Source organism: Lucilia cuprina, chromosome 5, assembly GCF_022045245.1.
Source record: "Lucilia cuprina isolate Lc7/37 chromosome 5, ASM2204524v1, whole genome shotgun sequence".
In the NCBI taxonomy this organism is placed as follows: Eukaryota; Metazoa; Arthropoda; class Insecta; order Diptera; family Calliphoridae; genus Lucilia; species Lucilia cuprina.
The window spans coordinates 19,386,308-19,458,396 of NC_060953.1; the positions used below are offsets into that span (position 1 = coordinate 19,386,308).

Genomic DNA, 72,089 nt, shown 5'->3' on the forward strand with positions numbered 1-72,089 from the left:
ATAGATTTAACTTTTGGGATTTTTTCTATTAAAGACATGAGAAAACTTATTTCTACAAATATTTGATCCATTAGAAAAGTAATAACACAGAAGTAGCTGGTGGAGGGTAAGTATTTAAGATTCGGCACAGCCGAATATAGCACTCTAACTTGTTTCTTCACATACATATATCTTTCTGCAAAATATTCCTCGTATCAGATTATAATTGGTCATTGTTACCACATGAGGACTACTTCCGATAATTACATAAACGCACATATTTCATTAATAAATTAAGATTTGGTTCTTGGTGGAAGAACCAAATATTCGAAAAAAATAATTAAATAAAATAATTAATTTGTATACATTTTCGTCGAATAAGTTAAGTAGAACTAATAATACTTATCAAGAAATAGAATTAGGGAGGCATTTAAATTTGATAACACTGACATGAGAAAGTAATTAAAACTGTAAATAACAAGTTCTCAACTATTTAGTAGGAATTTTTTATAATCTACTAAAAACTTAAAATTTTCATCTACAATAATAATACCATTTAATATGCATTTTTTTATTAACAGAATCTTCCGCTCAACACTTTTTGAACTCGGTTGATAGTGCTTGTGTATTCCATAACGCTAGCTCTCGTTTTGCTGATGGTTTCCGCTTTGGCTTGGGAGCTGAAGTGGGTATTTCAACTGCACGAATCCATGCTAGAGGACCAGTAGGTGTAGAAGGACTTTTAACTACCAAATGGATTTTGAGAGGTGAAGATCATACGGCTGCTGATTTTGCTGAGGGTGGTAAAAGTGTTTGGCTGCATGAATCGTTGCCCATTTAAGTGCAACAAATTAATCTGTAATTTTTTTAAACTTGTATCCTTTTATATCCTAAACATACGTACATAAATTGATTTTTTTAAAAACATTACATATATGTGTTTTATTTTTAATTTTATTATTATTGTTATTAAGTTGAAACAATTATTTTAACATTTGCCTTTCAAAAGTCCTTAAAAATATTTCAAAAGATTTGTTGGTTCTTTTAAATACTTGGGTGATTGCACATCTTTGTTATTTCAATTTAATATTATTTTCTTTTTAACATAAAATGGGAATTCATAAAAATAGTTCACAACATTTCATAAGCTTTTAATATAATCTGTTTCCATGTATACGTATTGTACATTTACCCCTTTTGTTGGAAAAGTATTTTTGGGATACCTTTTTGATAAGGTCTTCTTATTTTTTAAGTTCTGCTACTTGTACTGGTATCTCGATCTTTTTAAGACGTGTACAAGCACACAAAAATATTTTATAAAATGTTTTATACTTGGAGTACAATATATTTATATATATGAACTTTTGTTCATTTTTATTAAGCACCATCGAACGATACTGTATTGTAACCCAAAAAGAAAAGAATACAATTTTTTAAATATCTTGTGTGTTTTTTGTCACTTTGTATTACAAAAGTTTAACTTTTAATTAATTTTGATTTTTTGTTTAATATTAAAAATATCTTGTTGTTGAAAAATTATAAAACTGAATTTTATAAATTTGTTATATCTGTATATGTAGGTACATTTAATTTGAATGTTTGATAAAAATGAAAAATAAGCGAATAGCTAAAGGTATGATGTTATTAAATAGAAGCATTTTCTGATTTTAAAATAATTTTAAAATTATTGTGACCAATAAGCTTTTAAATTCTTAGTAAATTTTATTATTTAATGTTGCCATATTCTTTGCAAAACACATGGTACCAGTTGTTTTAATTACTTTGAAATTGAACTAAATTGTTAATGACTTTGGTTAGAATAAAATATTAAATAATTTTTTTACAGGATTATATACACAAATTGTAAAACTCTAGGTCTTCATTTCTAAGCGTAATCGGTTCTGAAAGTTTATAAAATTAAAAAAAAAAACGTGTCACTAACTAATTTTTTTCATCTTCTTTTCATGTTTTTGTCCGTAGTTTTAAACTTTTGAACACTATTCATTATTGTACTAGCAAAAGACACTTAGGAGATAAATTCATTACAAGCTTATGCGTGTGACATCACTTTACGCTTTAAACCATGGATGTTAAAGTTTGTCACCAGGTTTTTTCCAGTCTTAAAGTTTTTTTTTACCGGGCTCCCTAATAAAATACGAAAATTGTTACATTTGGTTAGCTAATTTATTATAAACAGTATGTTATATATGTATCTCGTATTTAATATATCTCGGTAATGTTCCCTGCATAGGAGATTGGTAAATTATTCAAAATATCAGTTTTTGGCATAGCATATTCGCACTTATATAGGAAATAATTTGAATTATGGCGTAAATTGAGCTTTTTGTTATTTTGAATTATAAAATCAGAGGAACATGCAAAAATATTCAAAAGCAAACATTTTAAGAACTTGTGAAAAATTTTGCAAAATTTCATTTTTGGGATCATAAATGTATTTAAAAATGTCCTTGTAAGCTACAAAGACTTCACTTGTACGTTACTCAAAATTCGTCAAAATTATTACCATTCGCAAGTTTTCTTAATACTTTAATGTAAATAGTTAAACAATTGTAGGCTTTTGTATATATACTTTGTTGGGTCTTAGATGAATATTTCTTGGTGTTACACACGGAATGACAAAGTTATATATACCCTCTATCACCACTGATGGTGGTGGAGGGTATAACAAAATACACAAGGCATGTAATCCAACAGTCATCTAAACATACATAACGAAAAACACAGAAAAACAAAATAAACAACGCTAAAAAACGAACCTACATCAAAATATACGAACAGAATTCACAAAAACAAATTACACAACTCAATGACGCCAACAGCATCCAAACATACGAAACAAAATACACAGTTGAATAAAACCAAATACATCTACACAAACGTGTACATCTGTATCCATTATACAGTGTTGTTGTTGTTTATTTAACAAAGCATGAACAAATTGACATTTTTTGATGAAATTTTCAGAGATTGTCTCGGATTTTTGCTCATATCTCCGTTATTCACCGACCGATTTTGCTGATTTAAAATAGCGGTCTTCTCGAAAGCATGTCTAACAGAATTATTATATTCGGATCTCGCCGATATCTGGGGTCCTCTAAAAACTGATTTCAACAGACGGACAGACAGACGGACATGGCTTAATCGAATCCGCTATCTATAAGGATCCAGAATATATACACTTTATAGGGTCGGAAAATTATATTATAGAAATTACAAACAGAATGACAAACTTATATATACCCTTCTTACGAATGTGAAGGGTATAAAAACATAATAAAAACTTCATTCATACGTGAATAAAACCAAAATTCCCATAAAAATGCGTTATTCGTACTATTGAACAGAAAAATTGTGCCTTTATTTGTACTATAGAGTAGACAATGCAACAATTTTGTCATTCGTATTAATGGACATTCGTAATAAAGAGGGTACGTACTATTGGACGTCCACTGTAATCATAGCAACTCTTAAGATATTCGAAATAACTTTGACCATTGCAACTTTCAATAATTCCTCCGTAAAGGTGACGGCTTGCATCCGAGCTAAATCTTTGAAAGAAAGGCCATTTTAATTTATGATCATTACAATACGATTTAAAGTCTTCAAATAAATGCTTTATTTCTTTCAACGTATAGCGGAAAAGAATTGCAGTAACAAAGGGATAAACCTTCTTAATATGTTTTAGTCCAGTGTTGGTCACACACATACTACCATAGACTATCATAGTTTTATTTGTGTTGGTTAAGCAGCAGAGAACAGAATTCCATTCAAATTAAAAGTATACTAATAAAATGACTACAAACTATAAAGTATATGCTAACTGTCAAATATTTATTATGGATTTTGACAGCCAGCGTATATCAAAGTCTATATATAAAAACTTCAACTGTTCTTCTACATTAATTCGACTTTCTCAAAATTTTGTTCTTGTATTTCTGTGTGTATTTTAAAAACGCCGCGCACAGACCTTGCTTCGACAAGTGCTGATCAGCAACCACAGGGTATACAGAGACGTCACGAGCAAATAGCTATTTCCGTCTCTTTCGCACAAAACGATTTCAATGATTTTTTTTAGCTGTATTTTATATACCTCTTCTCACCAAACAATTTCAAAATCAAACAAAAGCTGATTTTAGACTTTTTCAAATGTCAAAAGTGACACCTCTGTATACTTTGTGTCAGCAACTGATTTGATTTTGTTTTTCCGGTTGAGAGCAAACCAACTGATATTGCTCTTTAAAAAAGAAGAATTAAACCCAAAGTATATTAATAAAGTAGCGACATCTCTTGTTGTACAACAACATCTACAACAACCACATGTATTTTGTTTTTGGAATTTGTTTCAATTGTGTCAAAATCATATGGTTTTTGTTTACAAAATTTAATAAAAATTTTATGAACAACAATGTGTAGAAAATATAATTAATTTATTAATTTATAATTAATTTAACAACTTGAAGAAAAATATTGAGTCATGCAGAAGATGACTCTTTTGTGACCTGTTGCAAGCGCAATAATAAAAACTCTTTATGTTTAAAAATAATTTAAAGGATAAATTACTAGAAAAGTATTATATGATACTTAAAAGGTTCAAAAGAAAAATATAATTTGCCAAAGAACATTTGAAATATTCCCTTGAATAAGAGTCGAAGTATTTTGTGGTCAGATGTAAAAAAATCTGATATGATCCGTATAGCTGTACGTAGACCTTCCAACACTGATTTTTTTCCCAATATGCTATGAAATTCGTTGAACATTGTGGAAGATACGTAATGGTATGGGATTCTTGCTCCTACTTAGGAACATGTTCTATATTTCGGACTGAGGGAAGATTGAACTGTAATTGTCCAATAATTATACTTAAAGATGTTATGCTGAATGGGAAATACATAGCACTTTTTAAGGAAATTAGCGACTTTTGTGTCGTCATAACCTAGCGTCTTTTGGCACCATAGCTAGGCACTTCATTTTCCAAAAGTTCTATATTTATTAGAAAAGTTTTTATTGCGAAAAAAATATTTTTACTTTAAAAAGTAATGTTATTTATTTATAATTATATTGTAAAATTTGTTAATGTTAATGTTATTTGAATTATTTGTATTATTTGAAAAAGTATTGTATTATTTGAAAAAGTATTGTAATGTGAAACACTAATGTAATTTGTATTATGAAAAGTATTTTAAAATAATTGAAATTTTTAAACAATTAAAAACGATTTAATATTGTTTATATAAATTTCAGGTTTTTTTAATTCTGTTTTATTTTGTTTATTATATAATAATATAATTTAAAAAGTGTATTTTCTTACATTTTTTACAGATATAAATTTATTTTCTTTCCTTTATAAAAATTTATTATTTTGTTATATAAATACATATGTATGTAATTTCATATATATCAATTTATTAAAAATATATCAAATAAAATAAAAAAAATAAAAATATGCAATAAAAATAAACGAATTCGATTGATTTCTGTCAGAAAAGCATCTCGTAAAGTTAAATGCTCTGATTCTTGTGTGCGCAAAGTTGAAGTCGTATAAAGTTCGAAAAGTTCCAGATAAATTCGGTAAAGGGCTTAAAAGAAAGAAAAAAAAAGAGTGAAAATTAAGGTATTTTATAAAAAATAAACTTGTTGTGTGATGGATGATGAAACTTATGTGCTGGGAGAATTTTCACAACTTTCGGGTTAAGAGATGTTGAAGAATAAAACCGGAAAAAATATCATGACTTGCTGCTGCCACTGACATATATATGCTGTTGTTATTGTAACAGATTGGCTACGACTGGACGTCCTTCTTGGGTAAAAACTTCCTGTTGATACAGTTATTGCTGAGTTGATAATAATTGGCCGATTGAGAATCGGGTCGTTCCGGAGCGGAGATCCAATTGTCGTGGGAACGCATACATACATATGAGGCTGCTTAACAAAACTACAACAATATAAAGCTCGTCCAAATGTTCCAATGAAACGCGATATAACCAAAAACTGATAATTTTTTGGATCCGTTAGTATTTTACTTGAATTCCATACTAAAGTTTCTAATTTACGTTTATCGGTGGTAATGAGGTTATGCTTAGCAGAAATTTCTCCATGTTAACGAATAACAACACGAATTTCACCTTTATCAGCCAAAATAGTTTTATCAGTGGGTTCAAGGACCAAACAATAGAAAAACGTATCCTGCAGAAAGAGAAAAGCATTTAAGTTATTCACTTTTTTATGAAATAAATACTAAATTATAAATTATAATGATGAAATGTTAATATAAGAATAACTTTTGGCTATGGAAATTAGAATTTCTGAAATTTACAACTTACGTCTTTATATAAATAACTTTGCAGTGATTCCGTTTCATTAAACAGTGTCACCGAATTCTTATTTGTGTGGCGGGTAAAGATTAAACTTAAAACGTAACAAAAATGTCCCGATGTTACTTTATCACCGGCAGCAGAAACACATTGTAAATAGAAGGGTTTGTTGTGGAGGCTGTAAACTGGACAATTGGAGGCTGTAAACCGGACAGTTGAAGGCTCTAAACTGGACATTTGGAGGCTGTAAACTGGCCAGTTGGAGGCTGTTAACTGGCCATTTGGAGGCTGTGGTGGTTGTAAACAAATGCAATAGCTTTTGCTGATAAATTAAGTACCTAAAAAATACAAAATTAATTAAATATTGCGACATGTTTTGAAAGTATATAGTAGAGGAAATGAAATCTTACCCTTTTAAAGTTTAATTTTGAGCATCTTACTGCCTCCCATAATTCTTTGCTTGGATTTCTGAATTTGGAGTCTTTGGTTTAAATGACGAACTTGGAAATGGATTCGGCATTTGAAAAAGAATGCTTTAATAGCATCTGGCAAGTCCACACTCTTACTAACATCGATTAACCGATTTTTAATCTGGCTACAGTATGAAATTTCCAGTCCATTAAATTTGTAGAAAACCGCTTCTAATTTCTTTATTTGTTCAACAAATGAATTTGCTGGCTTCTTCAGCATTCCCTTCGAAACTTGATCGACCCAGGTATACGAATTTTCTTCAGACTCGTATTCTTCAAGTTTTAGCTTTCTCGCAAGGCTCATAAGGCACTTTTGGATACTTTCCAGAAATGTACCACTACAATTGGAAGTGCTGAGCCATTCGGTGAAGTCATATCCAACATTCCCTGTCCCACTAAGGTGTTCAGTATTTCGAGCTAAATTATAATATTATAAAAAAATAGAAAATATAAACAGTGTTTTGGAAATATACCCAAGATGTATTTCCGCAACCTAAACTTAAAGTCCTTTGGTGAAGATGTTCCAAAACATCTTGGTTGAGGCGGCTGGTACATACATATGTCATTTTGAATTTATCTTTGACGTAGTCATGTAACATTGCCAAAGCTCTATTAGACATAAGAATGCCTCTTTGAAAAGGCTCAAGGCTTTTCTTATTTGGCACAATTGGGGAGGACATTATTTGGTTAACTTTTTCTAAATTTTCGAGCTGTGCCGTCAATGCTACGCCAAATGGTTCCTTAAGGAATAATTTTGATAAAAAATGTCAATGAATTATTGTCTATAATTTACCTTGCCGGGATAACTAAATGTGCCTAAATTCGAATTTAAAATATCGAACCAGTCGTTGATGAGTTGGACGAAGTCAGCTGTGACTGTAGGCTGATCATCTTTCAACTTAAATGTTATTTTCACGTCAGACGCAGACGTGTGTTTCAACACATCAGCAATTGTTCGTGGCGTTAAATATTCATTATCAATAATCAAACCGGTGCACAGTGGTATAGGAAAAAAAAAAGAAGGAAATAATTCGGTAACTTCTAAACGGTTAATCCGATTTTAATGAAATTTGGTATGCACAAAAAGGAGGTGTTGTCGAGTTTAGGTTTTGAATTTGGACCTTATAGGCCAACCAGGGGCCCGGCGGGGGGTCCTCAAATTAGGACACCTCGGCTATGTTAAATTTTTAAAACGATCTTATTTCTTCATTTGAGTTCCGATTTAAAAAAAGCACTATAAAAAATGTCGTCGTAGCAGTAAATTACCTCTTATAGTTTAGGAGATATTCGCATTTGAAAATTAAAATTTTAAAATTTTTACCGTCCTTACTTTAGTTTTTTGATAATAGCGGGTCCAAATATTCCCGATTTTCGATATGATCTTTGTTGGGTCTCTTAGTAGTTGGTCCAGCCGGTACAATGGTCACTTAAAGAAAGTAAAACAAAATGTATGTCATACAAATATTTGTAACTGATACAATTAAAATACCTTCTGTTCCATTTTGATGTGTTTCTCTCTTTTACGCGTTACAGAGAAGACTGGTGTCGGTATAATTGTTATATCCTTTTCCAGATCAATAATTGTATTGGTGATCCAAACGATTAGCTATTTTAGTAACACTACCAGGATCCTTCTTTTTCAGCAACAAAATATTCTTTATATACATATGTAACTGATTTCCCAAACATGCGAGTTGTAACTGTCGGAAAAGGATAAAAGGGAAAAGGATAAAGGATAAAAAATAAAGAAATGATTTATTATGATGATGTGAAGTAGTATTTGTGCAAACTAATACATAATAATAAGTCAATGGCTGGTTTTATTATGCCTTCCGTGATGTTGACTTTGCGACACCAGCGCTGCAATGTCCTTTCATGAGGTAGTGGAAACCCTTTATTGTACAAGTGCTTGTATAGTATAGGGTATCGATTATATGTCTGTTCAATAACTAAAAGTTGTTACTAAAGCTGCCTACACACTATGAGAGAAGTCGTAAGATTTTTACTTCAATTCAAAAAAAAATCAAAGAAAACAAACATTTTCACTTTAAATTGGATTTTGTTTCTGTTTTCATTTATTTCTGTGTTTAAATAAAAATAAAACTCTTATAACATGAAGAATAGAATATTTTGGAAAATTTTCCAAAAATTTTTATAAAATCATACGACTTTCAATTTTCCATCCTTATTTTCAGTGAGTTTCATTGCATTTTCTATCTACGCTATTATACTTTTCATTTTATTTGAAAATTTTGACATGTCGTTTCACTGAATATTATGGTGTGTAATCAGCTTAATTGTTACTAATTTTCACAAAAATATTTGAAATTTGTATTGAAATACAAAAACAATTTGTGATAATTTGTAAAAATTTTTTGTTGTTGAACATAACATAAAAAAAGTTATTTATAAAATTTATACTTACTCCGTTTGCGTTCCCTGTTCTTTACGTTCGATTTGACTACTTATCGAATGTATTTCTGAGGGATATTCATAGCTGGGAAACTGTTGCCGGGTTGTCGTGCATCTGAAATGTTGCTGCAAACGAATCGTCTTGGGAAAATAGATCAGTTGAGCAGCCATTGTTGCAAAAGGTTTGTGTTTCCAGGTTATGTTTTACCAGTTTTACTGGAGTCGATGAAAACACATACTCGGTGCGAAACAGATCTGCACTTGTATCAGAATAGGGAAACATTTGTCCCAACTATAATGGAGCTGGTATAATTTCAGCCGGTAACAGATCAACAGCAGTGTCGTTGGAACATATTTGCCGGATTTCCGTGCAATGTTGACCAAATTCTATAGCTGGAGTTGAAAATTCCGAAGGAAACAGATCTTCTGTGCATTCAGAATTGGAAAACATATGTCTCACCTCCAATGGAGCTTGTAAATTTTTAACCGGCAACGGAAAACCAGTAGAGCCTTTGTTAGAATAGTTTTGCCGGATTTCCGTGCAATTTTGTTCTACTGCTGCTGTTGAAAATTCCGAAGGTATATTTTCGGAATTAAAATGATGCAACCTAAATAGTAAATTGCTATTTTTAATTTGCAATTTTTGGGTAAGATAAAATTTAAAAGCAAATATCTTCGAATGCTGGGGTCAAATGTGGACACACCTTCGCCATACTTTACCTTTACGGTATGAACAAATTAAAAGTTAAAATGATAAAAGGTGTTTAATATTTAAGAATAACCCAGGAAAATTTTCAGAACTTTTTCTAAAAACAACTAGTGCTAGAACGAGTGCAAACAGAACCACTTCAGATTCTTATACAACAACCTTGAAACTAATGATGTCGCCACTACTTCTGGAACCCGTTCCTCGGAATATTGTTTTGGTTCTAAAATACTTCTAAAGAGTTTTCAAGGAACTAGTTCTTAAGCCGGCTACACGATCATACAAGTAATATGATCAGTCAAAATTTTATGTAGAAGAGTACGAATGGGATCGTCTAAACTCAATATGTAATGAAATCATCACACATTGAGAATGAATACAGATGGAAAATTTGACAGTCGTATGGTTCTCTTCATTTTGTAAAATGATTCAAAAAACAAGCCAGTCTCATTAGATCAGGGATGTATTTTTATGTAAACACGTATAAAAAAAGTGAAACAGCTGTTTCCAAATGACTTTTTAATTGTTTTATACCAATCGTGTAAACACAAAATATATAAATCATACGACTTTTATTCTCTTTTTTGTTATACGGATGGAATTTCATTTTACTTTTTCATTAGACTTGTCGTACGTAAAGTGTGATCGTCTGAAGGGCCCTTTAGCTGCGCCTACGGCTAAGACCATAGCAGAAATATAGAAGGTAGTCTCAATCAGTTTTTCCAAATCATCTATTGGTATTTCGTTTATTGAGCTGAAAATTTGTTGACTTAAAGTTACATCAAGATCTCCTGCCTGAAATTCTAAAATTCTGTCTTCACAGTTTTGTACATTTGGTTCAGAACTAAGAATGTTTTCATTGCGACCTGTTATTAAGTAAGTTTTTAGAAAAAAATTATATAAAAATTAATAAATATACCTAAAAGATATGATCGAAATCGGTATTTGAATTCTAAAGGAGAAAAAAATTTTCTACACCATCCCGGTTCAATTTTACAGTAAGTATATAATTCATCCCATAGTTTATTCTTAAATTTTCCAGCAAAAGTGGAAGAGCTTTATTGTTTTGGATGATGCCTCTTTGAAAGGGAAGGAGATTACCGTTTTGTTGGGGGACAAATAAATTAATTACAACATCTGTCATTGTTGTTAATATGACATTTTGTTCCGAAAGAGCTAGCCCATATGCCTTGCTAAGGGGTCGGGTGGTGTTCGGACGTTAAAAATGTTAAACCAATCGTTAAAAATTTGAAAATGTTTGGAACATTCCACGAACTTTTGGTTATCTTCGCATATACCTAGTTGTGCACAACGTTTAAGGGCGGTTGCTGTGATGTGCGAAAAAAGCTTTGTGGCTGTTTTTACTTTTTGTCGAGCTATACAGCAATGCTTAATTTTAAAATAGTTTTTTTTCAATATAATTCCATTGCATACATACCTGCGCCTCTCACATTTAGCATTTCAAGTGATATACTCTTAGAAATACTTAGTTTTATTAAATGTGACACATCAGCAAATAAGAAAATCAATTTGATTCATCGGATGGGTGTTTAAAAAAGTTTTTATCAGGGGATATATCCATAGATTTCCAGAGCTGTTGGTTTTCAGGTCCTAAGTCGCTGACAGCTGCCACTACTGTAAATCCAATTTTGTGTAACTCTTTTTCTTTCTTCAACTCCTAACTCTAATAATCCCATATGCAACAAAGTCTGAGCTTGGATGCCTGGATCAATGCAAAGTTTTGTAGCTCATCTGCGAAGTGTCGATAGTGATGGCAATGGGTAATCATTTTTACGCAGAAATCTGTAACTACGTGGGCATGTTGAATATAGGGAAGTTTCAAAGGAGATATTTTCTAGTGTATAGCGGGGTAATTTGGAGGAATGGTTAAACTTTTTGATGGATTTAATTTTGGTACTGCCTCACTATTTATATCCTACACCACTTTAGTGGGGAGGGTATATTGGGTTTGTGCTGATGTTTGTAACATACAAAAATATTCGTCCTATACCCACCTTAAAGTATACCAATCAGCTTAGAATCATTTTCTGAGTTGATTAAACTTAGTTTTATAGAACTTTAAATGTCACTACCGATTTTTGTAATGATCGAAATTTATTTGACCCTATCCCCCATACAAACTCCCCTTCAGAAAATGTCTTAAAGGTCAAAATTCACTTACAAACACTAATAACACTTTTAAATTCTACATAGAAGAAGACTTAACTCCCCCTACCAACATTTCTAAGGATAGGTACATATTTTGCCCTACTCCCCTTTGAGCCCTCTTGTAAAAAATATATTTTTTTGCAAAAAAAGAAGTAAAAATATTCCGAAATAAAGTTAAAAAACAAACCAAATGCTTTATTTTTTTAAATAATCCTCATTATACCCTACACCACTATAGTGGGGAGGGTATTATACGTTTGTGCTGATGTTTGTAACATACAAAAATATTGGTCCAATCCTTAAAGTATACCGATCGATTCAGAATTCAGAGTCGATTAAGACATGTCCGTCCGTCTGTCAGGCTGGCTGGCTGTCCATGTAAACTTTGTGTGCAAGGTACAGGCCGCAATTTTCAAGGTAATTTGATGAAATTTGGACCAAGCATGTTTTTTCAGGGACAGGGACGAAGCCTATTGAAAATGGTTAAAATCGGTCCATTATTTCACCTAGCCCCCATACAACCGTACTTCCCGATTTGAACTTTTTATGCCATAATTACGTCAAATATTCTATTATCTCTCTAAAAATTGGCACAAATAAGTTTTATATGAGTAAGTATAAATGACAATGCAGATTTTCGTAAGGATCGGCCCTTATTTGACCCTAGCTCCCATACAAACCTCCCTTCAAAAAATTTCTCAAACGTCTAAAATTGACTTGTAACCATTTGTATCGCAATGAAATACTTGCTTATCAATTTCTAATTGGTAATCTTGGAGTGAAATGCTATGAAAGAGGTTGCAAATGTAACGCATAATATTGTAATACTATCAGGCATGGAAAATTTAAATAATAGTTTGTACTATATTATACAATAAATAGTACAATGGGATCCCGATTTTCCGTAATGGTCGGAACCGGATGCGTTCTGTATAATCGATTTTCCCGGTTTAAGTTTTGTGCGTAAAGGGTTAATCGATAATGGCAACGACGCACGAAGATGTCAATAAACATTTTATCTATGTTTTTTCTTCTTCAAATTTATGCTTTATTAATTTGTTTATCACAAATGTAATTTTTCCAAATTGACAAAAATTTGTTTATAATTTTTCAATGACATCCGTTGTCAAAGTATATGTGTACATACGAACGACAACACTATGTAATGTCGACAACGCAACGTTGACAACTATTGACAAACAATGAGTTGTCAATAGTGAGCGTAATAGTAATTAATATAATAAATATAAGTAGAAAAAATGTTTTATTAAACTATGAATGAATATCTTAATGATAATATAAATATATAAATAATTAAATATAACAATTAATAATTTAGCAATAATATGTATAAATAAACTTAACAAGACACTTTAAAGTAATACTAAATTGGCAATATACGGTATTACGATACTAATTATTCAAATATAAGTACTATGTACATAAATTATTCGGTCCTCAAATTATTTTATTATTAAGTAAAGTTAACCGTAAATACTATTTAAATATGTTAAACATAGCTAAACTAACATACTGGCATTATTGTCACAAAATTCATAGATATTGTCCACAAAGAACATTTGGTCCTTAGTTTCTATGGTGGCAGCTGGAGTTGGTTCTAAATCGGTTTGTGGTTTTAAAATATTGTCTAAATCGATTGGCACTCCGCAATCATTTAGATCTGCGTCCAATGTTAAACGTTTAAGATTATTTATAAGTGAAATATCATGTTTAATTTCATTTTTAACTTCCAACAATTCATGTTCAGTTTGAATGATTTCTTTGGCACATTCCTCAATACTTTTTTGAATTTGCCCTACAGAAATTTCGAGATTTTTATCAGACGTGGTGTATAAATCATTTTGAAGTTTATACATTTTACATTTATTGGTGAGTTCCTTGGTAAGAGCGTATTCACGTTCGTAAAGTTCGTTCATTTCCGCATTCTTCTGAGCTAATTTGTTGCGTACAGAACTACGTATAGAGGAATCTTTACGTTTGCGTAGAAAGTTGTTAAAGTCACCGCTATCGCGGCGTCTATCATGAGAGCTCCTTTTATCCTTACGTCTACTACTAGCCGAACGCCGTTTACGAATCGAAGATCGTGTTTCAGATAATTTATAGAGCTTTTCTTTATTTATTTTAGTTTTAGCTTGAATTTCCGATTCTTCCATTGTGGGTTTAATGTTAGAACTTTTCACTTTGGCTTCAGCGTTTTTCGTACAAATATCCTCACTAAAATTTTGCAGTAATATAAGATCGTTTGATTTTGTTTGATTTTCTTTGTCTTCTATTTTGGATTTAGTTGATTTATTGGATTTTTTTGACTTTGTGTTACGTTTTTTATTCTTTCCAAAGGAGAGCAATTTACAAATATAATCACGTATGGACGATAGAGTTGTGTTATTCTTTAACGCTTTCAATGGATCCTGTATATCTTTGTGATGTTTTAAACTTAATCGTATCTGTAAAGAGAATTTAATTTTGAAATTAGTTAATACGTAAGTAGAAAGTAAATAGTTATTTTAAGATTTTACTAAACGAATTTGGATTTTCGGATACCTATTAAGTAGGACTAATTAAAATTAAATATTCCTATTAAGTTCAAACAATGTTAAAGGTGGAAATCTTAAAGTGATTCCATTAATTTTATTGAGAAAAATCAACTATATTGCCGTCTGCAAATATATTCTCCTTCCTGATAGGAGATCTTCGAAAAGGACAAAGAATGAGACATTTACAGTCGAGAAAGGCTGACTCGTTGTCATAGTAGATAGACCCAAGCAAGTTACTGTACAAGGAGGATGAAAATAGAACAATTGGTCACAATGGGCTTTCTGTTTTCCTTTTATGTTTGTAAGATTAAATATTAAAGGGCACTTCAGACGATTACAGATTGCTTTCCGTATGTCAAGTCTAGTGAAAAAGTAAAATGAAATTCCATCCGTATGACAAAAAAGAGAATAAAATTCATTGGATTTATATTAATCGTGTTTACACGATTGGTATAAAACAATAACAAAGTAAGATGGAAATATCTGTTTCACTTTTTTGTATGTGTTTACATCCCTGATCTATCATTGATGAATCATTGCAAAAAATGAAGAGAGCGACTGTCAAATACTTTCAATGTGTGATGGTTTCATTACACATTGCATTTAGACGATCCCATTCGTTCTATTCTACACAAAATTTTGAGAGATCATATTACTTGTGTGCTCGTGTGAAGGGGGCTTAAGTCTGATATATTAGTTGCTACAGCTCTTAAAATGGGAACTCAATTGTCTTAGTGGAAGGACAGTGTGTGATCCGTTCTGGTTATCACAACGAATCCAATTACGAACAAAAGATGAATTATGGAAATATATTTAAAAATATCTGAAGTCTTATTGAAAATTTCTTAAAAGTATTTCCTAATTTTGTAAGATAGGTATCCTTAATTATTTTAAAATGTACAAGTTAGGTACGGAAAACTTAAAAAATTCCTCATTATTTTAATTATGCAATCACGGCAAACAGAAAACAATCATGTTGACTTAACATGTTGGTTTAGTAAATATGTATGTGTGAGTATGAGAGAATATATGTGAGTATTTATTTTATTAAAACATTACCTCATTGTGTACACGACTCCAAGCTTTCCAAACCGGTAAAATTGCCATGTTGCCATCGTAGCTGCGTTCTATACCTCGCCAACATTCCGTTATAACGTAATCGCTGTAGTCACGCGATGCTGTTCCATCTTTTATTATAGAAAGTGGATATGTGCGCGTTTTTCATTTATTATTATTATTTTTTTTTTGGAGAAAAAGTTAAACCAAAATGGCGCCATTGTTATAGGTGGTGGTAAGAAACGGAAGTACAGTCATCATAATATAAAAGTAAACGAACAAAAAATAAAACAAAATTAAACATTGTAAATTTATTATCGCCTTAATAACTATGTATAATATCTAAACATACAAACTAAATATATTTTTTCGTGTTCGTTTGTATGTATATATTTAAGTATATGTATGTATATTTTTGTTTAAATAACTAAAATGACTGTTGAGATTTTGCACTGTTGTAACTATTTTTACCTTTAAATCGTTGACAGTATTCATAATTGCCATTACTGATTTCATCATCAATCAAAGCCTTGATTATGTCATTGCATGTAGTTTTATTGGTGACACCGGATACATAACGGGGTTCATCACTAAGCCATATTGTTATTTCTTTATGACCTTGCTCCTGAAATAATAAACAATTTATTAGTATTTATTTTTTATTTAGAAATCGATAAAGTGTTTCTTTAATTAGTTTGTCTGGTTTTTTATAAAAACAGGTTAATTAGAATATTTTTTTGTTTTTTTTTTTTAAATTTTAAAAGTATTTTAAAGATTTTTAACATATGCACTTTTCTAAGGTTAATAAATACGCAGATCAAATATTTTGTAATTTGAAAGAATTCAGGGAAAGATTTGAAGAAAATTTTTATTCATTCTTTTTTGATTGTGTATTATTTCTTTTAAAACTTATTACCAGAACTTTATTTTGGAGTATAACAATAATATTGTTATACTAACTCATATCAAATGCTAAATTCTTTGTGAATGATTGAATTTTATTTTCATTCATATTCTTGAATTACAAAACTAAACTTTTTTTTATTTCACTTAAAAATATGTATAACAATTTAATGAATTCATCCCTATAAAGAATTAATTCTTTTAAGAGCAAATAACCTTTATTTTAGAGGATTTTATTAGTTGGCAGTTTACAACACCCAAATTAGAAAGTGCAGTCTATTCTTAGAAGACCCTACTACTCTTCATTATGTGAATGTAGTATTAGATTCATCTTGTAGCAGTGAGATATCTCAATAAGTCGGAACAGATTCCTCTTGACAGCTAGCACTGATAACTTTATCCCTGTCATTGGAACTGTGAAGCACTTGGTCCCTCTAATCATGTCAATATTATTTCATACATTAAGTCATTTGAAGGAAGCTGCTGATCAAACAAATTTTAATAAAAACCAACAGAATTGCAGCTGAAAGAGTATTAAAGAAATCCAAAGTTTAAGAGAAATATTCAACATAATATTCCTTAAACAACGAAATTAATTATTTCACGATAATCTCCATTGATTATGATTTAATAAAATATATTTTGAATTTTCTAATAGACAACAAATTCACATAAACTTCAGTACAGTTAAGAACTATAGTCTATATGTAGATGCCGTTATTTAGTGTTATTTTAAAAATATTGAATTTAATATAAATTGGAGTAAAAGTGCATACAGTGAAACTAGTATGTGATTTTGTGATTTTGTGTGCGAGAGAAAGAGATGGTTGATATTCCTTTCTCTCATACACAAAAATCAGAAGTTTCCCCGTTTGAACCGGCATTAATGAACATTTATTTAAACTTTTAACATTATTTTAATAATAAAATTATGTAATTTCATTATATCAATTTGGATAATAGTCATTTAAATTTTTCTATAATTACGTGTGCGTCTGAGTGTCTTAATAAAGTTAAATTATTTTTTTTTTTTCAAATCATTCTATTTTCAACATTATTTTCTTTGGTAATAAAGACATCAACGCCACTCACCATTGTACTATTGACGCCGTATAAAGAAATTGAACGACTACGACGACTGTGACCACTTCGATTACTTCCGCTGCGATGATGTTTGTATTTGTAATAGTTACGTAGTTCCCTTTCCGTTGGCTCCCACTTGGGAATAAAGTTAATATCTTGATGTTCATGATAATTTTTAATATTGTTATTATTATTGTTGTTGTTCTTAATGATATTGTAATTGTTATTATTGTTTTTATCAAGATTTTCTTTATTTTTAGGCGGTAGTATGGGACTATAACGATTAATTTCACCCGGTATGTTCAATAAAGAGGGACAGACTTCAAGATTACCATCGATTAGGGTAGAATTTTGTTGGGGTGCCATGGTCTCAATTAAATAATAAAAATATACGAACTAAAATAAAAAAAATTAAACGAAAAAAATAATTAAAAAAATGTTTTAAAAGAAAATGTTTAAAATAAAAACTATTAAAAATATATTAAATTCGAAAAGTTTTGTATATGTGCAAGTATATCTTAATTAGCAGTAACTTATACATACACATATATGTATGTATATTTTATTATTTTTTGTTTGTTTTGCAAATCATGCAAATATAACATTTTCCTAAAGAACATCATGCAAGCATATAATTTAAAGCGAAAATATTCCATTTTCTAGTTCTTCATGTTTTAAAGTTATTTGAAATAGTTGTTAAAAAATGTTTACATTTTCATAGAACTAAATTATAAACTTTTTTTAAATAAAAACCACCTCCATTATTCTTAGAAGGGATAATGTTTTTTTTTTTGGTATTTGACCTGTAATAAAAAGCCGCCATAAAGTCGGATTTTTTTGTTTTAACTAACGATCAATTTAGATTTCAACGAACGATAAAATAAATTACCCTCTGCACATGAAATTCTAACAATATTTTGACAATACTTAAAGGGCGGGAAAGGTGCTCGATTCTAAAAAGAAGTTCGTAGTAAAGGGGGTGAAAATGTTTGCCTTTACTATATTGCTTCTAGGCAATGTAATTTTTTATATTTTATGTGTATGTTGGCAACATTCGTTGCTGCATTAATAATTCCAAGTTTTACTAGTATACCGGATGTTAAACTAGTAAATTTTGTACAACTATTGTTGGTAATAATTATGTTCCGTTTATTCTAGTATAGATTTTGGTAGGCAGAAAAAAATTTAAAATTATTATGGACGTAAATGTACCTTAGGAGTACCATTACCATGAATCTTGTATTTTTTACTCAATTTTTTTACTCAAGCGTTATGTAAGTCTGCAAACAGAATAATTTTAGATTCTTAAAAAATAAACTTGAAACTTTTGGAGTTACAAGTACTTCTGCAAGCCGCTGTGAAGACTATTGTTGTGATTCTACTGCAATACTAAGGAGTTTTGAACTAGTTCTTTGGCACTAACTACACATTGGTACTGAAGTGATTTAATCTAATGTATAATAGTTCCGTTAAAAACGTATTTGAACTAATTACAACAACTTTCATCGAAATGGGAAAACTAATGAAAATTTTCATATAATTATAATGAATCTAATAACGAATGTTCTTTAAGTATTATCAAAACCACTCTCACACGAGCACACACGTAATATGATCTGTCAACATTTTGTGTAGAAACGCAAGTGAGAGAAAATACGGATGAAAAATTTGACAGTAGCATGGCTCTCCTAAATTTTTTGAAATGATTAAAAAACCAAGCAAGTAATAATCGATTAGGGATGTAAACACAAAGAAAAGAAGGAAACAGCTGTTTTTATCATACTTTGTTATTGTTTTATACAAATCTTATAAAACTCTTTTATTCTATTTATTTTTATTAATTTAACATTTTTATTAGAATTTACGTACGTAGAGTGTGGTAAATATATATTAAATATTAAAAAGTTAAAGTCGTATATTCCTTAGGAGAAATCTTCCAACTCAACATATTGACAAAATTTAATTGAACCTATTATTAAATATGTTTCTCAAAATTAGTCCAAATCTATACAGTTTCAAATGAAAATCGCGAAATTTAAAATGTTTTAATATTTTGTCTTTCGTTTTCGATTTCGTTATAATTGTATTCTGCTGTATATCCTTATATACATTTGTACCTATGTGTAAGAATTGAACATGTTGGGATATGTGTGCTTTTCTAAAGTTAATTGTAATGAGTAGTTTGCGTGTCATTTATGATTTTTTTCTATGAATAATTATTTAATATAAAAATATTAGTTAGAGCGCTAGTATTCAATTTTGAATCAAGATATAAATATGTACATAAGTGAGTTAGTATCTAGTTTTAAATTGTTACAGTTCAAACGTTCTTTGCATTTACATACATATAAAAAGTTTTTTATGAAAATTGTAATTGAAAATTATTCCTGCAAAAAGTATTGGAGTTCATGATCCATTTAAATAATCTTAAAACTACTTCCATACTACTACATTATTGGAGTACATGATGCGTTCAGCAGTCCTATGTAATGCAGGTAGAGATTCATGTTTATTATTCTATAAACAACCATCGCCTGCACCACATGAGATTATTCAGCATAAGTTTAGGACAGTCCTATTCCTTTGAGCAGTACTCTTTACAAGGGTTGTTCAAAACAATTTCAATACAAAAATGGAAACATGCACAGGTTGCACAGTTACCGAGAGTTTTGAACGATTAAATGAAAATCCTTAATATTTCGTATTATGCACTAAAATTTCGTAATATTACAAAAAATTATAAGTAACAATTTTTGTCGAAAACTAAAAAATGCCATTAGGTTAAATTGTTCAATATTTTAACATTACCTAATCTCCATGATTTTCAAAATTTAATTGTTTTTTACAAAAAAAGGAAAAAAAAACGTGTCTGGAATCGATATTCTTTAATAAACAAATTAAACTATTTTAATATTATTATGTAAATAAGAAAAATGAAATACACTTTTTATTTAATTAAATAATACTACGAAACTATTTAAGGTATTAAATATTTAAATGAAAATTGTTTTACGAAAATTAAATTCCATTTGTAAAGTCAATAAAATAATTAAATAAATAATGAGATTTAGTTTGTTGACCTTTCATACAACTAGTTTAAACAATTATTTAAATACATTTATATGTATGTATGCAAGTGTATATATAACGTTACTTAAAATGTAAAGTAGCCTAACTACTTAAGTAATAATTCAAAATCTGGTTTACGTGGTAGTTCACTACACGCGAACTGTCAAGTAGAATCAAAGAGACCCCGTTTTGACCAAATTCAAAATCTATTTTCCTATTAAATTAAATAAAATAAAATTAGAAAACCAACAGTTTTATTAACAACATTTACTATTGTTACTGATTTTAATAACCTGAATAGGTTAAGGTCTTTTACATTTTAGTTGGCGCTATGTAAATACTTGTAGTATATTATGAATGTATATGTAAAAGTACACATTTAATGTATTCCACTCCTTGTTAGTTGTATACGTATGTATGTACATGTTAACCATTACATTTTTATTAACACTTTTCAATGTCAACTTTGTTACAATTGTCAATCAATGCAATTAATTAATTGTTTGCATGTCTTTAAATGATTAATGCCTTTTCCATAAATATATAATATTAAAGGTATTTATATTATTGTGACAGCCATTTTGAAAGTGTTAAATTTTGAAATTATTTCTTAAGATCTAGTGGTACCTTCACACTTATCAAATATTTAACATAAATTGCGTGATCCTTAAGAAATCCAAATTTTTGAAGTTAACACTTTGAAACCTCTTTATAATTTTTGTCTAAATTATTGGAAATATCAAAAATTACATAAGTTTAGCCCTTTCCGTGGTTTTGTCGAATATATTCGACTTTACAATAGACAATGTTTTAAGGCATTTTTTGAGTATAATTATACCCTACACCACTATAGTGGGGAGGGTATTATACGTTTGTGCTGATGTTTGTAACATACAAAAATATTGGTCCAATACCCACCTTAAAGTATACCGATCGATTCAGAATCATTTTTTGAGTCGATTAAGACATGTCCGTCCGTCCGTCCGTCTGTCCGGCTGGCTGGCTGTCCATGTAAACCTTGTGCGCAAGGTACAGGCCGCAATTTTCAAGATAATTTGATGAAATTTGGACCAAGCATGTTTTTTGGCACAAGGACGAAGCCTATTGAAAATGGTTGAAATCGGTCCATTATTTCACCTAGCCCCCATACAACCCTACCTCCCGATTTGAACTTTTTATGCTATAATTACGTCAAATATTCTGCTATCTCTCTAAAAATTGGCACAAATAAGTTTTATATAAGTATAAATGATACTGCGGATTTTCGTAAGGATCGGCCTATATTTGACCCTAGCCCCCATACAAACCCCCCTTCAAAAAATGACTTAAACGTCTAAAATTGACTTGTAACCATTTGTATCGCAATGAAACTCAACAAAACTAACTGTTATTTAGAAATATATCCTTTTCCCAAATTTACCGAGGATCGGCCCATATTTGACCTATATAATGCCTTTTTTAGAAATTTTAGTTTTTTATCAATAAATGGCTTAAATATTTTGGAATTATGGTAATATTCAACATAAAAGTTTCTTTACAAAAAATAAAAATTTTATAAAAAGTAAAAATTGTAAAAATATACTCATGGTGTAGGGTATTATATGGTCGGCCACGCCCGACTATACTTTCCTACTTGTTTTTAACTTTAGTTTAATGTTCTTCTTTTAGATTAAACTTAAGACTTTATTATATTTATAATTGAGATTTTGATTGATCTTCCATATTTTAAAGGTTTAAAGAATTTATTACTAATGACAATTTTTGAAAAAGTGCTTTTTAACAACATATAAAAAACTGCTTCATTTAATGGCCGAAAATATAGTATTTTTCTAGATCGGACTATAAGAATTTAATTTGTATTGTATTATCATAGTGTAAGAAGACATTTTACAAAAGATAATTTATAAAAAATATTGGTGGTACTTTTTGGTGACAGTTTTTCGAATGTCGAATATATTCGACATTTAACTTTGATGTCTTATATTTCACTAGGGATTCCTCTAATTCAAAAAATATTACTTTTCCCGAATTCAGCATACAAAACTTTGTTCAATATTTAAAAAAAAAATATTAGAAATTACCAAATAAAGAGTTCATACTTTAAAACGCAATATATACCGATTTTACCTAACTTTTCAAAACGGAGTATGCCACTAGATTTTAGAAAATAACAAATAAGTTTAGATGTCACTACGTTTTTCAGTGTATTTTTGACATATTTACAGTGTAATAGATTAATAATTGTAATAATTGTTTCGGAACTAGTATACGTGAACTTATGTAGTACAAATATATATCTAATACTAGAGAACCGATTTCATAGAAAACTTTGGAATCACTATAAATTGGAAATAGAAATGTATATATCGAAAGACACTTGCTATTGCAATTTTTGTGCTATGATAACGGATAACAACATTTTCAGGCCTAGTCTGAATTAAAAACTCCCTGGAAGATTTGTTGTCTCTCTTATACCTAAAGCATGCGAAAGGGAACAAACACCCAGAGAATAATTGGCCTGAGTATGTTTTCGTTATTCTTCAGTAAATAACTTTGGAAGAATTCCAAGATTTTTTTTACAAAACTTTCCTTTTTCTATTAATTCTTAAAAATAGTTTTTTGCAACTTTTAAATATTATTTCCATTTTATATAATTCATTCCTAGTTGATATGAGTTGTATTTAAGCCGGCATTAAAATTTGACACCCAAAGAACCACAGAATTAATATTTAAAACAACTGTGAATTCTCCCAGTGCCAAGAGTCAACACAGGCATTAATCGTTCATCAATTTGATTAAATAAATAATTAAAAAAAAAACTTAAAAATCTACTGGATTTTTCAAAATTATTTTAAAACTTACATTTTTCTTGCAGTTGGTCCGTCGAATAGAACAGCAAACGTCAAAACAAATTTATTTATTTTTATTGATTAACACTTGTTTAAAATTAAAATATAATAATTTGCAAATACAACTCTTTAAATGAACGTTAAATCAAAATTTCAATAAATAAAAGGGAATTAAAAAAAAAGAATTTAACTTGACACTTGTTCAATACATTTAAATGTGTGAATATTTTATTAGATGTCATCAACTTTCAATCACTATTTAGATTTAGATTTAGCACTGCTTTCTTTCAATTTCAATGCAGAATTGTGGCTAGAAAGCATGTTAATCCTTTGAGCTTTCACCCTTGACTATTTTTCAAATTTGAATTTCTGTTACGATTTCAGCACTAGCCGGAAAAAACTGGCTAGATGCTAGGCGTCACTGGTTTCCGCTGAGAAATTTTTTGTTCTTTTTGATATAATTTTTTGTAAGTTATTTTGTCGGTCGCTCGATTTAGTAGAGTCTATCTCTGTTTAGCAAAATGCACCAACTACAAAAACACTTAACACGATTTGAATCGAGTTTGCCTGCTGGTTGTTCTATAACGACTGGATTGTTTGTTGTAATTCACTTGGCAAGGTCCTTTTGCTATTTCAGGACATATACAAATATTCATATGTAAATAATTCTCAGAATCGTATGCATATCGTTTGATATAAGTACGTATAAAATAAATATGTTTGCTGTGTTGTTGTTATTGTTGTTGGGTGAATCCAACTACTGGAGTAGAGTGTTTCGAAATTGTTATTTAATAGCAGTTCTTTAGAAGTTTTGAAAATTAAAGTTATGGTTTTTTCGTTTGGCTTTGGTAACTACGGTAACTAGTAAAGGACTCGCGAGCTCTGTTAAATTAGTAACGCACAGTATCCTTGACGACGAATGACTAACTTGAATTTTATTTGTTACCACAAAACTTAAGCTACTAACTAATATTGAAACGATATGAAAAATAATAATAAAAACATTTTACAAAAACAACAATGTAAAAGTGAAGAAAAAACTCCCTAATAGAGAACCTGTCGCCGGCACCTTACGTCTTAACACGATATTCGGTGCGGTACTGCCGTTTCGATAGGGGTAGGTTTTGTTGTATATTCCTATTAACCTGGTTGGTATGACAATGATAACTACACACACACACTCATGCAGGTAAATGAGTGGTGTTAGTGTGTAGCAGTGGTAGTAATGACATGCGATAGAACCAAGCACCAGAACTTTATGTAAGAATAAGGAACTACTACCATCAAATTCCGCACTCACAAAACCAACGGCAGACAGCAACACCGATGACTCGAGCTAAATTAATGTGAAAATAAATAAAAAAACAGGTAGAACAAAAGCAAAATTACACCAGCTGAGCTGAGCTCAGCTGAAATGAACTGTGGCATGCGGCTGTTTCTTTTTCTATGTTGCTGCTGTTGTTGTTTGTTGTCTTTAACTTTTGTGTTAACAATCAACATGAGTTTGTTAGCTGTTTTTTGTTCACATTTCAGTTTCTACTACCAACTGCCTGCCAAAATTCATAACCAACTTGTTCTACCAAATTCTTATTTTTATCTTCATTTACACGAACAAATGTACTTGTCCATATCAAAAAGTATTTTTTTGTGTGTGTGTGCGTGTATCTGTTTGAGTTATTTTTGCCGTTACACCAAGCCCTGATAGTTGGTTAGTTTGATTGTATTAGTAAGGAATTCCAAACATTACTACTTTTATTATTAACACAAGTACCGTGTGGATAAAACGATAATGTGCGCAAAGGACAGATTATTAGGAAATAATTATATATAATATCGAATAGAATAAATATACCGCATTCGAAATTTGTTGTTTTATGGATCCCATAAGAAATTAATACAATATTTGTGTTTTACCGCGAACGCTCATTGCGGCTTTCTGATTCTGCTTTGGTGTTCCTTGAGCTTATTTCTATAGCTCGAAGGACTTTGCTAAGTAAATGATTCAAGTTTCAGATCATGGCGCCGTAATGCGCTTTTATTAAGTCTTAAATTTTCTCTGAAAATCAGATCGCTTATCAATTGCTTTCGGACATCAATAAATATATATCAATAATTACAAATTTGATCGTTACTTAACGCTTTGCTTCGCTATTATGCGATATGGTCTATGCACTCCTATTGGGTCAAATAGCGCTTGTTTGTAGAAGAATAATGCTGGGTAAGCTTTTCTTATACTATAATGTATAGGCCATATCATATGCTTTCTCACGAATGCTAGGTTAAGTTACGTGGGTTGCTCGCGAGTTAGTGAGTTCATTGTGCAACTCTTAGAATTGCCATTTCTTTGAGTTAAGAGAATGGTTTCCCCTTTCTAATTTCGTTGACTAGTTTGTCCTTGCGGTGTTCGTGATCATGTTTAATAGTGACGCATCTCTGAGGCAGTCCAGATCATGGAAAAGAGCACTACCAAACATAGAAGGTGTTTTACCGTAATTATACCAGTGAGAAGCCTAATCGAGTTCTTACTAAGTGACAAGAGAGTCATAGTCCTATCCATTGTCAGAGTTTGTTATAGTGATGCTGTTACCTACATAATTATGCCATGGTAAGGACTTTAATCTTAATAATTGTTGTATGACCTCAATGAGAAGTATTCGAGAGATCCCATTTTTCGGTACTTTTACTAAGACAAGCTTTTGATGATGGGGTAAAACAGGAGTTTGTTTTCAACAATTTTGTAGCAATTTTATCGGTCCCTTGCATTTTATTTGATTAAAGAGCCATTAGAGCATCAGTTATCATAACTAATGGAGGTTACTGTATTGGTATCGGTCATATTTATACCTATCCCAAATATACACTCTCTTTCAGAAAATTAGTTTTTCGTTCACAAATTGATTAAATATATTGGAAATAAGATTATATTGAAGATAAATTCTTTATTATGAAAAATAAATTACATTGAATATACATAACTGTTGTAGACTATACTATCTTATTTTTTGTTATATTAACATTATGTTTGTAGTAATGTATTACCAAAACCGTCATCAGAGTAAAAGTAGGACTAAAATCTTTTCAATATCTCCCTTTTCCAATCCTTTGCTGTATATATGATATTATCAAATATTATTGAGCGTAGACTTTAGCTTATCCATGCTAAGAATCGCCTAATATTCCCTAAGTAGAATATAAATAACGGGGATAGGTACATAAAGGACTACTCCTCGCAGAGTGATAAATGTTATTAAAATATATTGATAATACCGACAATATTATAAAAGTACGACTGTTAGAGTGGCGTTCTGAATTAAGAAGAAATAATTGATATGCCAAGTGTAACTTAATACTGGGGTCTAGGGTTATCAAATTTATATAATCTATCTAAATAATTTATCAATAATTTTGACTAATTTTCAACATTTCCTAATTAATGATATTTCATGTGAACATAACCACTGTAAAACGACCACCATTGTTGCTACTGCCATTATTGCTACTACGACTAATGACTTTGTTGTTACCAATTTTAGTCGCAATTTCCCCGCGCATTTGCTTTCAGCTTATTTTTATTTAGTTAAATGTGATTGTTGTTGATAAAAAATAATGTAAAAACATACAAAGAACTTAAAAAAAGTCCATACTGTCACTTATATTTTATTGTTAATGTAGTTTTTAGGCTGTTTTAACGTTTTTTTTTGGTTTTGTTTTATTTTCATTCTAGTTTTATTAGTGTTTTATTGTCAAATGTATCAATCTGACAGTAATGTTTGTCTAGGATCTATTGTTGTGTAATTTTATTTTCGTGATATAATTTTGAAATGTATTTTTTTTGTATAATTGTGTCTTTTTTTATATCTGTGCGAGCATTTTACAAACATTAGTTTATACATATACAGGCATAGGTACACATTCATACATTCATGTTTAAAACGTTTAATTAAACGAATTTAAATTTATTTTGAATTATAATTTAAAAATTGCTAAAACACAATTTTTATACGAATTCTTTATTGAAAATATGTTTAAATGTCTTCACCCCCTTGTGGATCCCCTCCTGTCTTATATGGACACTAGAGTATTCAAACGATTAATCGTCGATCGGTTAATCGATTAATTTTTTACGATTAATCGTTCGAATAAATGAATATTGTCAAATTTCAAATAACGAATAAACCGAATAATTTCTATCAATTAACCGATTAAGAAAACTCACTATTTAGCAGCAAAATTACTATATATTATCTACATAATTGAATATTTTTATTATAAATTTTCTTCTTTTGTTAATTTCTTAATAATTTTTCTAAAATAAAGAAAATTTATTTGATAATTTTTGAAAAGAAATCATGGAAATAATTATATAGCTTTTATTTCTACAACAAGTTTTTTGGGAACATTGTTGTGTTCTCAAGTATTTCCAATAAGTTCTTCAGCAACAGTTATAGTTGAACTAGTGTTTAGGGGAACGTATGAATTCTAAAACTCGTTGAAAATCTTAAAAACAGTAATTTCTTTATATAGAAAAGCATTTCACAAAAATAGGAGAATTAAAGTGAAAGAATTGAAAACCATAATTTTGTTTATAAACCGTCCAAAAGTTATTTTTAAGCATGAAAAAATCTATGCGTACAGGAAACTGTGGACCATTAGTATTAACTCTGTGTACTCAGTTTTTCATAATCGGCTCTTTAAAGGACTTTAAAGTTTAAAAGACAACTGATTTCAAAAGATGAATTCCAAATTTATATTAAAAAGTTGGCATCAATATTAATTTCAAATGAAGGTGAGTTCCTCTGCTTCGAAATAATATAAGTTATTTCAAATCATCAAGAAAGAATTGGAAATCTTAAAGAAAATTTGTCACAAAAAAGTAGTTAAAAGTTTTTGTTTCGAAAATGAAACCTTTTTAAATTTAATTTCTTTTTCGTTTTTTTTTTTTTCTAAGTGAGACAGGTAAATAATATATATGGATAGAATGTACAGATTACCAGCTTCCATTGGACACCAATATTAGCATCATAAAATGCATATAAATATTTTAAATATTTGTTTGTAGTCCTTTAAACTTTGAAATCCTTTTACAGGAAATAAAAATCGGAGTACGCAGAATTGCTATAAGTGTAATCTATTTTCACATGCTTATCAACTTTTCCATATTTTAAAGCTTTTTTTTTAAATTGTTACAGGGTGTAATATGAAGAAAATTATTGTAAAAAGCAATAGTAACACCTAGTTTCCTTTTGTTCGAATAACCGATTAATTTTTAATTATCCGATTATTAACCGGCTAACGCGAAACCTTAAATGATTGTTTGTCGAATAAACCGAATAAGACAAAAACTCGAATAATTGAATATTCTAATGGACACCCTATCTATCCCCTAACGTACATTTTATTTCATATCATTGGTAAGTAAAGCCAAGGTTATGCATTTCAATCCGATTTCATAATGAAAATCCTTCAGAAATTTCAAGAATTATAACTCCTCCTGGTTTTACATAATACAAATACAGTCTTAGTTTCATCAATAGTTCAAAAATCCAAACAGATCCAAAGTGAAATATTTTAGAATTTGTCGAAATCAGGATAGATCATACACAGAAAAAATAAATTAATATCTGGAATGAATTTGGTAATAAATATTATGAATCTAACATGATTTTTTCCCAAACCATTTTCATTCACAATATTAAAAGTTCATAATGTGTATGTATTTGTACATGTACGACATTTTTTAAATTACTTTTTTCTACGATATTTATGAAAAAATTGCAAAAGAAGTCCATTATCTACTGCTATGTTTCCATATTATATAGATAGTAATCCTATATTAGCGAATAATAAATATATAAATAATATAAATTGAGATGTTAAAAAATAAAATCTTAAACAACATAACATGAGCAAATTAATTATCCGATTATTAACCGGCTAACGCGAAACCTCAAATAATTGTTTGTCGAATAAACCGAATAAGACAAAAACTCGAATAATTGAATACTCTAATGGACACCCTATCTATCCCCTAACGTACATTTTATTTCATATCATTGGTAAGTAAAGCCAAGGTCATGTATTTTACTCCGATTTCATAATGAAAATCCTTCAGAAATTTCAAGAATTATAACTCCTCCTGGTTTTACATAATACAAATACAGTCTTAGTTTCATCAATAGTTCAAAAATCCAAACAGATCCAAAGTGAAATATTTTAGAATTTGTCAAAATCAAGATAGATCATACACAGAAAAAATAAATTCATATCTGGAATGAATTTGGTAATAAATATTATGAATCTAACATGATTTTTTCCCAAACCATTTTCATTCACAATATTAAAAGTTCATAATGTGTATGTATTTGTACATGTACGACATTTTTTAAATTACTTTTTTCTACGATATTTATGAAAAAATTGCAAAAGAAGTCCATTATCTACTGCTATGTTTCCATATTATATAGATAGTAATCCTATATTAGCGAATAATAAATATATAAATAATATAAATTGAAATGTTAAAAAATAAAATCTTAAACAACATAACATCAGCAAACATATAAAATCAAATGTTCTTCATAACATCCGGCCAATTTCGCGACCAGTTAATCGATTTTAATCTGAAAATCGTAAAGAAATAAAAACAAGTAGGAAAGTATAGTCGGGCATGGCCGCCCATATAATACCCTACACCATGAGTATATTTTTAAAATTTTTACTTTTTATAAAGAAACTTTTATGTTGAATATTATTCCAAAATATTTAAGCAATTTATTGATAAAAAAACAAAATTTCTAAATGAGACTTTATATAGGTCAAGTATGGGCCGATCCTCGGTAAATTTGGGAAAAGGATATATTTTTAAATAACAGTTACTTTGGTTACAAGTCAATTTTAGACGTTTAAGACATGTTTTGAAGGGGGGTTTGTATGGGGGCTAGGGTCAAATAAGGCCAATCCTTACGAAAGTCTGCAGAGTCATTTATACTTATATAAAACTTATTTGTACCAATTTTTAGAGAAATAATAGAATATTTGACGTAATTATGGCATACAAAGTTCAAATCGGGGTGAAATAATGGACCGATTTCAACCATTTTCAATAGGCTTCGTCCCTGTACCAAAAAACATGCTTGGTCCAAATTTCATCAAATTATCTTGAAAATTGCGGCCTGTACCTTGCGCAAGGTTTACATGGACAGCCAGCCAGCCGGCCAGACGGACGGACGGGCGGACGGACATGTCTTAATCGTCTCAAAAAATCGATCGGTATACTTTAAGGTGGGTATTGGACCAATATTTTTGTATGTTACAAACATCAGCACAAACGTATAATACCCTCCCCACTATAATGGTGTAGGGTATAAAAATTCATACAATTTAGTAGCTTATTCTTACCCAGCAAAAACTAGGTAATGGATTTAAAATATAATTACTCATATAATAACATACCTTTCAATGACTACTACATATGGTCTGGATTACACAGATGTTGTCCAATAAGGTCTTACTAATAATGTGTTATATAAATACTTCCTAATTCATTAGTCATCTTGCCAGTGAATATACAGTTGCTGTATACGTTTATTCATGTGATTTACAATTACTACTTTTTGTAATTACTTGTAATCGTTTGTGGTAAGTACTTGCCTCCAATGACCTCACCGTGTTAAAATAATGATTTAGAATGCTATTGTGTAAGTTAATTTTATCATTTTAAGTTCTTATATGCTAATGAAAGTTTTTACTGGGTAAATATTATTAACTTCTGTTAATGAAAGCAGTTCATAATATTTATGGTGTGTAGGTTAGTAATGCTATGTATATACGGTTGTTGGATCTTATAACGTTGGCAGTAAAATGTGTAAAAAATGTCTAATAATACTGTCAACTTACAAATTTCGTCTTGCAATATTTTCATTAATGCTTTTCCTGACAACGTTGCAAAAGAAAAATTATAAGTTCAGACGATTATTAGACATTTTCTGAACATTTTAATGACAACATTGTAAGATCTGACAACCGAGTTTTAAATGTCGACACTTACTTTTAAAAATGATCTGACTCGATTCCATGTGTTTTAGTTGCTGATATATAAACGTTTAAGGGTTAATTAAGATTTTTTTTAATTTAATAATTTTCTAAAGATGATTTTGCATAGGCTCAAGGGTCAAATAAGGCTCGATCATTGCAAAAATCTTTAGTATCTTAAGATTAAAATTAGGTTTTGTCCATTTTTGTTGAGATACTAGAACATTAAACATAACTATTAGCTATTCGTAGGGTAACGTAGGGTCTAAGTGAAATGAGGGACCGATTTCAACCATAGGCCATCCTTAGGCTGAAAGAAGAATATGGGTGCAGGTTCAATATTCTATCCTATTCACTATAGTGGTGTAGGATAATGTAGATAATTTTATTTATACAATTGGAGAATTATAAAAAAAGATATGGTAATGTTACCCGGCATCAACAACAGTCTCATTTTAGTTGATTATTGACTATTGTAATGAAGTGACAAAATTAAGAAAACAATAGCAGGTGCTAGCTAAATGACAATAAGTTAATAGAAACACAGGTAATCACTATTTATCACATCTGTGATGTACTTATGCAATATGTTTTAGTGAACAAAGTTATAGTACTGTCATATTCAAAGACAATCCTCCATCGTATTAATCCTTTTAATGGTTTGACGAGACAATTTTTCCTTACTGTTTAAAGTATAAGCTAAGTTCATGTTTTAATCATGCAAATACATCAATGCATTAAACGTTCAAATAAGTACATTACTTTACCTACAACTAATCTGTTTTTTTTAAACAAATATGCTTTCGCAAAAATGTTACGTTTCCAGACGTGACCTCCTTAAAAAGATGAACAAAAATGCTCTAAAATCTTCCATATGCCTATAATCCAATGATTAAGACTATTTTCGATCACTTTCTTGATAATTTTATCATTTGCCTTTAGGTGAAGTCAATATTTATTTATTTGTTTATTACATTAACATTTACTATTATTTTAACAAAATTAATGATCAACCGAGACATATTCTTACAACTGACTCGAAGAATACAAAAACACACCTACAAATTAAAATTCCATATGTTTTGGCCGCAAATGCAAGGTGCAGGCCAATGCAGTAAGCAGCATTAACCTTAATGACCTCAACATATGCTATAACATAGTAAAGATACTAAAACTGACAACATGAAGCACAGACACATGGATCGAAAAAAACATCCATTGAGAATATTCGGCTTAAGTAAATAAAATACAATAATTAAATGGTATCGAAGTAGCTACCTGGTGTGATTAAAGTGTAGACGCAAATAATAAACAAAACACACACAACTGACACGATTTATTTTTTACTCAATTTCCAATATTTTCTACCCCTGACTTATTTTATGAGAAGTTTCATATATGTCTGAATCTTGCGGAACATTGAAAATGGAATTTTACCTTAATTCCAAAGTTTTTAAGCAATTTATTGGTGAAAAACTAATTTTGTAAATAAGGCTTTATGTAAGAGGTTATGTCAAACATGGGACGAACCTCATGCAATTCGGAAAAGGATATATAAGAACATTTATATAAAGGTAGTTATGTAGAATTTCATTGCGATACTAATGGTTATAGGTAAATTGTGGACGTTTAAGAGTTTTTTGAAGGGGTTTTGTATGGGGGCTAGGATCAAAAAAGGGCCGATCATTAAAAAAATCTGCAGTGTCGTTTATACTTATGTATATAAAACGTATTTGTGCCAATTTATGGAGAGATATGGCATAAAATGCCCAAATCGGAAGTTGCGGTTGTATGCCCCCAAATTTCATCATATCTTGGAAATTGCGGCCGGAATCATGCGCACAAGGTTTACATAGACAGCAAGCCAGTTAACCGGACAGACGGAAATGTAATAATCGACTCAGAAAGTAATTCAATCGGTATGCTTTAAGGTGGTTTTACAACTATTGTGTTGTAGGGTATAAATAGGTAGATGTGAAAAGATTGGAAACAGAAGTCAATTGCCTGACGAAAAGACAGACAATCTTAGTCTCCCATTCGAAGATATTACTAATTCCCTTGATGAAACCTAGTAGACAGCAATACTGAGATTCTGTATTCTAGTGCAAATTATATGATTGTCCCGCTTATGGATAAAACCCTAATTGCACCGTTAGCATCCCTAACAGCAACATTCGAATGTGTTTATCCAGTTCTAGAAGTATTTTAGTAGCACTCACATCAGTTGTTGGTCATAGGGCCTTTGATATTTTTCAAACCATTGTATTATTCCAGGACTCAACCTCATTAGAGTGCCCCTGCACGTCATTAAGTCTATGAACAGTAGTACAATCTACAACCCAATGTAAATGTACCGTGATACAAGTCAATGTTCTGTTCCGTCGTTTTCCAAAAAGCTAGAACCTCTTCAGACAGTCTGAAAGCCCGTTTTATGTCGGTATCAATCGGATAGAAGTGAATAGTCCCTAGTTGAAATTACATCAAAAATGTTATTCGCATAGTCTATTATGTTATTATGTAATTTCTCAAGGGGATATACACTACACTTCAAGGCTGATTATGGACTTCACAGGAACTGAAAGTCCCTACCAGTATTCTCCATACATACTTCTAAAATTGTTTAATCGCATTGCTTAGTTTTGAGAATAACATATAAAAGTTGCACTGAATAATTCAGTGTGAATCATTGAAAATTTGGAGATATGAACGAGTATGTGTAACCATAACAACTAATGATTTTGTATGTGTAAATTAAGAAATCGATTTTATATTGTATTCACATGCAAATAATAAACTATTGTGAAATTAATCAATTGAACTAAATATATATACAATTTCACATTACATACTCTGACGTATAATGCCTTAATATGTATCTTCATACTCTTTACAAATTATAAACAAACTCATACTTAATTATAGTAATAATTATATGCTGAATAGGCTGGTCGTGTGATTTTTTTGTTTAAACCCACTTTGAGTCCTTATATTTCGTTTATGATATAAAATTTTCCATCTTTTTAAATGCTTCAAAGCATTTACCTCAATTGTCTATATAATATGAAAAATATATACATATATATAATATGAAATGTTCGATTTATAACAAATTAATTAATACGAATAATTCCATTCCTTTTTAAATAAACGGCTCCAGCTTTGTACTTGGTTTTTTATTTATATCGCTTTTTATTTAAAATTTGAACTCATTGCCCTTTATCCAAACAGTTCGTCAAACTGTCGTTTGAAGTCTACCTATGCTTATTATATTATATGAAGCAAATTAAAAGTTTTTTCCCCATTATTTTATAAATCACAAGTTGGTACAACATTAGCGAAAAAAGTTAATAAAATAAGGATAAATAATAAACTATTTTATATTTTACACAATAAAGTCTTTACACGCAATATGGAAATTCATGCAGGTTACGTGTTATATTTTTTTTACCACATTTTCAAAGTCACTCATTTGCCGCAGGAATAAAGGAACACGAGTACACAAAGGGAATTAAGTGGCAAAGGAGTAAACTTTTAGAAATATGAAGGCTTCTGTATGTATGAAAATATGTATTTAATCGTATGCTAATGTACATATGTAAGTGGGGCTATTTAAAATTATTTAAGTTGTTTTAAAACTACATTTGACGTAGTGCCGCTGTGGTCAAGTTGGATTGTAAGCCCAAACTTTGGGAAAATTACATTATTTGACAAAACCTAGGCCCTTTTGTCTGAGTAAGTTGCTCCGAATCTCGTATAATTAAAAATATTTATCTACTTATGTCATATCTAACATCGTTAAAGGGACAATCAAGAGCTTTGCTCCGGAATTGCAGCTTTATAGGGAGCAGATGGAGGTGGGACTGTCTCCGTACATCTGTCACAAATATTCACTGTATGCTTGAAATTAAATGGCAGGTTGCAAGGGAAATATTTATAACCAAACCAGGAAAACTTAGTTATGCGACACCTTAGTCCTATCGACCGATAAGTCTTACAACCTTCTTACTTACAACCTTGCAACGGATATCCGACAGTACGGTTAAAAGCAGTATACCAGAAAAAAACCTTAAATATAAGCAGCATAGTTATGTAAAGGGACGATCGGTGGAAACCAAGTTGTCCACTACATAGGTGCATCCTTTGATAGCAAACTGTACATACTCTAGACCAGTTTTATGTTGACCAGGTGCTCCGTAACTGGATCAACCACATGCTAAGGAGCAGATGGATAAGCTGCGAGATGAACGATGAACTCTGGGTTAACACAATTAACAGCCTCCTAGGGAGCCTAACCGAGAAAGGACTTAGATCTGTCTACTTTGCAGACGACGTCGTAATACTTTTAAAGGGAAAGGATCCGAATTACTTGTATAGAAGAGCTGATGAGGCTCAACGAAGGGACTTCAATGTTAACCAGACAAAAACGGAAATGTGTCTTTTCACAAGAAAGGCAAAAATTTATACGTATACTGAACCTTGCTTCCTGGGCAAGAAGATACTTGTGTCAAAGTTAAGTACTTATCCTCGAAGATATGATATATATGTTATGAGAACTGTAGGTATGAAATGGAGTCTTAGTTCTACTGTGACGAATTGGCTTTATAAAAGTGCTTCAATAGTCTAGTGGACTGCGTACACGTTGCTTGGGAATAAGTACTACTTAAACCAAGGCTCTGGAAACGTTGCTAGATATACCACCCATTGAAACATATTTACGATATGATATCATATGATCAACCATTCGACGCAACAAAACTGAAATAAAATATGGGTGATAGAATCCCATAAGGCCTCTTGGAATAATGAATCAGTGGGTAGAACAACCAAGATGCTATGGGGTGACCCTGATGAGAGCAGGACACACAGTGGACACACAGGATTACGAGCACATCTAAGCAAAATTGGACGTGCGGATTCAGACGAATGTAGAGCATGTGGTGAGGACAGTGAAACTCTTTAATTGCCACTGCAAGGTATTCGTCGAAGTTAGGTCCAAGTATCTTCGAAGTGATTTTATTGCGGAAATAACATTCCTGAATAACACTGATTGGAAGATTCTTAGGAATTACATTGAGGTAACTGAGTTTCTGAACACTGAAAAATAATACATTCAGGGAACTTTTTTCACGATAAGGAGCGCACAACAGTCCCGTTCGCAGTAGGAGTAACTTATCAGAAAAATTAACAGCCGATTATAAAACTATTCTAGTGTTCAAAACATTTTGCCTAGCATGAAATACCGAACAGTGAACTACCCCGAAGGAACAACGGTAGGGAAACTATGATACATTTAGAAACATGAACGCTGATATACCGACTTGCAATTAAATTGATATCAAGGAATCTGCTTATGTAGTCCTTGGCGGTGATATTCTAAAATAGATGTTTTCTGTAGCTAAGGTTAGTCTTACTCAGAAAAGTATAGAGGATAAATGTGGAAGAATTAGAGAAAAGAACAAGTGAGAGTCATGGCTCGATCGTCTCAGAATTTAATATGGACTCAGAATATATATATACTTTTGTGGGTCTATATAATATTTCGATGTGTTACAAACGGAATGACAAAATCAATATACCCCTATCTTTTTTGAAGAAAGTTCATTAAATGAAGGTATTTTGAATTCTTTGCCCTGACTAGTACAATTACATAATTAATTCATGTATAAAAAAACATAAAAATGCATTCGGCTGTTCCCATCGAACTTAAATAGAACGGAATATGTTCTCTGTTTAGTTTATAGAGTTGGACTATTACACTATGATCGAGTGGCCTTAGTACTACTATGGCACATTGAATCTATAAAAGTCTGCAGAAAGGCTCTTAACTTTATACAAACTTTCGATCATATAGCCTATTAAAAAAAATACAGAATTGGTTTATGACCAGTTCATCAAGCATTGTTCCAACTCATTTTAGTTAATAAGCACACCTAAGCCACTACCGAACCCACTGTTCACTATTTTTTAGTGAATCACCTTTAATGTAGAACTATCAGCCGAAAAAATATAGTCTCCCGTTCGTCATTCATTAAAATTCGTTCATTAAAATCAAAGTTCTTGAGGGATACTTTACATTGCCCTAAAGTTGTTTGGATCTAATTTCAACAAAGGCTTGGTAATGTCATTATTCACACCGCTCGTCCAATTTTGTGAAGTTATGCACGTTGTCCTATATTTCGTTTTTTGCTTGAAAATTTAAATTTTTGATATATATGAGAGATATGAGATATTTTCCACAATAAGAAAATTTTATTTTACCATAGAACTTTGTTACCGTTTGGCACACAGCCTTAGTAGCAATTTTCAGAAATAATATAGTTAGAGTACTTGAGTAAAGTTCTTGTACATGAACCGGCATAATCATGTGTAAAATTGGTGGTAACTAATAAGGCCTTCAGAACACACACCATAAGCTAATTATTCGCTAATTATATACAGTTTTAAACCTAAATATGCTCTCAAGTCTCAAGTTCGATAGTTGGATAGAATGCTAACTCAGACGATATGATGAATACATTTTCTGAAGACTGAAATAAACACATTGTTCAAGCCAATCCATCTTAACTTATTGTAACTCAGATGACATGATGAATACATTTTCGGAAAACTGAAATAAATACATTGTTCAAGTCAACCCATCTAAATTTCTTGTTAATTCATGAAGAATTTCTGACTTAGTTCATATACAATTTCATTTTCTTTTCCACTAACCTACGCATAATTGAATAATATAAGAAAAAGGCATAATAATTGTGTCCTTGGTGTCAAATGTGAACCTAGTATGTCGCGTTTCTATGCGATTATGATAATGATCGATTTGATCTTTTTGTTTTATTGTTTGTTGCTTTTTTTATAAATAAACTAACCAGGGGGTAGTTAAATAGTTGGAAAATAAAATTCGTATGCGTATTATACATGCAGAGTAGTAGTTAATATTCATAGATTTACGGTTACAACCTGACAAACTATACGGTCTAATGATTTCTCAGCAAAGTATGGGAAATGTCGAAAACATTAGTATTTACTCGAACATTAACGCAACTAAATAACACCAAGTGTAGGAAGGAGTTCATCCATTCCCGTATATTTTAATTTTGGTAGCAATACATATGATTGAATATAATTATTCAAAGTTGTGTGAGTTGTGTTTCAATAAAAACATTCACACACAACTACAAACACAAACACCCACTGGTGTTTTAGTTATCCTGAAATCATTCGTCTAATGACAAGACCAGCTGGTAATTACAATTCATGGGAATAATTTGACGAATTATACTTAAAGTAAATAAAACATGTATGTCTAATTTTTTTAATAGAAAATATAATCAAAATGTTGATAATTTGAATTCTTGTACATGTGTAAGTAAGTAAGTATGTATTTGTTTAGTTATACTACTTACAAAAAAAAGTTAGAAAATTTTTGTTAAAAATAGTTCTGTTGTATTCATTAACATACATACTTTTGATTATATACATTTACATATGTATATATGTATACATACTTATATACAAATGTATTTATTTAAAATATTTATGGAAAAATATTGATTTTTTTGTTCGTATAAAGCCATTTAGAAAATGAACATGAATTTTTGATTTGTTTGTAGTTGTTGGCGCCCATGACCACTTAGTTGCTGAATAATTAAGGAAGTGTGCATGTAAACAATTACTACAATCCGTACACGAAAACGATTTTTTAACAACTATGAATTTTCACTATGTACGAAAAAATAACTATTCACAAAAAGTCAGATAATCTAAAGAATTTTTTAATGTGAATAAATGTAAATTCTTTAAGATTTATTTTTTTCTAAATGGACATTTCATACTTATTGTTAAATTAAACTTGTTAAGCTCTTTTCAATGACTTTCATTCCAAACTACGTCTCAATTGGATAGATGCCCGTGTAAGGCTGTTATCCTAGCCCCGAAGGGCACACCGAAGAACCAACAACGGCTTTAAGAGGAGTCAAATTTTAAGAATGAAGAGGTGTTTAACAACTGGCAAGACGACAGTAATGCTCCGATGGTTGTCATCGGATCTAGGTGACTACCAACGCTGTGATGGCTTATGTAATTTTCATATAGCTTTAAACCTTGAACGAAACAATATTTCATGATTCAAGCATATAAATTTTCTCACTATTTTATTCAGATACAGAGTAGCGTCTGATAACAGTATTTTTATTTGATAAGAATTTATTATTTGATCTCTCAAAATTATTATTATTGTTGCTCGTGAACAAAGCTAGTGGCAACATATACCTTTCATTTGCTAACCTGTCCTTCAACTCCCCAACATTACCACCAATGTCGGATTTGATGAAACTGGATAACGTTGCATTAGATAATTGTATTACAATCAGGGACGCAGTAATGTTCAGGGGATCTTACAACAAAGTTTAGAATTGCAGAGTTTCGGAAGATAATTCCTTTTCAAATTATCGGTACATTATATTCAAAATAATCTTGCGAAGCTAATTAATATTCGGAATAAACAATATGTGGATATTCGAAATATAAGTAATCCCGAAGTAATATTTAAATCAAATTATCGGTACATTATATTCAAAATAATAATATGTGGATATTCGAAATATCAGTGGCAGAAGTAATATTTTATCCTAAAGGAATGACTAAATAGTAATATACATAGTTCTATTTTGTAGGAGAACTAAAGACACGAATTGAGTCCTTAGTTCCACTATGATACACTAGCTTTATAAAAGCATGATTTGACCAATTCGAACTTATGCTTAAATAATCTGATAGCCTTCTTTGGACAATATGTGTAAGAATTATAAAATCAGGCAAATTAATCATAGGTTATAGGACACGTCATCAATAAATACTAGGCACATTGATATACACAAACATCGAACCAGACACAGTATATATCGAAGACGTTGAGACATTGATCCCATATAGGATATCATGGTAAATCGGTACATTTTAGCAAATATCAGTAAGAATGCTCAATATTAGAGGCTCTTGAGTAGGTTTTATTAAAAGTGGTGTCTTATACCACCTAATAAAATAAATTTGGTGTCAATAGAAGCTTACAAATTTGTCCTAAAGTCAGTAGGTAGTTAAGGTTATATTGTCTTTATTGCCTTTTGATAAGGATATATTTAAGACCGTATTAGATTTTAAAATGGCCTAAAACGTATAGTCTACCAGATATAAGCTGTAAATCATATAGATATTAGAATACTCGGGACTAATCGGTAACGAAAAGAGCTTAAACTCAAATCAGAAAGGGCAAGTCAGATGTTATTATTATGGAAGGATTACAAACGGAATAATGAATATAATTAGATTATTTTATAATTAAGAATTTTAACATAATAATTTACTTATTTAAAGCTCTGCTAGTAACTTACTATACGATATAGCAATATAATTTAAAATGTATTTTCGTATTATAATCAACGCCTGTCGCCATCCTCACACCTTTGGACGTAGGGCGGAAGGGGGTATTAAATCAGAATTGAGGGAAATATTGGCTTTTAAATAAATTTACATACATGTACACTTATACACACGTATTTACATACAAATATTTATATACATACTGCAGTTATTAAGCAAATAGTTGCAAATCGTATGAAAATAAAAGAAAATTAAACTATAATTATAGAGGCGGATTAAGTGAATGAATGAACAAACTAGTAAATGAATTCACAATTTAAGAAAGTTTTTTTTTGTATTTCGTAAGAATCTTTAATTTTATTTTAAATCAGAATTTTATAGGTTAAAGAATTTAAAACGGGCAATAACAAAATATGGAAAAGTCGAGGCTGCGCTGAATACAGATCTGGACTCAGAATTTCTTCATCATATATGTACATTTTTCGAGATACAAAGTTTTAAATCTTTAGGTTTACTGGAAAAAAATATAACATTAATAATATTGAAAAGTCATATTGAAAAGTCCATGGGTTATGAAAATTGCACATTGGTTGCCTTTCATGATATAGAAGGCGCTTTTAACAACGTCAAACTCGATTCTATCTGCTAATCTCTATCTCACGCTGGATTTTGAAGGTCTGTTGTGTTTTTTGTCGAGAATCTTCTCTCAAATGGGATCTTTAGGAGATACAGTAATCTCTAAAAGAGGTTTAAAAGGCACCCCACAAGGGGAAGTACAATCACCACTCTTGTATAACTTGACCATAAATAACATTCTGGTGAAACTACATTCTCTTGGCTATAAAACAGTCACCTACGCAGATGACGTAGCGGTCAGGCGATCATCTTGATACAGTATCTCAAAGGCTAGAACAAGCACTAAAAATCATCAGCCCGAGCGTCGAATAGGGTCTTAGTGTCAATCCTAAAAAAAAAAAACGGAACTTGTGCTATTCTCTAGGAAATACAAGATTCCTCTATTACTCTCCCTTGTCTAAACGGTGAGGTACTAAAACTCTTGGACAGCGCTAAATATCTAGGCGTTATTCTTGATAGGAAGTTATCTTAAAGTACAAACATACTCTTTAGGGCATCTGAAGCCATTACGGCACTATATGCTTATAGGATGGACATAGGAACATGCTGGGCATAAATCCAAGAAATGTTCACTGGCTCTATGATGCAGTTATTAAACCTAATATGTTATATGGGGATGTTGTCTGGTGGCAAGCGCATGAAAATTTTTCACTGAGACAAAAACTTCTTATAACTGGTGCTCTGGGAACTACTCCTTTTCAATATTTTTAATGCCACTCCTTTAAAGGCGTTGTTGAATAAGCTCAACTGGCTCCCGGTTGACATTCTAGCCAGGAAATTGGATGTCATAGCCAGATTGTGTGCAAATGGCAAATAGGCTATGCTACGATCAGTGATCTCATACCAAATAATCAATATTTTGTTGATTATTGTATTCCGGTACCGTCTGTAGTGAGAAAGCTTCGATATCATATTTTACGGAGAAAGGAGTTGGCGGTGGCATCTTCATTGAGGAATTTGAAACTAAAATCTCCTTCCGATTTAATGATGAATGTAGAATCCTTCAAGCTGAAAAATCGGCGATAAAGAGGCCATTAAATTGGCTAAGGTACTATCGGATATCTAATAGGGATATCAGAATTTATACCGATAGTCAAGCTGCTATTAAATCCCTAATTGGTGTGTTTTCCACATCCAAACTTTCAATGAGATGGCAAGACATTCGAACATCACCCTAATTTGGGTAAAGGGACACGGGATTTCGTATGGAAATAGTATTGCTGATTTCTTGGCAAGAGCTGGCACCATGCTTAGCAGACTAGAAGTGGACCAGTTCTGCGGTATTCCACTACTTGCAATAAAGAAGCAGATTACTGTCTCTGCATTGCTCGCGATAAATGGTCAATGAGCACACGTGCTCAACAGCTAAAGCGCTGTGGCCACAAATGGATCCACTCAGGTCTAAATATATTCTTGGTCTGCAAAGACCACAGCTAAGTAGGCTGACATCGATTATCACTGGCCACTGTAAATTTGGTAAACATGCTAGACGCATTGGTCTTCCGTTCAACGATTACTGTAGAAGTGGTCAAAACGAGGATTAAGAGGAAACTATTACTCATCTTCTATGTGAGTTTCCTGCTCTGGCGGTTGCCAGACTTCGGACGCTTGGATCGACATACTTTAGTGATCAGTCTGATTTGTCAGACAATTAGTACGTATCATGGATTTCATTAATATGTTTCTTAAAAATCTTACTGCTGTTCTCACTTTCTCTTTACCAACGTCTCTTTTTCCACTTTTTCCCTATCTCTCTCTTACAGGTATTAATACAAAAGAATCAATATGGACCCAAGTAAAGCCCTTAGAAATTTGTTGGTCCGTGTAATTATTAAGAACAAGAAATTACTTGGGATAATTGATGTTTCCCTGTTTAAATTTTAGTTTAATCGGTTTTCACTTTAGCGACTTTAACTTGTCAGTAGATGGATGTTATAAAGTTCAACTTGCAACGTTTTAGATCTTAACAGAATGACAAAAAAATTTTAGTTGTGGGTATGAAAATAATGAAGTTAAGTACGTAATTATGATATAAAATTAATGTACATGTGAATTTAATGATTACGAATACAGTTGCTATGTTTTCTAGACAAGCCGACTTTCTTCCTTGTCGTCATTAATTTTTAAATTAACTAAAAAGTGAAAATTAAATTTTCGTACATTTTGTAACGGTTTTATTAAAAATTGTATCATTTGTCCCCTATCAATTTTAATTTAAAATCATGATAATTAATGCAAGTATTTATGGGCACATGTAAAATTCATCTTACTATAACAGGTTTCCTTCCGTCTTTCTTACCTTTATTTAGTACTTACGTCTACCTGTCTGCAATTTTTAAATAAAAATAGAGCGACAAGTGTTTATTCGAACAAAAATTCAATTTATCATCTAAGGAAGCATGTGTGCTGATAAATACACAGTCAGTCTTTTTTACTTTTAACATAAATTCGTTCCAATCAATGATCATGCACCTGCGAAGAATAAGAGCACGAGGGGTTAATTCATCTTTCTTGAATTTGTAAAGAATGTCTGGATAAATTTTAAGCATATTTTGTGTGTTTTACATAAAATATCTATGTATATGAACACATTATGGCTGTTTTCAAAATATAATGGCGCAATTTTCAATTTTATATAAAAAATACGTTACTTTTTCTATATTATATACATACATATGTATATCGTTGCTGAAGTAAATACAATAATATTTATTATTTAATAAAAATATTCTCAATAATTCGATTGATCCAATAGGAAATCACGATCTTCTGAAATAGTGGATTATTAATACCACAATTATTGTTGAGTTAATTTACATTATTCCCTTTATGTACGAGGGTACATTTTGAAAAAGAGCGAGTCGGCCAATAATACCAGTGAGTATGCGAAAAATAATATTTTTGCTTCAAATCAGAAGTATCATTAAGACTTTTGCCGTTTTTTGTTGTTTTACTATAATAAATTTATAAATTTAAAGCCATATTTGGGGGCACGCCATATTTTGGGGCTAGGATTAATAATAGACCAATTTTAAACATTTTCAATACGTTTTGTTCTTGTGTTAAAGGGATTTTCGTTAAATTTGTGGATTTTTTCAAATTTTGACGCTAGTTTTGGGGATATAATTTCTAAGTAAATTGTTTGATTTTATGAATCTTGGTCTCAAAGGATTGCGTTGAAAAAAAATATTGTTTATCTCAAAAAAGGAATCTTCCCTTTTTCTAATGCTAATATTTAAATTAAATTAAATGAGACTATAATTCTCAGCGATCACATAAAAGAATTAATTTTCGACTAAGGTAAATAATGGCCCGATGTTAACCATTTTCAATATGTTTCGTCCCTGATTATGTACCAAATTTTATTGAACTATCTTCAAAATTGCGATCTTGAGTTTGATTACAATGTTTACATAGACGGACGCTCTGTTTCCTGCAGGGGAATGCATTTTTGAAGGTATAAATTCAATATTCAGTAAATTCTAATATTTTAAACTTATGAAATAGTTCTTAAAATTAAAATAGTTTTTGTTCCCTTTTGTATGCTTTAGCTATAGGAAAGAGAACAAACATCGAGGGAGTTTTTTATTCAGAATATGTCTTGTTGCTTCGATATTGTGAAATAGGCAGTATATTCTAAAGAATAGTTATCACACAAAATTTAATATGATTAAAAAAATTAAAGAAATCACATGATTAAATCTTCTTAAAAACGATCCTAGTAAAAATATGAAATTGAAAAAAAACTTTAAACTAAAAATCCCCAGAAGAAATTGGACAAGACAATCAAGGGAGTATTTTAACATGTTTTATAAGAGATTGCAATTAATGATAAAATGTTTACATAGTATCCCATAATATGGACGTTCCTTATTGAGAACACCAGTATCCCTATATAGGGATACGATTTTATTGAGAACACCAGCATTTGAATTGCCCGAGGTCGATCCAAGGCATCGTTACCAGCGCCACCTAATCAACAATAAAATCCAACCGAATCAACCTTTCAAATCAAATGTCCTCTACCTCTAGCCACGGAGTACCCAGATGACTAGCTATTTTGTCCTACGAGGAAGTCAATTTTCACCCATGGGACACTCGTTTACAAAGAGTACAACCGTGAAGAAAGGCGAAATAGAGCCAACCAGGTGGTGTTAGACGTAAATGGAAATCACTGTTTTTTTCGGATGCATTGATTCTTTTGTCGAACTGCTAAAGTATGAAAAGGTCCTTTTTTAAGGTTTTTGGTGTATGTAATTTAATTAACTCAAAAAAATTTCACCGAAATGTTATTTTCTGTTTCTGATACTAAATTTGCATATGGTTTATTTACCAAAAATTTTAAAAAAATCATAAAAAACGGACCTTTGTATCCTTTGATCCAGATTACAAAATATTAACGACAGGACAAAAATTTTGTATTTTAGAATGAAATAAATTCTCATTTTCGGTGGTAAAATCAGTTTTACTTTAAAAGTTTTTACTTAGTAAGTAAAGTTATGTAAAGTTATTTATTTTAAAAAACGAAACGACAAATGTTCAAAAAAATTTGTATGGAAAAAATTCAAATTTTCAAAAATTTCTCAGTTTTTTTCATACAAATTTTTAACGCTAACGAAAGTTTCGTTTCATAAAATGAGGGGGTTATACCATTTAAAAAAAAAGATTATTTAATAATTTTTATGGTATATCAACAATATTTTTTATTTACTTAAAAAATATAATAATAAATACTCTCGCAAAAACAGAAGAGAGCAGGATGCTGTGCACAGAAATTTCGTCAAGCTGTGCACTGCAATATCATTTTTTTATATGTGCTGCGTCAAATTAAAGTGGCTCTAGGGATACGCAGCAGCCTAGGTCTCATAAGAAATATACGTGTTTGTGTGAAGTGCACAGCCAAATCTGCTTATTCGCAGCAACTCTCATAGCAACTTCAAAGATGAGGTGACAGCGATTGACAATTTGTAAAAATATTTTTACGTGGTTTCAATAAATGTCACAGTTTTTTTATATGTGATTTGACATTGTGGAAACTAAAAGACATCTTTATGCTATGTTCTACTTACAATTTATGTTTTTTACATTATTATGTTAAATTGAGCCATCTATGTTTCATTAAAAAATTAAATGTTCGCTTATCAAAGACGCTTTGTATTTTTTTAATTATACACTGACTACCAGATGACGCAGTTTGTAAAACATGTGTCAGCTGTATTCAAAAATGTCAGTTTTGGGAAAAACTATGGTGTTTTCAATTTATAAATGGGGATTTTTTGGGGACATTCAGCCTAAGATTGGGGACATGAGTATTGTTTGTGTTGTACTGGTAATATTTTCATATACTGCGCCATCTATTTTTCATTACATTAGTACTAGCAACAATTGGTTTAAAATACGTTCCACAAATATTGCATCTGGCAATACCGTAAAGCCAAACAAGTATATAGTGAAGCCACAAACCATGGTCTGGCTTAACTTACACATAGTGCTACCACATTGATACCACAAAAATAAGTCGGTAAGACAGTTCCATATAAAAAGATTTTGACAATTTTTATGCAGTGTGCAAAAGATAGTAATGAGTTTTTTTTGTTAAATTTAAAATCAAACCAAAATTAAAAATTTTATGAAAAAATCTATTACAATTATATAAAAAACAATATTTTTTGTTTAATGAAGGTAAAAAAACAAATTAGAAAAAATTCTAAGTATTTTTCGGTAATTTTCATTACATACAATTCCATTTTTTTACTTTATTAGTAAAATAATCATAATATTCTCTTAAAAAGTAATTCTATTCTACGCACGTCTATTTAATAAATCTTATTTTCCAGAAAATATTTTTTACTGTTATTTTTATTTATTGAATTGGGTACTGAACTTACATTAAATCTTAATATGTTATTGTTTTTGGTTAATAATAAAGTTTAATGATCGCTCAGTATTGTTTTTACCTCTTATAATAGAAATTTGTTAGAAATTCGTTATATCAAGTACAAAATTTACTCATTTATTCGTAAAATATGGTACTCAATGGAAACTGAGTATTCGTTAAATCGGGAAACCAGTGAATCAGATTAAATGCTATTTTACCGTAATAACAAACTCAGAAATACACCTAGGCCACTATCGACCCTGTTGTGTGCTCCTTTTCGTGGAAAAAGAATTTAATAACTGAGGGTATTATTTATCAATGTTTAGAAACTCAGTTTCCTAGGAGTAATTTCTAAGAATCTTTCAATTAGTGTTAGTCAGGAATGTTTTTTCAGGAATAACAAGAAACATGAATCTAATCTCTTCGACGAATGCCTGACACTGGTAAAGAAGTGTTCCAGAGTTTCACTGTCCTCTCCGTATGCTCTACATACGTCTGATTCCCCACGTCCAATTTTGCATAAATGTGCTCGTAATCCTGTGTGTCCACTCAGAATACGTACTATCATTCTAACTTTAGACTTGCTCATTTGGAGGAGATTTTTTGTGTTGCTATCATCGGGGTCATCCCATAGATTATTCGTGGTTCTACCCACCATTTCATTATTCCAAGAAGTCTTATGGGATTCTCTCACCCATATTTTTAGTTCAGCTTTTGTTGCATCGAATGGTTTTGCGTTTGTCAGGTTAACTGACTCGAGCTCCCTTCCCTTTAAAGCTATTACATTCGCTCTTTCGCCGGGAGTAGTCGTTCTTTTGCCGACTACTCCCGAGTAGCCTGCTACTCATATAATGTATCCAATACGCTCTTAGATTTAACTCTATCACCTGATATTGCCCTAATTACCTTCTGGCTGTCGGTAAATATATTAAAGGCTGTGAGCACCATGTTTCTTCTAATCCAATTTATTTCTGCCTGAAAGCATCTGTTATGATTAAAGGTGGCATATTTATGTTTCTGGGTCTTCAATATAGATCCCTAAACCTACTTTGTCCCCAATTTAAAGCCATCCATGTAATAACGGCTTCCTAGCAGTATTTGCTCCAATGTTCCGCTTGACCGAGACATTTTATCTGGTATCAGTGTTTCAAAGAGTATGTTTCAATATGTTTCAATGGGTGGAATAACGAGCAACGTTTCCAGAGACTTGGTTGAAGTAGTACACACTAGTTAAACCCAAGCAACATGTACGCAGAACTCCCTGTCGTAGTTTGATATTAGATTTTGTGTCCAAAAATGTTCACCAGATTATATAAGCATAAGCTAGAATTAGTCTAATTACACTTTTATAAAGTTAATTTGTCATAGTAGGTAAGACCCCATTTCATGCCTATACATCCTTGATCTAATGCGATATGTAGGATTTTTCAGCCATAAAAAAATTTAAAAAAAGTCGAGACCCTTAGACCAATTTAGATGTGTCTAAAGGATTGAATATCGCTGTATCTGAATATGATTTTAAAATATTCTCTATCACATCTGGGATTAGAGATATCGTGTTCAGATATTTAAAAAATCAAAATTTCTTTCCCTTTTTGTGAAGTTATAACAGTTCCAATACAACTTTAAATAATGGCTTAACATTTGACATAACTACTTTTTTCGACATATCTTTACCTAAAGATTTAAAATTTTTGATAAACATATGTATGGTTTTTACAACCTGAACTACCTTCTAGTGCAAATTATGTATTTATGTACATTGGAGGTATTTTTTGACACTTGAAGAGCCTTTGACTTCGGATGAACTATATGCTTAGGAATAAAAAATGGGATATTCGCGGCTTATCGCAGAGTATCTCTCAGAGGTAAGGTTTATGTCATAAATGCACAAGGACAATCGGATATGTACGCAATGAAATAGTGACTTTACTTGCTATAAAGGGAAGAGAACTCGGTGAAATTCACCTAACGAGAGCAGGATCTGAAACCTTCACAGAATGAACAAATCAGACGTTACAATGATGTAATTACATGGGATTAGGCACAATTATACACAATTGGACTTTTGGACTGAAGAGCATGCATTGGATGTTTGATCCAAATACCTTGGGATTAATATTATTTTCATTATTTAAATTTTAGAAATTATTTTCCTGAACATAGAACAAAATAGATCACTGATTTTTTTTTAACATTTTCCATAAAATGAAGCGAGACTTCGCGAGTTACTGAAAACATTTCTTAACAGCTGTGCAAAGGTAATCGAAATAAAACACTTTTTTTGTTAAATTTTATTTAAGATTTTTATTAATGCCAAGCTTTTTCTGGTGTATTTACAATAATTTGAAGTTTGAAATTTACTAATAAATAATTTTATAAAATAAATATAATTATCTTTGTTACTTGATGTTTTTATGTCTTCTTTTCATTTTCATTTTTATTTTTGTAATTAAATTCTATTTAGATTTTTTTCTGTTAAGTTAAATTAAAAATAATTTCAATATTATGCTTTTCTTTGGTATTTATTTTAACAATAATAATAGACTCATTTTATTTGTTCAACATAAAACAATTAACAATATTAAAATGTGTTTGTTTTTCTTGTAATTATTTTCAGTTTTTGACTTTAAATTGTGGATTTTAATAAATAACAATAATAAAAATACAATTGAAAAATGTTAAAACTTAAATTGTAAAAGGGGGAGAAATAATTGTATAAAGTGTAAAAAGTACATTATACGTAAATATGTAATAATAACAAAAATTATTTGTTTTTAATTGTTAAAAACATATTTTTATATTAGTTTTTTCTTTTTTAGTGAATTTTCTCATTTTGTTTTGTTGTATAAAAATTAAGGAAATTGTTAAATATTCAACAAAATAATTGAAATCGGCACATTATTAATATCTGTATTATTGCCGATTTTTAGGGGCATGTATGTATATGTAAGTATGTATGTATGTAGAATATGTATGTTTTAGTATTTACAGCATACATTTAACTAGATTTGTATTTGCTTATATTTTCTTTCTTTTTACTAAATTAGTATGAATGTATGTGTGCATATACATACGTGTGTGTATATTTCTTATTATTTATGCAAGTATTTTATTTTTTTTTTGTTTGTTAAAGAAGGTTTTTTCTCTCTTCTCTTAAATAGTCTTTTTTATATATGCTGTTTGCTTTTCTCGTTTCCGTTTTCTCATTATAGAATGTCTGTCATACATTTCCGTTTGAGTAAATGTGTTCATGGGTACGTGTGTGTAAGAGTTTGTAATGTGCATGTTTGTCAATGGATCAATGTCTGTATGTAAATAATTGTTCTCTGCTAATGTTGTTGCGGTTGTTGTTGTTGTTCAATTAGCTATATGTATGTAAATATTTAACATAAGCTCTGTGCTCTAAGTATTATATTATGCATTTATTGTTGTTGTTATTTATATTAAGTATGTATGTATGTATGTATGTATGTATGTATGTATGTATGTATGTATGTATGTATGTATGTATGTATGTATGTATGTATGTATGTATGTATGTAAGTATGTATGAATATTGTTTACATGTGATGATTTACTTTAATATCATTGTTTACTCTACTCGCTCGAGAGTATTTTATCATTATTTTTATATATTTTTTCAATATTTGTTTATATTTTTTGTGATTATTGTGAATAAATCTTCTGTAAATATGAGTGAATGTTGTAAAATTTGGATTAAAATATATTTTGGCGGTGCTTTTTTTATATATTAAATTTAAATACATTGATAGAGAGTTATTTGTGAATATGAATTTTTAAAGAAATTTATTTGCTAAAACAAGACTTTTGCAAAACATTTTTAATAGGCATTTAATATTTTTTATACAAGTTTTATATTTAATTATTTTTTAATTTTATTTCTATAGAAAAGGCACAAATTTACATAAATTATATGGGGAAATAACTTAGATTAAATTTTCGTTGTGAAGTTTAATTTTTATTAAAATGAATGCTGACATATGAGATTTTTTTGTAATTAAAAATTTATAAAATGGCAAAAAATTTGAAGAAAGCAACAATGTATTCTCAAGAAAAATTATGTTTAGAATTTTATAAATATAGTGTTTATGGAAAACTTTCTTTGAGTAAGGAAATTATAGACAAATTTAGAATTAACTCTTTGAATTAAAAATCAAATTTTAAATTACCCAGCAAAACATGGTAATGACTTGTATTTACTTAACGACTTATTTTTCAATTACTTAGAAGGTGTCTAGGAGTGACATAAAATGCTTTATGCTTGTATAAAATATCTTTGTACCTATTATTGTAGACATATTAGTACATCAGTTCCAAATCCAAATTTAGGTGGTGCACTTGTATGAGGGCTAGGTGAAAAATAGTCCAAAATCATCCTTGGCAAGATTTACGTGGACAGACGGATTTGGCTCAGAATCGTTTTCTGAGTCGATTGGTATACTTAAAGCAGAGTTTAGGACTATTAACTATAAGCGTTAAAAACATCAGCACAAATCCAATATACCCTGCGCAATAATGTGGTGTAGGGTATAAATAAATGGAACGGTAGATAGGATTACTAAAATCCTATGGGTTGACACGTTTACAGAATAAATAAGTTCGATATTAGTTTGATACTGTATGTGTATATTCTTCGTGGAAACACAAGTTTACGAACACATACAAAATACAAAATTGATTCAGACAGAACTTTTATCAGTCACTTAGAGATATTGGTGAAGATATTACATTTATGAGGAATACCGATTGGAGTTTATAAAATCCTTTATCTCTTATTGCAAGTTTTTCATCGACATGTTTTGTAATATTCGGAATTTTTAAAATGTATTATAAAATTCTTTAAACGTAGATGTTTTCCCATATCTTTCTCAAAAATAATTCAAAACTGATCAGATACTACATAATAATTTAAATAATATTCAAAGTTATTTATTTGCAACCAGCAATGATTTCAGTTATTATAGCGCTAAGAGTTAATAAATATTGAATGTAAATTTAACGCAAAATAATTGTAGTAAACTCCTGTTGATGGGTTTTTTATATCAATTAATATTTTATTTTAAATTTCCACAGGTAAATGAATATTTTTTGTGGGCAAAATAAAATTTAAAATGTAAAAAATAATTTCATTTATATGTCTGTATATGGACCATTTTAAATTGCATAATGTATGAGAAACACTTTATTTATGCTTTCATGATAATATTTAATGAAAACAAATTTAAATATATTAATAAGAGTTATATGTGATAATAGTTTATACATTATAAAAAAGGCAAAATATAAAAAATAAAACTTTTTATGCACTTTTTATTAGTATTTTTCCTTGGGCATTTTTAGTAAGGTACTGATAAATATATAATAAAATTACTTTAAACAACGAAACCAAAATACAGAATATATATACAAAGGTAAATCAATTTACACTTAAATATGGGTTCAACAACATTGAAAGAATTTTAAAATATTCAGTATTGGATTATTACCATCGTCGAAATTGATTGAGGTGTGTTTAAGATGGTCATTGCCATTTATGTAGGCCTAGTACCTTCTTTGTATCAGATCAGTGACATGACTTGCAAATCATTGTATTGTATGTAATTGTCTACTAAAATTCCCCTAAGGGGCATGTTAACTTGATGAATGACTTCATCGTGGTGTGATTGCAATCCATGGAAAAAGAGGTGCTCCCAGCAGATCTAGTCTGTCAGAACTGTAAATGGTGATGATGATATGCATCCTCAACTGATTTGACATGGGATCGAACAAAAAAATTATATAATCTGTTACCACAGACTTTGTTAAATCTCAAATAGTAGAGAAGTCCATTTATGGTGCACGTGGTGGCTGTGGTTTAAACCCAAATTCCCGGGAAGAGAATGTTGGTTTAAAGACTGATATACGATAAAGTCCATATATTCAGAGCTGTTGCCGAAGTCAACAGAGACCCCACAGAGCAGTGACAGTGGGACTGAGCACTGGATATGAGTTGGCGCTAAAAATATATGATACCGGATTAATGAAGGGTTATACGGTTCTCCCCTATACTATATACCTAAAATGAATGTGTCAAATGAGCGGAAAATTTGTTGGGTTGAATGGTGCTGAAAGTTAAATTTTACAAGAGATATCATTCAGGTGCTGTTGCGACATTATAGAGGCCATCCCATATGCGTGGTTGTAAACGAAAGTAATGTATCGGATGTTAAGCAACAGACAGCAATGGTCAAAGATAAAACAACGCGAGTGGAAAGTGCTTGTACCGGCAGAACATTGTACAAAAACTGCCACCGGAGTGTAACTTAGACAAAGATACACCACCGGGTAGTCAGCTCAACCAGTGTTTGAAAAAGTACCACCGTAAAATAAGGCCAACAGGCAGGTGTTCACGTAAAACACATCAACATTATGTCTGCTGGAATGCTAATCGTGTTTATATATATTTATTTCAATAGGGATAGGGTATCTTTTGTGAAATTGCACTGTTTTTTATTAATGACACCTGTACGTATAAGCGTTAATGATTTATTGATATGACAAATGTTAAGTATACGTCTAATTTAAACTATTTTTAATTTTATTTTTTAACATAAAAAAACGACTTAAATTTTTTTCGATTTTGATTTTTGATGTTATAGAGGGTAAACTAAAATTCTAAATGGCCTTAAATTTTTTGAGGCCATAAACGCGTTGTTCTTTTGTGGTCTCCGTATAAGGATATGAACCCCGACTTGCTTGTGGTAATGAGCTCATAGAGTCCATATATGCAGATAGGAAAGTCTTTGTCCTAGTAGGTGGTATCAGTCATTAAGTATCCTCGAGAGCTTAGAGTTCAAAATTATAAAAATATATTTGGCTTCCAAGAAAATGCCATCTAGCTGAGGTGTTTAATTTCTAATTTCAATTCGGTCTTTGGAGGGTTGACCTCTTCGCCATTCTTTGGGCCCATGAGAAGAAATTTGCATCAGCTAAAGAGTATTTTGCAAATACAAAATTTTGTTCGTTGATTCGTGCAAGTACAAATACAGGTTGAGGTTATTTTATACGCATTTAGATAAAATGTAGGAAAAATTTTATATAGTCTATAGGAATTTGTAGTTCAAAACATATGTTGAAATCTTTCATTTGTTTTAATAAATTAATATGTTTTTCTGAACAATTTAAAAAATATTTTTAAATGATTTTTATGACCGTAAATTTATTAAAGGCAATTTTAATTCTTATTATTTTACATTAAATTTTAAACTTTTAACAAGTTTGTATGATTTTATGAACATTTATGAAATATATATTTTTCTAGGGATTAATAACATGTTTAATAGTAATTTTATTAAAAAAGATTCTTTTAACTAATAAAGCGTAGGGTTTATTCGTTTTTTTGGTACTTTTTGCATTTTGAGGTTTTGCTCCAAAAGAGACAAGAGTTTATTTAAAATAACACTGGCATTTTCTTTTGGTAATTAACAACTAATTAATTAAATTTAAACTAATTTCACTTTTTACACATATGAATGTAGGTTTGTTTATATACGTATGTTTATGTATGTTTGTATGTATATGAGTTTTTGTATGTCAATTTTCATACAGTATATATATGTAATTATAATTTTATGAGTTATTTTTACAGTATGTTCAAAAAGTTATTCACATATGATTTTCATTTTTCCTAGAATATGTGAATAGTTTTGTAGCACACTGAGATGCACATTTGTTCGTATATAATTATTTATTTTGTACCAGTAATGTTTATTTTTATTTGAATTTATCATAAGAGTACAATAAAATACAATCAAAAAAATAAATTTTAAAAATATCTTAAAATGTATGAGCATTTAAATTTGTTCAAATATCTTAAAATATATCCTGAACTAATATTCCTTTATATTACATATATGCTTGCGAGAATATTTTCACATTTATATTATTGAACGATATCGCTTAAATTCTTAATATCTTTTGAAACAACTAAGTTCTCACATTGTCAACAAAATGTGTTCATGTTGTAGATAATTTGGAGAAAAGGTTGTCCTTTCATAAATGTTCATTCCGGGTTAGTGCGCTGTGGTGCCATGTACATACATAACTTGGAATTAACATAGACCCATTACCTTGGCACCAAAGTTATAGCTTAATTGCATTGACTAATTGATGCAAGGTTAACTTAAACGATTAAATGTTAACGATTAATGTTAAAAGCTAAAAAATTACCCTACTGTAGTAGGCAGTTAGGGAGTTGTTCATAATGAGTTTGGTTTCAGATTTATTGCATAATTTTCAAGCTAAAATTTATAAATCAATAATGCTATAAGAAACATCTGAGAACAAAATTTCGAGATGTCGGCTAGGTAGGTAGTCGGTTCTGGATGTCTTAAGGCTCTCGCTACATATATAGTATGGTTGAAATATATTTACTTTCTGTTCCAATTAAAATGACATTCTATCGAATTGTTTTGGATTCCAAGACAGAGTGGTATTCGGGAATATGAATTTGGTAAAGAATGATTACAGGATTTTATGCACCATCCAAATTAAGAGGGAACAATAACTTTAAGAGTATGTAAAATCGGTAAAAGAACCCATTGGATCTGTTATTGAAAGAATTCTTTAGAATTTGATATAATAGTTATTAAAAGATTTTATGTAAATATCGAAATATTTTAGCACCTTATAGAGATTAAGCGTCAGTTAAGAAATGGCAATCGCACATAGGGAGTATTTTAATATTAAAAATTTTTTAAATATTATAAAAAATATACAAAATTTCATATTTAATAGTTAATGTTTTTCAGAAGAGGACCTTTCAAATTGAAACCTTCAGTTTGATTTCAAGGTTCTCATGAATTAAAAATGTTTGATCTAATTCAGAGAGAAAACATATGTTTTAAAATTAGACACGCTAGATACCAAATTAACAAGAAAATGTTTTTAATTTTTGAGTAACATCCACTGTCAATGTATGCATTGATTGTTGTTAAATTAACAACAAAAATACATAATATTTTTGTATCAATATGGGGTATATTTTCGGAATGAAAAGGATATGTTCTTAAAGAAATAACGCAAATTTGTCTAATAGGGCGTTGCGTTGTTAAAATGACAAAGACGCGTTGTAGGAATGACACAAAGCGCAATCGAATTGACAACAATGCGTTGTTGCAACGACGATATTAGGATTACTGCGTTGGTTGTAAAAATGATAACTGTGTCTTAACTAAACGTGGTAAGCTCACTTTTTACAACGGATTGTAAAAATTTATATTCTTTTCTACCGTTTTATTGCTTCTGTGTAGAGATTAATTATATAAATGTAAACAACACAAAATCATATGTTTTCAACGGGAATATTATTGGCTAAAAATTAAACTCTATAGCATGTTTAATTTGAGGTAAGCTCCTCGTATATATGTACTTTTGAAACTGTTTAATTTATCTTTAATTAAACTGTCACCTTCTAAAGAAGATCCATTTGATTTAGAGTGAATATAGTGAATTATTTTTGAAAAATGCTCATATATTTTTTTTAATTTAGGTTTTTCAAAACGTATTTTCTGATTTTCTTGGAATTATTAAATATAAAATGACTTAAACGTTACTGGTACAGAAATATGATTTCTCAAATTTAGCATTTCATTAAAGCGTTTTACTTAATTTTGCGTGTTAATTTCTTATAAGTTGCACTTTTTGATTTATTTCTATAAAAATGGTCATGGGCGTTGAAGTTTTTGAAATTTCTAAACGCAGAGTTCATTTTTGAAATAAAAATAACAAAAAGTGCAACATTTTTATATAAAAAAATCACGCAATATAATTACATAAAAAATTATGTTTAACTTTAATAACTATTTATTTATATTATTTATTTTCATAATTAAATTTTTTTTGTTTCGTTTTTTTTTTGTTGGTATTATGTTTAAAAAAGGCAGTCGAAAATATTAATTAAATTTTAAAGTTTTTGGTTTTAGGTTTATTATTTAAATTGTTTTATCTTTGTTTCACTTTTATATTTTGTCCTAAATTAATTTTATTTAATTTAAATAATTAACTAATATTATTTATTAATAAATAAACAAGTTAACATTTCTTTTTTTGCATTTTCTTTTTGTGGTTTTGTTTAATAATAAATATCAATAATTTTACTTTGATGAATAAAATCAAATAATATTACAATTTATTACATATTGGGAGAGGAGTTGGGAGGGTTTTACATAAATTTCAAATTTATTTGTTGTTGTTATTTTTAAATAATTTATTTATATAATTGTTAAATTTATATTATTTTATCACGTTGTTTGTGTTTCCCTTTGTTACTTGTTAAAATTAATGCTTAGAATGTATATAATTTAATTAATATTTTAATAATTTATGTTTTTTTTCTTTTAATTTATTTTAGTTGTATTTGATGAAAAGTTTTCTAGGATGGTGCATTTATGTTTTTTTTCAATTATTTTGAGCTTAAATGAAGTCGTTTTAATTACTATTTATGTTTTTTTTAATGTTTTTAGCACATTTTAGAGTAAATTCATATAAATGCATTTTTTTATTTTAATTCAAATGAAAATGGCCATTTTAATAAGATTCTTGATAAGAAACTAATATTTTTAATAAATATATGTTCCTATAAATAAATTTTATTTGAAAAAGCATTATTCGACATGGTTACTACAACTAGACGATGTTCACCGTCACAATATATGGTCATCATAAACATATAATTATTATATTTATAACATTTTAACAATATTTCAGTTGCTGTAAACATATTTTTATTCATGGCAAGTATACAATTAATTATTAATTAATTAATGATTCAATAAATCATAATTATATTTACAGCAACAAAATAATTTTAACAATAAGAGTAATTATGTTATTTAGAACATTTTAAACTTGAAAATAATCATTTTATGTTTTGTTGTATTATATGTTATGTTGTTAAAAATAACCATTATATATTTTGTTGTTATATGCCTGCTGATCCACAGCCAATTAATATAACAATAAAACAACTTTTTTCATACACATCCCAGCTAGCATTTGGAAGATTGTTGGATGATTAATCAGTGAACTCCTTTTGATGACCAAGAAGTGATCAATTATTAACGTGCTTTAAAAATAATTCGAAGGTGATCCTGATATATGATATATTAGAATATATATCAATCAAAATTGATCATCGTGCTGTTTGAAATATGATAGTTTCAAAAAACACCAAAAAAGATTTAAAAATTATTCGAAACTTATTAGAAATGGAGCTCATAAAAGGCTCTTTAAGAAGAGTTGCTTGGTAAGGTACCATTTTCTTCTGACGAATGTATCAGTTTTGATCAGAAAAGGAGCGCATATATGATCATTTTAATCGTGCAGAAGAGTCATAAAAAATCGTATGTGATAAAAATTTTCAAATGTGTGTTGTTTTACTCGATAATAAAATGAGTTGAAATAATTCTCATTTGGTTTAAAATGTTAAGACCACAATCATCATTTTTACCATAATATGTTGTTCATAGAATATGGTTACTGCAACCATGATTGTTCTCTGTGTGCAGCAGAAAGTTTATGACGAAAATATGAAGCAAATTTAGTTGTTACAATCAAATTTTCATTACTGCAAATAATTAGTTGACATAACAAATTTCTTTGTGAATTAACGCGATTTTGTATAAGTATTACATGGAGAATTTTTTTTATTTTTTTCGCCACATTTGGCATTTCTTCAAAATTTATTTGATATACATGAAACTATTTAATTAGCAAAATATAATTATAGGTTTTCTAAAAGCTTTTAAAATAATATAATAAATATTTAAATATTTTTTTTGGTTTTTGCTCGAACATTTTTAAATTATTCCTGAGCTGTTCACCCTAACTTGAGCTTCGTTTTTCAGTTTTTCTTTTATTTAGAAATTTTGCTAATTTTTAATAAAATTAAATAAAAATGCATTTATATGAATTTCTTGCTCATGTTGTTTTAAAAATATTTCTTTCGATTTGTTAAGAATTCGGTTTTTGTGGGTCATTGGATTGAATTTCAATTAAGTTTTCATTTGGAATTTTGCATATGTAGGTATTAATTAATTGTACGTAATATTTTTCATATTATTATAAATATCTTGAGTTTTTTTGTTATATATTTAAATTGTTATTTCGCAGATTGATAGTTAGTTTGTTTTTAATTGTCGTTTTGGTTTTTGTTTTTAGTTTATTTGCAGTGAGTTACGGTAAAATAAACAGCTTTAAGTGTTGATTTTGTTGTTTGTAATTTTTATTACTTTTTTGGTTTAATAATTTGTTGTTTTGCTTTCTTTTATAATTTTATGAAAATCCTTTATAGTGTACAAAGAAAAATATTAAGAAAATGGCGTATGCTGTTGGAAACGTAATTCTAGCAATTACATCTATTGTTTTTGCGATACGTATTGGATGTGGAGGTTCCTTCTTGCGTACTTGAACAAAGCAAGTCTGAAAATAAATGAAAAAAAAATTGTTAAATATAAAATATTTTGTTTATTAAAATAAAAGTTAACAAATATATTAACAATTAATATACATATATCATTATTTAAATTTTTCAAGTTTGATTACACTGTGTAATAGCAAAAACCAAGTGTGGTTTTTAGTTAAAGTCGAATAGATTACCGTACCAGAATTTGTAATATACCCTGAAAATCGGGAGTTATGTCCAAAAAACGGATTTTAATTGTTTTCGGATTTGTATCTCAATTTTCTTTAATCTGCTAAACAGATAAGATCTTACACTTTATAAAACCATAAGTGAGTTTTTATGAACTGTTTCGACAGGTAAATTTGACTAGTTTTTTTCTTTTAGTAAAACCGTGGGAAGATGTCAAAAGAACTTCCAAAGAAGTTAAAAATAAGTAGAATGGGAGTACTGAAAAAGACCTAAAGAAGTGATGATTATAACATAGGCTTGTAATAAGAGGGATGTTCTTTTTATTAGATTCCAAATTCATTCATGTTTTTTTTTTGTAGTTATTAGTAAGATAAATTAAATAATATAACTAATTTGACTAAAATAATATTAACATAAAATAATAAATTACACGCATTCATCAATCAACTCCAAAATAAAATGGGTTTAATTAAAAAAAATTTTGTACAAAAAATGCTTTAAATTTAAACAAAATTGGATTTTTTCGCTTCTTTGGAAGTTTATAAATATCACTTCCCCAGAAGGTAAAAAATCACTTAATGCTACTTTTGAAGTGGTGATAAATGTTATTCTTTTGGAAGTACTTCGATTTATTCAAAAACATTTATAGAATAAATTTTGTATGAAAAATTGATTTATAATCCTCTGAAAAACCTTATGAATAAAAACCATAGTCTATTAAGTCTGTTATAGCTATATTGATACATGTTGTAAAATGGTCACATAAATATCGGAAACGCTATAGAAGTCAAAGTCCATAGACCAAAGAACAACCACAGGATGAGTAGATTAGACGACTCATTTATACTTTGCTTAAGTACTCGTGCTATCTAATCCCTGATGATTGCTTAGCTTTCGTCTCGCAAAAATATAATTTCTGCTATTGAAATAAGAGAAAAAAATGGAAGGTATAAGAAGAATTGAACAAACATTGATCACTTGTTGTTTAACAATTAGATATTGTTTATAGTATAAAACTGTCATTCTGCTTCCCTTATTTTCCCTTATTCCATCCTTTTCTTTTTCCCATTTTCCAAATACCCAACTTGTAAGTTTAAGCTGGCTGGTGGTAGTGTCGAGAACTTGAATATCTAACAGTGTTTAATGAAGACTAATCGCTAACAGCTAACCTCCGATTACGGAGTTCAGATCGATTGTAATTCCTAGCATAGTCTACTTCTGTACAATAAGAAACGAAATTTGCTGGGTAAATCCAAGTTGGTGAACGGCAAAAAAACTGGCTATCTATCCTTTGTTGATAGTAGGTTTAAATTCAATGAGAATACCTCAGCCGTCTTGACAAGCACATCAGTAGCTACACAGGCCTGGAACGACAACAAACCCCCTACTATCACTGGTGCTTGCACTAATTCGATGTTTTTGCAACCACTGCTCATTCGCATAGACCACTCAGGGAAAACTTTCGAACAAAGCCTTGTCGTCTTGTGTCTAGTTAATTATCTTTGAACTAATCCGGAATGTGTCAAGGACCTCCTAGCTGAGCCGTAGTGTTCCAACAAAGATGCAGCGGACCAAGCGGAATTTTTCTTCTGCATCAAACCAACGTCTGGACGTTTGTTTTCTACATCCGAACTGAAACACGGATTGTTCAGAATATATAAATGTGTAGGTTAGGTTAGGTTAGGTTGATAGGAGGATGTATACTACATCAAATCCGAAGAAATACACCTAGGCCACTATCGGGCCTGTTGTGCGCTCCTTATCATGAAAAAAAAAAAAAACGGAACTGACTGAATTATTTTTCAGTGTTCAGGAACTCAGTTTCCTGAACGTAATTCCTAAGAATCTTCCAATCAGTGTTAGTTAGGAATGTTATTTCCGGAATAACATCACTTCCAAAATACTTGGATCTAACTTCGACGAATGCCTGACAGTGGCAAAGAAAGTGCTCCAGAGTTTCACTGTCCTCTCCACATGCTCTACATTCGTCTGAATCCGCACGCCCAATTTTGTATAGATGTGCACGTAATCCTATGTGTCCACTCAGAATACGTACCATCATACTAACCTCATACTTGCTCATTTTGAGGAGATTTCTCGTCTTGCTCTCATCAGGGTCACCCCATAGAATCTTCGTGGTTCTACCCACTGTTTCATTATTCCAAGAGGCCTTATGGGTTTCTCTCACCCATACTTTTAGATCAGTTTTAGTTGCGTCGAATGGTTTTGCGTTTGTCAGGTTAACTGCCTCGAGCTCCCTTCCTTTTAAAGCTACTACATTCGCCCTTTCGTTACCGACTACTCCCGAGTGGGCTGGTACCCATATAATGTGAACCTTACCTCTGGAAGAGTATTCAGTTAAAGTTTCCTTACAATCCATTACTGTCTTAGATTTGGTTCTATCACCTGATATCGCCCTAATTGCCTTCTGGCTGTCGGTAAATATATTAAGCGCTGTGGGCGCCATGTTTATTCTAATCCAATTTACGCATTCCGTTATTGCTCGTACTTCTGCCTGGAAGCTTGTGTTATGATTTGGTAAGCGGTGGTATATTTCCGTTTCTGGGTCTTCAATATAGAACCCCAGCCCCACTTTGTCCTCCAATTTAGAGCCATCCGTGTAACAACGGACTCCTACTGGTACTTGCTCCAATGTTCCGCTTGACCAAGACATTCTATCTGGGATCAGCGTTTCAAAGTTTCCGACATATTCTGTGTCTGGTATACGATCTGGCATGTCCGATGATTGTGTATAACCTTCCAATGTGTCCAGTATACATTGATGACGTGTCCTATAACCGCTTTTGGCCAGTTCGCCTAAAGTATAGAGCCGTTCGGCTGTAAGCGCCGCCTCATATCTTAAATATGTTTCAATGGGTGGAATATCTAGCAACGTTTCCAGAGCCTTGGTTGAAGTAGTACACATGGCACCACTTATACCCAAGCAGCATGTACGCTGAACTCCCTGTAGAAGTTTGATATTGCACTTTTTGTCAATATAAATGTGTAAAATTTTTATGTATTTCTTTTGCCGTGAAAAAAATAACATCTTATCAATTAAAATTAAGATACAAATTTTTAAGACCCAATACAATTAAAAATCATTTTTTTGGATGATAACTTTAAAGTTTTTAAACATTTGTATAATGTTTAGAACTACTCTACTAAACCTACAAACTGTAGTAAGTCGTCTTGACAAGTAAGAGCGTGGAGCGTGTTATTATTTGTTGGTTTATCTGCATTGTTGTTGAAATCAATTATCTGAAGAGATCCAAATCATGAATAATACAACAAGAACAATACGTGAAGGTGTATGTTGTTATTGCTTTCTTATCGCCAATTTGTGTATGATGAAAAATTAAAATTAAATTATTTTTATAATAAGATATTAAAAACTGAACTTACTTTTGTTTATTAAACTTTTTTATAATAAAATAATTATTAACATTATTAATCATGCTATGGTGAAGTGTATAAAAATTCCTCATAGCCAAATATCATAGTAATACATGTTAGTTTTTTTTTAATATGTTTTAAGAATATATAAAAACAAACATTTGACGAAGTTATGTTTTTTCTGACTTAGGACACAAATCCCCTTCATATACATACAAATGTTCGAAAAGTTCAAAGGGAAATAACTAAAATGTCTGATTGATTTGCATTATTCAAGGTATAACGAAAGTTGTACATGGGTAATTAATAAAAATACTTTCAAAAAGTAATCTTATAATTTTTCTTAACATTTCAATTCTTATATTAAATTACTTCAATCTACTTACCTCTGTTGCGCAACCATTATTGGCTGAATGTGTACAAGGACTGCCACTACTTCCGCCACATGTTGTACAAGCAACAATTTCATTGGGTCCACCGGCATCACGTTTCTTTTCACCCTGATAGACGGCAGTAAATTTAAAGAACTTTAATTATAATTTCACATTTGCGAATTTCAAATATTTGTACAAATTATCACGTACAAATACATATATGTATGTATGTGAATATAAATTTATTAAATTATTGTTTAAAATATTTATAAATTTTAGGTAAATTTAACAAAATATTTTACAATAAAAAAAATTACAAAGTTGCAAGTAGTACATACAGTTTTGTATGCCGTTAAATGTACAATTGCACACAAAGAAATAAAATGTTTAATATAATATTAATAAGTTAATATACAAAAAATAAAGTAAAAATTACAAATAGAAGAACAAATAAAATTCGCATTTGGGGAATACAATACATGGTTAATACACATTTATGTTTATAAATATAAATACATTTAATACATACACATGTATAGGTATGTAAATATGTAATTGCAAAATTTAAATTTGTTAATTTTATTATAGTTTTGGTTAAGTTTTTATTTTTTTCATTTGTATTTAAATACACAATAATATATTTTTACGAGATTAAATAGCAGAATAAACAACAAAATTTTAGCAAAAAAAGCAATAAAAAGTAGAAAGACAAAAAAAAAAAAAAAATAAATAAACAAAATACATATATTTTCATATCTTTGCTTGTTCTTTTTTTCTTTCTTAATACAAAATATTATCTATCAAACTAAAAAATACAAGTATTAAAAATTGAAACAAAAAATCTTTTTTAAAGCTTTTAAGCAAATACATTTTTAAGAATTTATCTTTATACTTACGGGCTGAATTAGTTGTTAAATGTCAATTCAGAGAAGCATTAAAATATTAGAAAAGGGGAGAACAGAACACACAAACATATTATAAAAACTTAGATGTATTTAATAATATTTATATATGAGAAAATTTATTAGAAATAAAACAACATGTATTTAATTACACGGTAAATATGATTATGACTAAAACGTACACTGAGAAATAATAATTATTATTAAAATAAGAAATATATGTATTTTTTGAAAAATCACGATTAAATGTCTCCTGTTCCCTTTATATTTAGATCAGTCTATTACGATGATGTGATATTTCTATGGTCTAAATTATTAAAAATATTGATGTTGATCTCTATGTAGAATCTCTATAATATAATCTGGTGGACTTTTTTGTCATTCGGGTCCTTTTTAAGCCTATGAAATTTTGCATCAATATTGGTACTATTGGATGGTAGTTTCAACACAATTTTTCAACAAGATCGGTGTAGAACTCTGTGCCTTCTTATCTATTTATGAAAAAGATCGGTTATAAAAGTTGGGTCACTTGACATCAAGTTCTACTTTTACAGATTTTTGGGGAATAAAAAGAATTATGTTTAAGGGAACCAACTTAAGAGATCAAATATAAATACGAAAAAACATTGGCTAAGATTATAGTGATAGACACTCGAATGTTTGATGTACGTTGAAATTAGTTTCTATTTAAAATAGTTGATAAGATAACGAATCTTTGCTAACAATACAGAAGTTCAAAATTCAAGGAAAATATACATATTAATAATAATTTTCTCAGTGTAAGTTTTCATAATTTTTTATATAATGTTTATATATATATTTTATATTTTTATCATTTTGTATAAATATGCAGTATGTTTGTATGTTTCAAAATTATAACAATTTTGAGTTTGGCATGAGAATTTTGCTAAAGTACTGTTATACAAGGCTTATGGAATGTACATGATTTATTTAAATGAATGTTTCAGTTGTAATCACATGAATATATAAGTATGGATTGTATGTATGTGTGTATTTATGTATGTATGTAAGACGTACATATTTATGTTATGATTAGACGCTTATACAAAATACAAATTACCATAAAGTCGATGTCGGATGTATGTTTTTGCGACAAGTAGTATGACTAAAAACTTTTAAAAAGTAATTATAATTATCTTTACTAAATATTTAAGTATCTATTATATTTTTGTATATATGAGCTTTTTACGCAATAATTATGAATTTGTATTTATGGGATTCTTAACTTTTTAAAATTTAATTTTTGCAAGATTTTTTTTGAAATAGGTCGAAGGACTATAAGAAAATTGTACAGAAAATTGAAAGTCTTTAGAAAAGTCCATAATCTCGTCTGTAGAAAAGTCTTTAGTCTTAATAGTCTATAGTTCATTAACAAATTTTACAATACCATTAATGACCTCTCCAAATGCTATGAATTTCGATAAATTTTCATAAAAGTTTAATACGTAAAAGCAAAATTGAGTTGTTATTACGACATGTCAATGCCGAAATTTATTTATTTATTTTGCGTTTTAAGAAAAAAATAAACTATAAGAAATTTTGCTCATACATACAACCACTAGAAGGCAAAAAGTAAATTTAGGAAACTATGAATATGATTTCATAAACTTTATGGTAATAAAGTATTTCATTTTATCAAAACGATGTTAAATTGCAGAAGAAAATGAAAAAAATATATATTAAATTAAAAGAATATAAAAATGAAGAAATTTGAACAAAATTTGAAGTAAATAAATAGTTTTGAACTAATGTAAATATAATGACAGGAATTTTTAACAGTTACAGATGATTTGTGGTGGCAACAGTATTGAGTTGGTGAAGGGCCAATAGAATTGTGCTGGAATTTATAAAAGAAACATTTTAAAATATAGTATATATAACGTGTGTGTTTTTAGCAAAGCATTTTATATATTAGTTGTTTCTGTTTAATTTGCAAAAAGAAAATAACAACTAGCAAAATTAAAAGTTTTGTAGAATTCTATTAGAAATGTGATATTTTTCTATATGTCTGTAATTTTTATAAAAAGTTACATACATAGTCTATAGTCTAGTCTATAGTCTAGTCTATAGTTTAGTCTATAGTCTAGTCTATAGTCTAGTCTATAGTCTAGTCTATAGTCTAGTCTATAGTCTAGTCTATAGTCTAGTCTATAGTCTAGTCTATAGTCTAGTCAATAGTCTAGTCTATAGTCTAGTCTATAGTCTAGTCTATAGTCTAGTCTATAGTCTAGTCTATAGTCTAGTCTATAGTCTAGTCTATAGTCTAGTCTATAGTCTAGTCTATAGTCTAGTCTATAGTCTAGTCTATAGTCTAGTCTATAGTCTAGTCTATAGTCTAGTCTATAGTCTAGTCTATAGTCTAGTCTATAGTCTAGTCTATAGTCTAGTCTATAGTCTAGTCTATAGTCTAGTCTATAGTCTAGTCTATAGTCTAGTCTATAGTCTAGTCTATAGTCTAGTCTATAGTCTAGTCTATAGTCTAGTCTATAGTCTAGTCTATAGTCTAGTCTATAGTCTAGTCTATAGTCTAGTCTATAGTCTAGTCTATAGTCTAGTCTATAGTCTAGTCTATAGTCTAGTCTATAGTCTAGTCTATAGTCTAGTCTATAGTCTAGTCTAGTCTATAGTCTAGTCTATAGTCTAGTCTATAGTCTAGTCTATAGTCTAGTCTATAGTCTAGTCTATAGTCTAGTCTATAGTCTAGTCTATAGTCTAGTCTATAGTCTAGTCTATAGTCTAGTCTATAGTCTAGTCTATAGTCTAGTCTATAGTCTAGTCTATAGTCTAGTCTATAGTCTAGTCTATAGTCTAGTCTATAGTCTAGTCTATAGTCTAGTCTATAGTCTAGTCTATAGTCTAGTCTATAGTCTAGTCTATAGTCTAGTCTATAGTCTAGTCTATAGTCTAGTCTATAGTCTAGTCTATAGTCTAGTCTATAGTCTAGTCTATAGTCTAGTCTATAGTCTAGTCTATAGTCTAGTCTATAGTCTAGTCTATAGTCTAGTCTATAGTCTAGTCTATAGTCTAGTCTATAGTCTAGTCTATAGTCTAGTCTATAGTCTAGTCTATAGTCTAGTCTATAGTCTAGTCTATAGTCTAGTCTATAGTCTAGTCTATAGTCTAGTCTATAGTCTAGTCTATAGTCTAGTCTATAGTCTAGTCTATAGTCTAGTCTATAGTCTAGTCTATAGTCTAGTCTATAGTCTAGTCTATAGTCTAGTCTATAGTCTAGTCTATAGTCTAGTCTATAGTCTAGTCTATAGCCTAGTCTATAGTCTAGTCTATAGTCTAGTCTAGTCTATAGTCTAGTCTATAGTCTAGTCTATAGTCTAGTCTATAGTCTAGTCTATAGTCTAGTCTATAGTCTAGTCTATAGTCTAGTCTATAGTCTAGTCTATAGTCTAGTCTATAGTCTAGTCTATAGTCTAGTCTATAGTCTAGTCTATAGTCTAGTCTATAGTCTAGTCTATAGTCTAGTCTATAGTCTAGTCTATAGTCTAGTCTATAGTCTAGTCTATAGTCTAGTCTATAGTCTAGTCTATAGTCTAGTCCATAGTCTAGTCTATAGTCTAGTCTATAGTCTAGTCTATAGTCTAGTCTATAGTCTAGTCTATAGTCTAGTCTATAGTCTAGTCTATAGTCTAGTCTATAGTCTAGTCTATAGTCTAGTCTATAGTCTAGTCTATAGTCTAGTCTATAGTCTAGTCTATAGTCTAGTCTATAGTCTAGTCTATAGTCTAGTCTACAGTCAAGTCTATAGTCTACTATGTATTCTAGCCTGTAGTCTAGTCTATAGTCTATTCTATAGTCTAGTCTATAGTCTAGTCTATAGTCTAGTCTATAGTCTAGTCTATAGTCTAGTCTATAGTCTAGTCTATAGTCTAGTCTAGTCTATAGTCTAGTCAATAGTCTAGTCTATAGTCTAGTCTATAGTCTAGTCTATAGTCTGGTCTATAGTCTAGTCTATAGTCTAGTCTATAGTCTAGTCTATAGTCTAGTCTATGGTCTAGTCTATAGTATAATCTATAGACTAGACTATAGACTAGACTATAGACTAGACTATAGACTAGACTATACACTAGACTATAGACTATACTATAGTGTAGTTTATAGTCTAGTCTATAATCTAGTTTACTGTCTAGTCTATAGTCTAGTCTATATGCAAGTCAATATTCTAATATATACTCAACAATTGAATGGCCTGCAGTCTTTACTATGGGACAGTTTAAAATATTTACTATGATCTGGACATCGACAGAGAGCAAATAAAGTTCTCATACTGACTTTTATCGTTTTTTATACATGTCTAAGCATACATGCGTGTGAAATTAAGAGTACAAGAAAGGTCCTAACAATGCTCATTGCCGATCAGGGTTCTAGACTATTATAACTAATACGGTTACCTCTCACTTGGTTAAACCAATCACCGCGAACTACAGGGATAAAAGGCACCCTAAATAATGCGTATGCACGTGTTAGAAAAGTATGTATGTGTGTTTATGTTAACTTGCAAATGTTGCCTTGAATTTACTCTTGCAACATTAACGAAGCAATAAAGAGAAGAAAAGCTAAATCAACGACAAGAATAACTTACATAAAGCACATAATTAAATGATAACAGCAACGACAATACAAAAAAGATGGCGATGACAACAACAACAAAACCTAAACATTTATTAAATGTTTATAATTAGCAAGGCAAGAAAAGTGTAATTATATAATGTGTTTCATACATCATGTATATAGTATACATTTACAAATTCAGACACATATGACATACATATGTATTATTTAAAAATACGTTGTGCTAAATATAAAAATAAAAAGACAAAAACATAGACATAAACCCAAACACTAACACCAACATTAACATTCAAACACATAAAAATCAATGTAATGTAAATAAATTGTGTATGTTTATATGCATATGTATACGTATGTATATTGTACATGTTATATACAAATACAAATGTATCCATATACATATGTATGTATACATGTATGTGTATATTGTAATATCGATTTTCTAAAATAAATAACAAAAATATCAAATAATTTTTTTGTCCAAACAGAAACAGAAATACAAATTAATGTTTGTCATTTTTTTGTTTATTTATTTGTTTTTGTAACATTTATCTGTTGATTTATTTGTCTACTCACTGATTTTCATTTTAAACATACAATTTTGTGCTGCTGCATACAGACTTTATATAGTAATTGTTGGTTCCGTTTCCGTTCTTGTTAATCATGTTGTTTAATGTTTTGATTTCAATCGTAGTATAGTTTTAGGCAAAATATTTATTATCAGATTTATATGTAAATGTTTAGATGTAGAAAACTATATTTACTAAATAGTTTATACTAATTTATTAAGTTTGTATTTGGCAAGTAAATATTTTAAATACTAATTACTATCACTAACATATTTTATGTAATTGGCAATAAACTTATCAAATAAATTGTAATCCTTGATTATTTATTTGGAATTATGTACTTGAGATAATTTTTTGATTTTTATTAACTAACTCCTAATACATAAAGTAAAAATTTAATTTTATGAATCTAATAGTTATGACTTCTTTAATATAATAATAATGACAATGAGGCCAGTTAAAATGTACATATGTGTGTAAGTAGATAAAATAGTTAAAAATATATATCGTTTTCCTTTTAAAAGCGTCGACTTAAGATTTATAAATCCAATGAGTATATTATAGTTGTCACCTGTATATGTTTATGACTATAATGACCGAGAGTCTAGGAGTGTTCATATAAATTGGTGTATAAATTATACGTAAAGACTATTTTTTTATTATATTATATTAACTTTCATTCTGAGGAAGAAAATCTGTAGTAAATTTACTTGTAAAGTAAATGCTGTGACTATTAAAGTTCTGGTTATTTGTAATTCATTTTAACAAAATGTACACAAATTTCTGTAGGTAACTTTATTATCATTTATGTTATTCTAAAGGACTTAGCTTCATCTTTCTAAATCCGCTGAGAAGCTTAAAATCAGTTGAGATTTAACTAAGTTACTGATTTATAAGTACTTAGAGGTATAAAACAACGGGTTTTTGTCCGTATTTCAAGATTTTGTAGGTGTTTGGCAAATTTAAATTTAGTCTCTGTAGCAAAGTTGTTATAAAGAATAAAGATTGGGAACAATTTTATTTTACTTTGAGGTACGTATACTTAATATTTGTGGTATTTATAAATTATTAACACGTATACGTATCGTTTATAAAAGCGATGGAATTTCACAATGTAATACTTTCAATTTAAAACAAGTAGAATGTATATAAAATTATTTATGTAGAATTAAAAAGTGTTATTAGTGTTTATAAGTGAATTTTTACCTTCAAGTCATTTTCTGTAAGGGAGTTTGCATTGGGGCTAGGGGCAAATGAGGCTCGATCATCACAAAAATCAGTAGTGTCATTTAAAATTCTATAAAGCGCAGTTTAGCCGACTTTTGTTGACATAATAAATATTTTAACTTAATTATAAGCCCAAAGCGAAATAATGAACTGATTTTAACGATTTTCAATAGGCTTTGTTCTTGTGCCAAATTTCATCCAATTATTTTGCAAATTGCGACTTGTACCTTGCGCACAAGGTTTACATGCACGGACACAGCTTAATCGACTCAGATAACGATTCTAAGCCGATTGGTATACTTTAAGGACTTTATAGGACGAATATTTTTGTATGTTACAAATATCAGCAGAAACCCAATTTACTCCCCCCCCACTGAAGCTGTGTATAGTATTATGAAAAACCATATCTTTCAGATTTTTTTAGATTTGGATCCGAAAATATTTGTGATCTTTAGAAATAAATACGAAAAATAATATCGTGGAAGTTGAGAAATATAAAAAAGGAAAAATATGACGGAATTATAAAAATTTTGACTTAATATTGCTCCGCATAACGTTAAAACCTGATATTTTATATTAGTCTAAAAAACTTATTTGAAAAACTCAACCGTTTCAATTGCCCTTGCCCCTTCATTTAAAAAAAGTTTATTCATAAAACATAAACGATAATCAAGAAATACACACAGAAGTTATGCTCTTGTTGAGCATAACTTCTGTGTGTATTTCACTTTTTCAGATGAAAGAATTGTAGATTATTGCAAGGCTGACTTATTACGATCATTTCTAACAATAAAAAATATGGTCGATATGCTAAGATGGCACTTTTTAAATATAATGTCCCGATATATAACTATAATT

The 72,089-nt window shown here is 29.8% G+C and overlaps 3 protein-coding genes and 1 long non-coding RNA gene across 30 annotated transcripts in view; 2 read left to right on the forward strand and 2 right to left on the reverse strand.

Annotated features, from left to right (window-relative positions):
- Positions 1–529: 529 nt before the first annotated feature.
- Positions 530–909, forward strand: LOC124420037 (delta-1-pyrroline-5-carboxylate synthase-like; the record flags this gene model as incomplete). Its single annotated transcript, XM_046951564.1, has 1 exon — positions 530–909. A coding segment is annotated over one exon (291 nt), but the record flags the coding sequence as incomplete, so codon positions are not given.
- Positions 910–13,108: 12,199 nt separating this feature from the next.
- On the reverse strand, positions 13,109–24,516 carry LOC111688993 (probable protein phosphatase DDB_G0279461). The gene is made up of 5 exons (XM_046953081.1): positions 23,597–24,516; positions 17,675–18,061; positions 16,151–16,304; positions 15,683–15,810; positions 13,109–14,533 (listed from the first exon to the last, which is right to left on the reverse strand). The coding sequence occupies exons 2-5, from the start codon at positions 18,029–18,031 to the stop codon at positions 13,589–13,591; spliced, it is 1,584 nt and encodes a 527-aa protein (XP_046809037.1). The 5' UTR covers positions 18,032–18,061; positions 23,597–24,516; the 3' UTR covers positions 13,109–13,588.
- Positions 24,517–58,397: 33,881 nt separating this feature from the next.
- LOC111683232 (myosin-G heavy chain) overlaps positions 58,398–72,089 on the reverse strand; it is a 122,860-nt gene continuing 109,168 nt past the window's right edge. For 25 of the 27 annotated variants that reach the window (XM_046951432.1, XM_046951429.1, XM_046951427.1 and 22 more), the window contains 2 exons: positions 63,941–64,054; positions 58,398–59,986 (listed from right to left, as the gene is read on the reverse strand). In XM_046951432.1, the coding sequence (XP_046807388.1) occupies positions 59,840–59,986; positions 63,941–64,054 (261 nt within the window). In that variant the 3' untranslated portion in view covers positions 58,398–59,839. Of the gene's footprint in view, positions 59,987–63,940; positions 64,055–64,824; positions 64,828–72,089 lie in introns of all 27 variants that reach the window. The other 2 variants (XM_046951447.1, XM_046951446.1) reach the window with 1 other exon arrangement.
- LOC111683233 lies at positions 59,702–60,050 on the forward strand. Its single transcript, XR_002762693.2, has 2 exons — positions 59,702–59,745; positions 59,859–60,050. It is a non-coding gene; the product is annotated as an uncharacterized LOC111683233 (long non-coding RNA).

What these genes read in the sequence shown, in the direction of transcription:
- LOC111688993 (XM_046953081.1), bottom strand. Translation starts at nt 18,031, where the DNA reads ATGGCACCCCAACAAAATTCTACCCTAATCGATGGTAATCTTGAAGTC. An exon ending in ACGGCGTCAATAGTACAATG is followed by an intron (nt 16,305 to 17,674) that starts GTGAGTGGCGTT and finishes TTATTATTTCAG; the next exon opens with GAGCAAGGTCATAAAGAAAT. An exon ending in GGAGTCGTGTACACAATGAG is followed by an intron (nt 14,534 to 15,682) that starts GTAATGTTTTAA and finishes TTCTCTTTACAG; the next exon opens with ATACGATTAAGTTTAAAACA.